General features: G+C 40.7%; 1 protein-coding gene and 2 long non-coding RNA genes across 15 annotated transcripts; 1 reads left to right on the plus strand and 2 right to left on the minus strand.

Moving 5' to 3' along the window:
- The first annotated feature begins 3,277 nt into the window (after nt 1-3,277).
- LOC126717900 (uncharacterized) lies at nt 3,278-5,542 on the plus strand. The gene is made up of 3 exons (XR_007652779.1): nt 3,278-3,485; nt 4,248-4,607; nt 4,692-5,542. It is a non-coding gene; the product is annotated as an uncharacterized LOC126717900 (long non-coding RNA).
- A 5,144-nt stretch (nt 5,543-10,686) lies between these two features.
- LOC126717901 (uncharacterized) lies at nt 10,687-12,569 on the minus strand. Its single transcript, XR_007652780.1, has 2 exons — nt 11,611-12,569; nt 10,687-11,412 (listed from the first exon to the last, which is right to left on the minus strand). It is a non-coding gene; the product is annotated as an uncharacterized LOC126717901 (long non-coding RNA).
- Nucleotides 12,570-17,028: 4,459 nt separating this feature from the next.
- Nucleotides 17,029-43,214, minus strand: LOC126717902 (DNA repair protein XRCC2 homolog). 13 transcript variants are annotated; one of them, XM_050419868.1, is made up of 11 exons: nt 42,782-43,214; nt 42,483-42,631; nt 40,145-40,212; nt 38,313-38,375; nt 29,029-29,163; nt 18,568-18,674; nt 18,041-18,077; nt 17,834-17,934; nt 17,643-17,728; nt 17,413-17,495; nt 17,029-17,312 (listed from the first exon to the last, which is right to left on the minus strand). In XM_050419868.1, the coding sequence occupies exons 1-8, from the start codon at nt 43,101-43,103 to the stop codon at nt 17,931-17,933; spliced, it is 885 nt and encodes a 294-aa protein (XP_050275825.1). In that variant the 5' UTR covers nt 43,104-43,214; the 3' UTR covers nt 17,029-17,312; nt 17,413-17,495; nt 17,643-17,728; nt 17,834-17,930. The 13 variants fall into 13 exon arrangements, with proteins under 13 accessions (XP_050275825.1, XP_050275821.1, XP_050275820.1 ...); XM_050419864.1 differs by having other exon boundaries at nt 18,578-18,674; nt 42,782-43,212; XM_050419863.1 differs by having other exon boundaries at nt 17,413-17,548; nt 18,578-18,674; nt 42,782-43,212.
- Nucleotides 43,215-57,412: the final 14,198 nt, after the last annotated feature.

Genomic DNA, 57,412 nt, shown 5'->3' on the forward strand with positions numbered 1-57,412 from the left:
GGGAGCCAATTTCCAACGTGAGTAACCTCAAGGAAGGCTTCTGCCATAGAAGTTATGCACTTTGGAAAAATTACCTAAATGGTTTCAGTTTCAATTCTCAATCCCTCAAAGAGTGGGTCAGTCAAGAGGGAGAGAAAAAATGTGGTCTATTGATGCATACATCTATTCCTACAACTTATATCTCTCTGGTTTTTTGTATGTTCTTTCTTTTTCTCTATTCTTTCTCCTCTTTCTTTCTACCTCTCCTTCCTTATGTTTCTTTTTTTTTTTTTTTTTGGTTCACAACTACCCCTTTTTATACTATTTGTCATGGTGAGATTTACCATTTTTACACCTCAACTGCTTTTGGCTCCTTATAGGTGTCCTTCCAGGACTGCCCACTGGCCTGCCGACTGCTCAGCCACTACCATTACTCTAAATGTGTTGGCTGCACCACTCTCCATTCCCAGACAAAATTGCTTGTCTTGTTTCTTACCTCTCTCTATTTTTCACTTCCCTTATCCGGATAAGGATTAAGCCTCTCATTACCTACCTCTATGGCATGCATCAAGTGGTCCCAACCTATACTTACCTCTTTTAGGTGAGATGTCAACCCAACAAGACATCTCTCCCAAAGAAGCTTGAGCGGGAACCTCAAAATAGATCCCTTTTTTTCTCCCCACCACCAAACCACACCTTCTGAAAGCCTTGACCTGTGGCCCACCTCCCATGTATTAGTTGGGTATAAGTAGGTGGTGCCCTGACCATTTATGCATGCTCCACTCTGTCTGAATTTGTTTCTTTCTGGCCTTCACACCATTTTTGCTACATCTGTGTTTGTTGATTTTGCTGTACGTGCTAGTTGGTGTTTATCTTTTGTGGCGTGAAGGACATGTGGGCTTTTAGGCTCATATTCTCTGCCTTTCACCGCTTCTTGGACTGGGCATTAATTGGGCAAAGAACCCTCATCTTCCTGTCGAGCCTATGTTTTCCTTTTCTGTATCCGTGGGCCTTTTGGCTATTGAACCTGCCATATCACTTCATCGTGTTTGCTATAACTTTACCTCTCCTTTCATTTCTTGTTATCCCATGGGCTTGCAAGCTGATGCTCCTGCCATACCAGCCCACTTCTTCATCCATCTTTTGCTCAGGACTTCCTTGACCCACTTTTCACATCTTTACATCTTTTGGGCTTTGTTGGCCAATATTCCTGTTATGCCAGCCCATTTCACTACTTCATTCCTCGGGCTTCCTCGGCCCATTTACTTTTCTTTACCTCTTTTACTCTCATGGGCTTTTTGCTAGATTCTTGGAGCTTCCTCGGCCCAATTACTACATCTTTATCTCTCGTTACTTTTTGGGCTTATTGGCCTTTAAGCCAACCCATTGAGTTTACTAATTTATTTCTCGGGCTTCCCCGGCCCATTTACTTCTTTACCTCCTTTTGTTACTTTACCTCATTTTGTTCTTGTGGGCCTGCTAGCTATCAATCCTATAATTTCAGTCTACTAGGCTTGTTTCCTTATTCCTTTACCATTTTTCCTTCCTTGCATTCTCTATTGTTGGGCTTCTTCTGCTGTTGGGCCCTTTGTCAAAAAATGGGCATCAACAAGGGGAAAATGAAATTACCACCAATAAATAGGACTTTTACCAAGCACTATTGGAAACTTATCGCATAATTGATTTTATTACTAATTTAAGGTTAACAGGATTTAAGGCCTATTAGCCTAAATCAAGTATCAAACTATGTGGGAACTATAAGAATGAGTTTATAGGTTTTCTAAAATCTGAATAATTCTTAAAATTTATAAATTTAATCTCAACACATTCCAACAAGCATATATTTATTAAAAAAATGACGTAGGTAAGATGAAACTATTAGGTTTCAACAAACAAAACGTACAATTATTGCAAAAATATTTTCTATTTTAAAATTTTCAGATAAATTAAATTACTCAACATTCTTACTTATAATGGAAACTTCACAAAATTGCAAAGAGTATATATATCTTCTATAGGGACACGGTTTTCAGCCCAGACCCAAAATGTATGGGATACTGGCCCAGTGAACCCAGTACAATAAATTTGTAGAGAGTGGGTAGAAGAACTAGGCTTTAGTGAATGGGATAGCAGTTATAATGAGTCTCCAAGGCAATCAAACGGAAACGAACCAAGTTTGTACAAGAAAGTTTGTCCTCGGCACAATCCGAGGAGCTCTGTTCTAGTATATATTGGATGATAATGGTTACAGGAGTTCTTGAGATTTCTACAGTGCTTTCTCTCTTAATCCCCGGGCCCCTTCTCCATGGTGAGTCTCTCCTATTATATAGTCCCCTTTGAACGATCTTGGCCTTCCACTTGTTGATCATCCAAGCCTATACTTGAGTGTCTGTCCCATCAGACACCCTCTCTGGCGTTCTGTGAGTTGCGGTAACTGAGATAGTACTATTCAAGGGTCTTGTCCACATAAATGCGGTGTTAGCAACTTTCCCTTAAATATTCCTGAGTTCCTGTCCTTTAGAACTTCCTAGAAGGTCACTCTAACTATTTAGGACTTATATCTGACCGTGCTTTAGCTGGTCCGAGGATATATTCCTCCTCGGACTTGGACTATCGCGCTCTCGGCCAAAGCCTCACGCCCCATTGTATGATTTTTAGCCCATGACCCCACAATAGCCCCTCAAAACTCTGGTTTTTTCCTCTCACCCGAGGAGAAAAGTGGGGTTTTGAATTTTTTTAAGAGTTAACTCTACTTGATCCTTTGATTTACACCCGTGGGAGTGCCGTTTCACGCGCCCTATATTTGTACTGTAAATTGCACATTTCAGAGCTAAAAATCTGAGGAGTCGGTTATAATCTTGGGTCTGTCTTGACATTTAGGCAATGTTTGGATCCACGTTTCTTCCACGTTTGCGTCTGCATTTGTTATAATTGCTGGGACCCACGCTCCAAAACGTGGAAACGGGAAACGCAGGCTGAAGGAGAAACGCGCAAAGGGACATTCGGAAACGCAAAAAATCACTCACAACGCACCGTTTCATTTAGTCAGTACTGTTCATGGACCAGCTCTCTTCATTCTCATCACAAATACGCACCGTTTAATTAAAAAACTGGTCTTGCGCGTCCTGTTCATCCTTGCGCGTCCTGTTCATTGTTTTGTGAGCGTACTGTTGAACGAAATGAAGTTGTTCTGATGCCCATCACAAAACGGTACGCAACGGCTATTTTCTTCTCTCTCTCACAAACCGGACCAGCTTTCTTTTCTTCTCTCTCTCAACTACCTTGGTTCAATGCCTTCAATGCTAGTTGTTGCTCCGTCCAAGTCGTCTTCAATGCTTTGCACCTACCCACAAACCACAAAACCATCAAAACAGAGAAGGAAAGGAACTCAAAAACCCATTAGCCGAACCTCTCTAAACCACTCCCCCCTGTTCTTCCTTCACTCGAGTGAATCTCCTCTCCGCTGTGGACACCGTTGCCGCCGCTGTGGGTCTCCACATTCACCGGTAAGAGTCATTAAAATTAAAATGCTCTCTGATCTGCTGGTGTAGTTATATTGTTTTCTCTGATCTGTGTGATTCTCTGATCTGTTTGTGTTCAACGTTCATCCCTTTTTTTTTTTTATGTGTTTTCCAAGACAGTATGAAAGTAGGTTCTTCGATCCTCCGTGTAAACCTTTGTTGTATTTGGATGTATGTGTGAGTTTAGTTTTCATTTTGCCTAACTGATTATGATTATGCACATGAACTGCTTGTTGAAATGTGTCAATGAGGCATTTCATCAATCTATGGTTTTGTAAAAAAAGGCGTAGGACAATACTGAATATATAGGAAGACCTGCTGCTTTCATTGACCCATACATTGCATAAAGAAGCTAGACTCTGATCATTTCGCTGTCAAGTACTCAAGTTGCTCCCAAAGTACTGCTAATAACAAAAACGTGTAGAATTTAATGGTTTGGTAGCAATCTTTTTGTCTCCGTGAATAGCTAGATTGACTACTTGGCCAGTGGGCTAGCTTTGGCATTTACTTCTCAGTGATAAAAAGTAAAAACACCTCGATCAAAGACTTTTATCTGATCTGTTTGTGTTCATGAGTCTGTGCGTTTTTTTTTTATGTGTTTTCCAAGACAGTATGAAAGTAGGTTCTTTGATCCTCCGTGTAAACCTTTGTTGTATTTCGATACATGTGTGAGTTTAGTTTTCATTTTGCCTAACTGGTTATGATTATGCACACGGACTGCTTGTTGAAATGTGTCAATGAGTGTAGAAGGAAGTTCTAGGAAAAATGGTTAAGGAGAAATTGAAGGATGGTGGTAGTAATGATCAGAGAGCTGATTGGAAAGACCCTAAGGAACTACAAGCCTTTTGTCAATTATGTGCTGCTCAAGTCCTAGCCGGCCAGAGGAAAGGAGGGTTTCTAACCAAAGTTGGGGTTGACAACGTGATTGAACAGTTGGGTAACATGGGGAAAGTGGTGACTCCACTTCAGATTAAGAATAAATGGGATCATCTGAAAAAAGGGTGGAGGGATTATAACCAGTGTTTTGACAATGAGACTGGGTTGGGTTATGACCCGGGAACTGGGATGCTTCAGGCCCCTGATGAGTGGTGAACTCGAAAGATTGCGGTTAGTTCACGTTACATAATTATGAAATTCTTTATTGTCTAAAACCATATTATTGTGTTCTAATTATTGCTTGTCCACACGTAGGAATGTCCCCTTGCAAAAACCTTTAAAAATAAAGGTTTGCCGAATCATGACTTCAAAAACATCATGTATGGAGGCACGGTTGCAACAGGGAAAAATGCGTTTTGCACGAGCGGTCAATTACCAAAGGAAACCACCGAAGGTTCTGGGGACTCTGCTGATAGCACAGAATTTGTTGACCCCCAATGTGAACCGTTTGTGAATGTTGACACAATGGAGGTTGAAGGTCCATCATTGTCGAGGGCAGAACCAGCAGTGAGTAAGGGGAAAGGCTTGGCAACCAATGTCCACCTTTTCAAGCCAATGTACAAGAAATAATAAAAAAAGCCTTCAGTTGCGCAAGAGATGTCCGACTCTTTGAAGAGCATCTCAAATGTGATTGTTCAGAGTAGAAGTGGAAGTACACATAAGGATATTGCTTCCACAGCAACTACTCAAGTTAAAGCCATTTTGGACATGGTGTTGAGTCTTCCAGGGGTGTACTCGGGGCATTACCTTCATCTGTTTAGCACCATCTACTTCATGGAAAAAGAGTGGGGTAGGCACATGTTTCTTGCCCTTGGCGATGACAAGGATATCCAATTGAAGTGGCTAGAAAAAGAGTACCAAAGGCACCCTGAATTCCATTTTGACTAAAGGAAAGAAAATTGTCTCGATAGGAACACGGGCTTGGTGTAGTAATCGTATTTTCAGCGTTGTACTTGTTGGACGATTGTTTTTTTTTTTTTTTTTTTTTTTTTTTTTATTGGTAGAACTAAAGCTTACCATGGCTGTGTATGTAAGACAAAATTTATCATTTCTATGTCAACTTTTGGGTATATTTATATATGTTTTCCCAATGCCTCTTTTAGCTATCTTTTTTGTATTTTTGATGGTTATGCATTGTTATTTGTGGTAAACTTTGATGATGGTTGTTCATGTTTGGCAAGAAGAAGTCATGGCATATATATATATATATATATATCATTGAAGCAAGTTCTATGTCTTGTGGTTGTTTTTCTGGTTCTGCATCAGGGCTGCATTAGTCGCTGCATCAGGTGCTGCATCAGGGTGCATCAGGTGCTGCATCAGGTGCTGCATCAGGGTGCATCAGCTGCTGCATCAGGGGGTGCATCAGTGCTGCATTAGTCGCTACATCAGGTGTTGCATCAGAGTGCATCAGGTGCTACATCAGTGCTGCATCAGTCGCTGCATCAGGTGTTGCATCAGAGTGCATCAGTTGCTACATCAGTTATTGGTATGATTATTTCAGATATTGATGCTTTTATGCTCTTTAACTGCTTCTAAAATGGATGTGACTAATTTGAAAAAGAATTGTTGTCCTTTGTCTTGAGTGACATATTAGTATTCATACTGAACTTTGAGATTTGTATTTGTGTGTTTTAGGGGGAGTAAGAGAGAGGTCCTGTAATGGATTCTTTAGTATAAACGCACATAAATAGAAGTTCCGTATATTTTCGCTGTCTCACCTTTTCTTTTCTAGCCAAGAGGTGCTTTTTTCAGTTTCATTTTGCTTGAATTGTAAGCAAATAGCCTCCAGACACATATAACAGAAATATGATTACATGTTTGAATATGAACAGGGAAGAGCTAGGCTTTCAGTGTTATAAGTATTTATCTTTATATTTGTTGGATTATATTTATACCGAAATATAGTAGTTCATTTTATTCGTTGTTTTGAAATTCTTAGTGCATGTTAAAAATCTATTCCTCATAAATCTACAGGAACCGGTATTTTCTTTTTGGGTACTTAGCAGAAGTGGTTGAGTTTGATATGGTGATAAGCTCTCTTTTTGTCCCGCTTTCATCTCTCTCTTGTCATAAGAATTATACAATTTTTGGCTCTTTTAATTCTTTATAATATTGGGGCCTCCTGCTGTTAGGCTTAGCTTTTTTGGGCAGCCATAAATTCAATGTCCCACCTGGTGAGGGTTTGAAATTTCCCTAGCAATTATATTTCCTCTGTCCTGTCTTGTTTAATTTTTTTCTCATTCAATCTGAAGATGGTAATGCCTCTTATTGTTGTGGGGCAGGTAAATTAACAAAGTTTGTAACCGATGTTTGCCAGGGAAAAATAATTCAGGCTTTTGCTTTATCCTGTTATGATTTGCATGTGTTGGGCTTTGCATGTAACCTTAGATTGTTGCTGATTACTTTCCTTGTCGTAGAAAGTGAGTGGACAAACACTGTCAATATCAAATCAGGTTCATTTTTAGTCTGAAGTTTTTGTTATTTCTGGTCTCATATTTGAGCACTGATTGACATGTTTCTTTATAAGCTGTAGATGTCCATCTTGTTGTTTTGTGTGGACAATGTTGATTATTTTAATCTTGATCTATCTACATCAGGGGAAATTGAGTTGGACTTGCATTGACCATTGCTATGTTCTTTTTCTTCCATGGTTATCAAAGTAAATTAGTCTACCGTTGATGGCTTAAAAAACATAGGGTACACCTGGTTCCTGTCCTCCATGTAAAGCTTTTCATCTGCACAAAAATGAGTGGCTATAAGATACCATTTAAGACTCAAAAGTCAAAACACACAAGAAAATGTTGTCGTACATATCAAGTTGTAAATTGTATTTTTAAATAAAAGTGAAGTAAACTTCTTTAAGTTTGAAGAGAAGAAAATTGATGTTTTTACTTTTTATCATGCTAAAATCATGTTTTGCACAACTGAACCATATAGCGGTGCAAATATGGATGACGGTGCAAACACATTGTTCTGGATTCGAATTTAAAGGTACTTACTTCCATCTCTTTCTTCTCTTGTGTGTGAGTAATTTTACTTCATAATAATCGTTAGTAAATCGTTGGCAGGGGCTCAATACTTTTTAGGTGAGATGATTCTTAATATTTAAATATAAAATAAATAAATAATATTTATTTATCTTTCTATATTTTAATTTTTTTCCTTTTGTTTAAAAATTATTTTCTTGCCATTTGAGATGTAAGATTATTAATTAAATTTTTGTATTTAAGTTTTATTAAAATCTCGTCTACAATTGAAAATAGTTTTTTTTTTTGAGACAAAGGTAAGCGAAATATTATCAAGAAAAACCAATAAAAAAATAAATAAATAAAAAACACACTCATAACAATTTTCTCTTGGTAAAATAATTAAGGGATTTCAATTGAGTTGGATTTCAATTCCTTCAATAGACGTGAGAGAAGGAATGGAAAATACACTTATATCATTTTATTTAAAAAAGATAAAAAAAAAAGAAAAAAATTGTCATTCTAATTAATCCCTTGAAATAACCTCAACAGTGGAAAGAAAAAGTATTTTTCCTGTAGTAGTCCATCGATTAGTTCAGATTGGGTTGTTGTTTTAGATTATTATGAGTTAAGAGTTTTATGGACATTATCTTTTAGTCCTGGAATTGGTTTTGTATTTCAAAAGAAAAAAAATAGTATTTTGCACCAAATATGCCTTGTCAATGTGTAAATGCCAAGTACGTAAACTAAACATGTTGATTGATAAATTTTTAAAATTAAGTGCCAAGACCTTATATTATCCTACACTCTGAAGTAATAATTTTATTCCACATGATTTATTAGTTAAGTTGGAATATCCTTATGTTTGCCATAGAGAGTATTCTTGAAAAGATAATAGAATAAGTTTTATTTTATTCATGAACTGGGTAGAAATATATATTTTTTAAATGAAATTTATTCTCAAAGAAAATTGTGGTATTTTAGCATGTATGCAAAATACATTTATTTTATATCATTGCAGCAGTAGTAATTACAACACTTATGTAAAACAAGGGAAGTAAGACCTCCATTTCATGCTTATATGCAATTGTTTGATTATTGGAGTAAGGCTTCCATTTCATGCTTTACTTATTCTACTCATGCTCAAGTATTAATATCTGACATGATGTTCAATGGAATTGGTTTTGTATTTCAATGTTTTAAATCAATTTGCTTATGCATTTTGGGAAACTTCTATATATATATATATATATATATCAAAGAAAAAAGTAGAGATAATTAATTAAATATATGTATTTCAATATTTTATACTTCCACCTAAGTGTTGAGAGTTTCTTTGGTTGTGTTGGGATATACAAGGAGAAATAGGCATTAATGTAGACTCAAGGTATACAAAAGGATGGATTTGCTAAATGACTCATCTGATTCCCAGCACCAGTAAGTTTCTATACTTTCCCCTCTAGATGTGAATATACAATTTGAAGAAATCTTAGATGAAATCATGAAAGCATATGCTTAGGATTGTTAATTTAGCCTACATTTTTCATTTTTTTACTAACCTATATATTATAGTATCACATTAGTATTTGTATATATGCAGGGACAATGAGTTTGACCTGAGCGACGACATTGTACATGCAGCATATATAGCAGGGTGTTCATGTGCATTTTACGTGGAGACCTATATGACTAAAATACCATTGCATACGAATATACAAAGTGGGTATGAATGGGTACAGTATACATTAACTGGAAATGAGGAGAAATGTCGAAGAAATTTTAGAATTTCAAGCCATGTGTTTAGACAACTATGTAATACATTGCGCCAGTATGGATATAACGGTACCAGAAGAATTTGCTTGGAATAGTCTTTGGCAATGACATTGGTGGTACTTGGTCATGCCGAGGGTAATAGATGGGTACAAGAAAGATTTCAGCACTCGGGTGAGACAGTACATCGACACGTGACCACGGTAGTTAAATTGTTAGCCACCATAATGGCACCAGACATTATCAAGCCTGCTGATCGTACATTTCAGGACGTGCCAAAACATATTCAGCATTCAAGTCGATATTGGCCACACTTTAAGGTACTTTCTGAATTTGGTATCTTCACTTGATTTTATTCAAATTATCTTTATGGTTATACCATGTATTTAATTTCACATTTGATTTTTGTTGCACTGGTTAGGGTTGCATTGGTGCGATTGATGGGGTCCACATCCCCGTGATCATACCAGATGAGGAGTAACACCCGTACTATAACAGGAAGGGGATCACCACAACAAATTGTATGTGTGCGTGTGACTTTGACATGAAGTTCACATTCGCATGTGTAGGGTGGGAAGGGCCAGCGCATGACACGAGAATTTTTTTAAGCTGTCTCAATAATGAGAGCGACAACTTTCCAAAAGCTCCAGCTAGTTAGTAAATATGTAGTTTAATTACAGTATTAAAGTATGTATTAATGTAGTGAAAATGCTAATGTAATAAATGTTTTCATCTATAGGAAAGTATTATCTTGTTGATTCAGGGTACCCTATGAGGAAAGGGTTCCTTGCACCATATAAGGGGGAGAGGTACCACATCCCCGAATTTCAGCCTTATGAAGTGCTGCATCGTCCAGAGGAGAGATATAATTATCTCCATTCGTCACTCCGTTCGGTCATAGAACGAACTTTTGGAGTTTGGAAGAATAAATGGAAAATTTTGAGAAATATGCCAGGGAAGAGTATACATAGTCAATCGAAAATCATTGTTGCTACAATGGTTCTTCACAATTTCATTAGAGCACATGAGATAAATAATAATGTTAACAGTTCCAGATATACAGGGGGCACATCTGAACGTAGTGAGAGAGGTTATTACGATGCCGAGGCACATGCAATCTCAATCTTGGACGAACTTGAGATGAAACAAGTTCGTGACAATATCACAGCATCGATATGTGCGGACCATAACTGAGTATGGTGACTATTATTTTTGTCACAATGGAAATTTAGTGTGGTTGAAAATACCATTGACATTATGGAAATTTTGTTTGTGGGGACCAAATTGGACAGTTCACAAACTTCAATATTGTATTACCATTTTTTGTTATATTGTTGGTAAGCACAACTGAGGGCTCACAAAACTTGATTGTAATACCATTACAGTATGCATTTGTATATAATCGTTACACGTGAAACTCATGGGTATTGCAACAGTAGATGTCAAGATTATAGGAAACTTATAAATAGACCCCAATCTTATTTGAACAAGACATAAACAATACTAGAAAATATAAAACCTGTTTGTATACAGGAGAGAGTATAGCTTCAATATCATTAAGATTGTACTCTTTCTACATATGTAGCAACCTAGCTTTGGGTCACAGAGTACCATTACATAGCAAAGCATCACGCCTAGTTAAAACTACATGAAAAAAGCCATCAACTTCCTTTGTAAGAAGATCTATAGTCCCTATGGAAGTCCCTCTGCTCTCCTTGCCAAATCTGAAACGGATGACAAGGAATGCTTCCGCTTTAATAGGGTCCACACCACCTTGGATCGTGGGATACAATTTATTTACACTTGTATCAACTGCTTCGAGCTCTTTCAAAACTGTAAATCTTCCACTTGAATATAAATTTCTAATTTCACTATTAATGCTAGTTTGCAAACTAGTAAAAGCTTGAGCCCACAAAACCCTTTGTCATCAACATTCAAATCAAACAACTCTATTGCAGAACTAGAGAAGGGTGAAGAAAAGACACTGTAGATAAATACCATCAAAAAAAACCCCATACATAGCACGCATTAAAACCTTCCCTTTGGCTGAGTTCGTAACCTGCTCCGTTGGGTTAAGCTTTCTCAGCCTCCCACCCAAGGTTTCCTCAAAATTGTTCAACAGTAAAAGAAGCCTTTCAGACAAATTGCAACCCTTGGGTGATATCATCCGGGAAGGATTTCCAAAACGGAAGAAGGGATGGGGTAAGCCATGTGGAGGACTCATGTCAATGAATTAACTGCACAAGAAAGTTAAAACGGGTAGGGATGACATTAGAAAAAGCATCAGAAAAACCATAAGACAAAGCACCAAGTTCCCGCACCATATGAAAAAAATTAATACAATACAGCATTTTTGCTTGCAGCATAAACAATTCCTTGACACAACAGCAAGAAAGTAATCATTTCAGCAAAGATGTTTCTACCAAAACACCTACCTATGGATAATAACTAGAACCAAACAGAATACTTCTAGAACTATAAAGGTAAGCAGCAGCAGCAACAACAGCAACAACAACATCAACAACAACAACAGCAACAGCAACAGCAACAGCAACAGCAGCAGCAGACAACAACCATGCCATCTCAGCACAGACTAATCAAGCTACAGACTAATCCCTTGACTTCTTTCAAATCATATTCATACAACAGATATGATTTCCATTTTCACAGGGGTACTCTCATGAACCCAACTTTCAAGAGCAAAACCAAAACCAACAAATTTACAGCAAATAATTAAAACAGAATTAAAAAAAATAAAAAATAAAAACAATGAAGACCCAAAAACCCAAACCCTGTGCTTGGTATAATTATACATCAACAGCAAAAGGTTTAAACTGTCAACCATAAATCCCTTGCATCCAAACATATATAATCAGAAATTAAAACAGAGCTTTCATTAGTAACCATAACTATTTGTGTCACAACTTGAAGGTCCATGTTCAAGATTTAGAAAAGAATATACAGATTTCATTATCAACTACTGATATCAAACAAGTTCATAATTTTGCTGGTAAGACAATAACACATGCAAACTCCCAACTGACAATTCAGCTCAGTTATGATGCCATTTGCAATCAAAAGGGAAAGGAAGAATGCTAATTTTTTGTAGTAAAAAAAAAAAAAAATTCAGTCATGCCAGTTGACAGTTGCGAAATTGTTAAAAGCATGACTGAATTGCAACTGCCAAATCTATATGAGAGTAAAATTTTCTACATAGGGCTGCTTCTTGGAAACAAAATAATAAAAGTAGGCACTCAAGGAATCCATGGATCACAATCCGAAGGACAGCAATAAAGAAAAAAATAAATAAATAAATAAAAGTGTCATCTGACCCAGATTAGGCCTTTTTCAATCTGACCAAAAATTTCCTCTAAATGTTACGAAAAAAAAAATAATCAGCTAACAAACTTGTAGGTGCTATGTATTTCTTGACACCTAAGATTGTGTAAATTATAAACACATACCCAACAAATAATAACTCACCTAATGGGATTGTGTAATTCATTACCTCACAAGTTTCTAGAGTCTACTGTAGAGGTACAGATTTAAAAGAAAAAGAAAAAGGAACTTACAGCAAAAGCGACGATAGCAGAAGAGAGGGCGAGAAAGCCATACTTGACCATGCCTTCGGAGAGGCCAATGAAGGTATTAGCTATGCCGAACATAAACCTCCAGATCAAAGCACAGAGTAAAACGGCAGTGGCCCCAAAGAGAAAGAGAGAGTTTATCTTAAAGAAAGCCTCAAATTGCAAACCAATGGCCTGGCGGTAGCGAGAGAAAGCGGAAGAGAGAGCTGTGGCGGGCTTGTCGAAGACCTTTCTAGCGAAGTTAGCATTGTTGACAGAAGAGAAGAACCTAAACCCAGTTGATGTGAAAGAGAGATTAGGGTTATGAGGTGGTTTGAAAGTGGAAGTGTTTGAGAAAGAGGGTTTTGGTTTAGAATGTTGAAATTGAAATTGGGAGATCAAGGAGGTTTTGGTTTCGGATGATGAGAAATTACGAATAGCAGCGTAAGAAGGGACATTCGGAAGTTCTGATGGGCGTGGAACTCTCCTGAGGCATGGAACTCTCCTGAGGCGTTAGTTAGGGTCCAGAGAAGAGTGAATGAAGGAAAGGGGAAAAGGGTTTTTAATTTTGGTATTTATATGCTACAGTGTTTTCAGTTCCGCTACAGTACCGCGTTTGGTTTTTTTCATCTGCGTTTTTTCCACTTAATTGCTACAGTATTTTTAACAATAAGTTTTCAGTTTCAGCAAAATAAGCTCTATCCAAACAGACCCTTAGTGAGAAACAAACAGATATCATGGAACGTTACTTTCTCCAAAGTATGTGGTCCGAGAAGTCAGGCATGACTAAAGTTCTGTTTAAACACTTGACAAGTCGTCATGGAATGTTAACCTTCCCGCATCATCTAGTCCGAGGACTTATGCATGGCTAAGGTTTCTGCTTAACACTTAGCAAGAGGTATGATAGACCCAACATACCCAAGGTTCTTCTTAGCAGGAGGTCTAAGAGACCCGACATAGCTAAGGTTTTTCTTAGTAAGAGGTCTAAGGGACCCGACATAGCTAAGGCGCTGTATAACGCTTAGCAGGAGGTCTGAGGGGATCCGACATAGCTAAGGTTCTTCTTAGCAGGAGGTCTGAGGGACCCGACATAGCTAAGGCTCTGTATAACGCTTAGCAGGAGATCTGAGGGGATCCGACCTAGCTAAGGTTCTTCTTAGCAGGAGGTCTGAGGGACCCGACATAGCTAAGGCTCTGTATAACGCTTAGCAGAAGATCCGAGGGGATCCGACCTAGCTAAGGTTCTTCTTAGCAGTAGGTCTGAGGGACCCGACATAGCTAAGGCTCTGTTTAACTGCTTCTAAAGATGTCAGTGCGTGATAATTTCACCTTAGCATCTAGTCTGAGGACTACAGGCATGACTAGGGTTCTATTTAACCACTTTCCCCGAGTGCCTTATAAGGCTCGACCCCAAGTGCAAAGATGTCACTGTGTGTTAATTTCCTCTTAGCATCTGGTCCGAGGACTACAGGCATGACTAAGGTTCTGTTTAACCACTTTCCCCGGGTGCCTTATAAGACTCGGCCTCGAGTGCAAAGATGTCACTGTGTGTTAATTTCCCCTTAGCATCTGGTCCGAGGACTACAGGCATGACTAAAGTTCTGTTTAAGCACTTTCCCCGGGTGCCTTATAAGGCTCAGCCCCGAGTGCAAAGATGTCACTGTGTGTTAATTTCCCCTTAGCATCTGATCCGAGGACTACAGGCATGACTAAGGTTCTGTTTAACCACTTTCCCCGAGTGCCTTATAAGGCTCAGCCCCGAGTGCAAAGATGTCACTGTGTGTTAATTTCCCCTTAGCATCTAGTCCGAGGACTACAGGTATGACTAAGGTTCTGTTTAACCACTTTTCTCGGGTGCCTTATAAGGCTCAACCCCGAAGGGAGCCCCTTGAAGGAGTCTATGGAATTTGCTCTTAGGCCATCGAACCATCTCACCGCCACGGGTCCCAGACTCTACGTTGCTCCTTAGAGATGTGACTTCCAACTCGAGAGTGGCTTTTGCTTGTATGCGTAGTATACACGCTGCCCTCTCGATTCCTCCTACGCTCAAGGTTGGCGAAAGAATTTTCGCGTTGGGACGCCGTGGGCTCTACCTGGTGAGGACCCGAACCCACCATAGTTGACCGTTGCACTCACTATCACACAAGCTCTTCCCACAGACGGCGCCAATTGTAGGGACATGGTTTTCAGCCCAGGCCCAAAATGTATGGGATACTAGCCCAGTGAACCTAGTACAATAAATTTGTAGAGAGTGAGTAGAAGAACTAGGTTTTAGTGAATGGGATAGCAGTTATAATGAGTCTCCAAGGCAATCAAACGGAAACGAATCAAGTTTGTACAAGAAAGTTTATTCTCGGCAAAATCCGAGGAGCTCTGTTCTAGTATATATTGGATGATAATGGTTACAGGAGTTCTTGAGATTTCTACAGTACTTTCTCTCTTAATCCCCGGGCCCCTTCTCCATGGTGAGTCTCTCCTATTATATAGTCCCCTTTGAACGATCTTGGCCTTCCACTTGTTGATCATCCAAGCCTATACTTGAGTGCCTGTCCCATCAGACACCCTCTCTGGCGTTCTGTGAGTTGCGGTAACCGAGATAGCACTGTTCAAGGGTCTTGTCCACATAAATGCGGTATTAGCAACTTTCCCTTAAATATTCCTGAGTTCCTATCCTTTAGAACTTCCTAGAAGGTCACTCTGACTATTTAGGACTTATATCTGACCGTGCTTTAGCTGGTCCGAGGATATATTCCTCCTCGGACTTGGACTACCGCGCTCTCGGCCAAAGCCTCACGCCCCATTGTATGATTTTTAGCCCATGACCCCACATCTTCCTTATAACATCCTCTGTCACATAAGGTATTTTCGTGAGATCCCGCACCTCCATATCTTTAGTATTTGAAACATTTAAATTGAATTTATGGATTCTGTGATTTGTTTCTGTGGGGCCTGAAATTTGAAATCCCAGCCCACTTCACATTAAGGGCCTAAAGCCCAAGCCGAGGAGCCTACTGCCGAGGACGTATGGCGAAAGCCCCTTAATATCCCAAGAATGTGGCTGAGGACGATCTCACGCTCAACACCTCACAAAACGCCTGAAAAAAAGGACAAACTCAGTACAAGAGCAGTACAAACGAGAAAGCTGCCAACACCATAATGTGGAGCCTAGCGCCTGACAAGCCCATACTCCATACCATGCTATCCAGCTTTTCCCAACCACTCTGACGTATGGATTGACAGGACGAATAATTACCCCAAATAAGGAGAAACTGACACGTAGATGAAGAAGGGGAAGTGAATACTAGTATAAAAGGGAAAAGAGAGCTAAAAAGAAAGGGGGGGGGAGAGGCCCCGGAAAAAGGAGGAGAAAAAGGAAGAAGAATGGTGAGAATATAATGCTCCTCGGACTAATTCCGAGGAGTCAGACCTTTCGAACTACATCGATGTAAGGCTTAGCTATACAGTCAAAACCTGTCTTTGTATGAGCTCTCATGAAACCAGGACCAGACCGATGCCCAGCACCCAAGGGCAGGCCTTTCCAAATCCACTCTCTACAAATCATATTGTTCGGGCCCTTTACATACGAGTCCAACGTCGTTCATGAGTCGTTATAAATCGTGTCCTTACAGTTTCTAAGATTAAATTATTTTATAACATTAGCTACTACAAGTTTAATAAAAAAATCATAGGAAAGGAAATAGTTAACTAGAGAATTATTTGAATTTAGGCTATAGTTGTGAAAATTAATATTTAAGGAGGTGTCATAGATATTTTAGTTAAATTGAGGGCTTAAGGACCTTATGGTTCAATTAATGGCCTAAGAGCGTTTGACGGATCTCGATGAGATCTCACCCAAATCTCAACAAATTTGAGATTAAGAGAGAGAGAGAGAGAGGGAGGATTGGGTCAAGGGGCATGGCAGTTTTGCAAGTTTGGATTCAATCATTTTGGTTTTTGTCGAGTTTCAAAACCCAAAACCGCCACTCATCCTGCCCCCCTCAAGTTCTAATGCTGAAGACCTATTGTCAACCACCAACTACTAGGATCAAGTCAGTTTTGGTTCAAGTGGCATCGTGTTGGTCAGTTAGGTCGGGTGTTGAGTTGGTCTGAACAACCCTAGTCAATTGGATATAGTTTTATTTGTCACCTTTGGTATAATTAGGGTGGTGATTACAAGTTTTAAGAATCGATTATAAAACAGTTACCAACATAACCCATCATCACGCTAAAAAACCACTACTTCTAAAGCCAGGAATGCCACAATTATAGACTATTTCAAGTTCATCATAAACCTATTAACTAACCCACATTTTTAAAGAGAGAAAAAATAAATAAATAACAAATCATCTACCTCAAACGCTAGGGAATTTATGTTACATCCAATGGAACATACAGTTAGTTAAGACTTACAACACCAATACTTTTAAATTAATCCAGTGTTATATAAATAATTTGAATAGCAGTAGGCCTGGAATGGCAATAATTCGATTTCCAGTCTCATACTCGATGAATTTTGGATGAATGGAGGCCTTTGTATCCTTGGGATACACCGATATCTTGAAATTTCATACCTTTAATTGAAGTTTAGAGGCATATAATTAATATGACAGTAGAGAAATTTTCCCTTTATATCTTAAAACAAATCCTTTTTTTTTAATTTGTTTTTCTTACCGATAAAATAAATAAAAACAATAAACTCCCAGTTGCAGAGCCAATGAGATTTTATAATTGTTCTTTCTTGGTAAGATTTGGACCTGATGCCTCCAAAAGAACCAATTATAACATAATTTTACAGGCGCTAAAAAACCTGTATTGATAAAGCCATTAATTAAATAATTAAAAAAAGCATGTAAAATATGGATTTTCATTTCGGAAAAGAGAGGGGGGGATGGGGGTTTGACCTGGCATCCTAGAAGCAATCAATAAATAAGAAGCAAAAATGCACCACTAGTCTTCACACACTTCATGCAACAAAGAAGACACCAGCCTGCAGGTTCCAAAACAAAATACCAGAAAAGTCCAATAGAAAAAGCTAAATCTCAATTCCTTTAATAACATTCTCAATCAATGAGTTGCATAGGCATCTGCTCACCTCTTTCACTATAAATTTGTCGAGGAAACTCAGTGATGGCAGCAGCCATTCTGAAAAATAGACCGAGTGATTTTGATCATCACTTACGGCAAGATGATCATCTGGAAGCAAAGAAAACAGCATACATCCATATTTAAGGACAAAAAAATTAATTGGCTAGTATTGTTATGACTACAAGACAGAAAGTAGTTGGCTATTATTCTGAACCTGATGGTCGTAGAAGTATCCTGTGTGTAACAAAGGTCTGCAAAGATTTTTAACATACAAGCAATCAATCTGTAAGACTCTAAACACTGAATGGACCCCATAATAATTTCAGGAAAAATTTCTGGTGAAAGATCACTGTCTAAACTCATAATTTACATTCAATGTCTCACCGCACACCTCAGTATGTTATCAGCAAAGACTTTTAACCAAGAAAGTTTCATCAGTAAAACCTTTTTTGTAAACAAGTTTCAATTTGTATTCTTAGAGTCCAAAATTTCTTCACAAGATATATGACATGAGCAAAAATGCCAAAAATACATCTAAGGTATCCACATTAATTTGTCGAAATCTTCCTCTTATATAACTAAAGAACAAAACCCAAGTTGACAATATTCATCTTGAAATACAAGATTCAGTTATAGCATGCTGCAATCAGTAAAACATGCAATAACATGTGCCATACAGTTGATTATTAACTGGTCATATACCGGTGAAATATACTATGAGTCTATCAACATGTAACTAACCATGAAATACCTGCCAGACAGAAGGCATATACTCGCGGTATGGAAGTTGCAGAGCAGTAATGCCCCCACTTTGTGAATTTGAAGTATCTGGTTTTCTTAAATTCCTGCTAGCATATTTTACAATAAATCAAGAACCTAGACTAGAATAGAGACTTGAAACATGTTAATGAAAAAGAATAAAAGATGATGACATTGCATAGAAAAGGAGGAGCTGGAAATTCTTAGATACCAGCCCTCAGAACATTTGTTACCTATATTATGCTTTGGGGAGAGATGGTGTAAGTGGATTTGCACTTGTATTTCCACTGTTCAGTTTTCTGTTTTGGTAAATGAGTCTCCAAATGATTTCTTTGGAAGTTCAAGGGGATCTGCTCTCCCATGTTGTTTTTAATTATGATAGAGATATTTAGTAGGATGTTGAAGAGCGTGGAGGGGGCGGGATTAATAAGAGGGTTCAAGGCTCATGGTAGGGGTGATCGGGTATGTTTTTCACATCTCTTGTTTGCATATGATACGATTCTTTTCTGTGATGCAAATGTGGAGCAGTCCTTCATATATGAATGTTGTTACTGTGTTTTCAAGTTGCGATAGGCTTGAAGGTTACTGTATGTAAGAGTGAAATAGTTCCAATTGGGGAGGTTGATAATGTGCATGCTTTGGCAGAGATTTTTGGGACGTAGGGTTGGGACTTTGCTTATGTCTTACCTTGGCATGCCTCTGGGGGCTTCTCATAAGTACCCTTCTATTTGGAATCCTATCTTGAAGAAATTTAAGAGAAGATTGGTAGGATGGAAGAAGTTGTATTTGTCAAAAGGTGGTAGATTGGCGTTGCTTAAGAGTACATTATCAAGTCTTCCTACTTATTATTTATCACTTTTCACCATTCCTACTAATATGGCTAACAAGATCGAGAATATTTAATGAGACTTTCTTTGGGGAGGTGTGGGGGGTGAATCTAAGTTACATTTTGGTAAAATGGGATAAAGTGTGTGCTCCTATGGCCAACGGTGGTTTAGGGATAAGGAAACTGATTATCTTCAATAAAGCCTTGTTGGAAAAATGACTATGGCGTTTTGGGGTTGAGAAGGCATGACATTAGAGGAGGGTGGTAGCTAGAAGTTTGGGGAAGTGTGGGGGGAATGAACTTCTAAGTTGGGCAAGGGTGTACATGGTTGCGGTTTGTGGAGATGTATTCGAATGGGGTTGGGAGGCTTTCAGCCAAAATACTCTATTTGAGATTGGGGTGAGGAATAGAGTGAGATTCTAGCATGACTATTGGTGTGGGAATCAACTTGTTCGAGTGACTTTCCTTTGTAGATTTTCTCTGGCAAGGCAAGGGGTAGGGGAGAGGAGTTGGGACGTATGGTTCACTCGAGATCTGAATGATTGGGAGTTGGATACAGTGGTGGATTTCTTTCATATTTTGGAGTCTAATACCCCTTCAACTGAAAATGGAGACCGCAAGAGATAGAAGTTAAAGAAGAACAGGGACTTTGATATTCGCTCTTATTATAATAGGCTGCAAGGCCCCTCCTCTGTCTTCTTTCCTTGGAAAGATATTTAGGAAGTTAAGAGCATTTGCAGCAGTAGAGCTAAAAAGCTATAATGCTATTTTAGCTCCACCAATATACCAAAAAAGGCTTGCAGCAGTGGAGGCAAACCTATAAATTTTAGCTTATTTGCTACAGTGCACATCTATAGATAGATGTGTACTGTAGCACACATCTAAAAAAAAATTAATTTTTTATTCCATCTCTGATTAAAATAATATAACTCACTTTATTTTTTTTCATTCTTTTATTCTATCTCACCGACTCTCAGTTATCTCAAACTCTTATCTCTCTCAAGCTCTCATCTCTCTCATCTCCCAACCAACTCCACGCCGTCGCCGTCTCAGCCCAGCCCACGCCGTCGCCGTCCCAGCCCACGCCATCGCTGTCCCACGCCATCCCAGCCCACGCTGTCGCCATCCCAGCCCACGCCGTCGCCGTCCCACTCTCCTCTCTCACCGTCACTTTCCGATGTAGCGTAATAGAAAACCAAAGCGTTGGCAAGGATGTTGATAGCGTGGGCAGCATTGATGCATGGGTTTGTCTCCGATTTGTGCTGGATTTGTCTCCGGTTGGTGATTTTGTTTGGTCTGGATTGAGGATTTGGGTTTTTTTTTTTTTTTCTCTGCTGTGGACTGCTGGTGGTGGTGGTGGTGGTGGTGGAGGATGTTTGTGCTGTGTGGTGGTGGTGGTGATATATTATTTTATTGTAGTAGAAATATTATTATTTTATTGTAGTAGAAATATTATTTTATTGTGATGAATATATTATTTTATTGTATTGAAAGCTAAAATAGATCCACTGCTGCAGCATGTGTGTAGGTAAAATAGATAAAGTAACTTTTGGTGGAGCTAAATTGCTAAAAAATTTGCTCCACTGCTGTGGATGCTCTCCTCGACGAGTTTCTTTTTTTGTTTGAACCGCAACTTGGGGTAAGATACTCACTAGTGACAATTTAAGGAAAAAGGGTTTCACTTTTGTTGATTGGTGTGTTATGTATCAGCTACTTCTACCCTATATGGTGCTCATCTGGTTTGAATCAAGTTCAGGTTTAAAAATAAATCTAGGTAAATCAGAGTTGGTTCCTGTGGGAGTGAATATGATACAGTTCATTTTTAAAGCTAGTCGTTTACTAGTGCTTATGTTGTATGATAAGTAGATCCTTTTACTTGTAACAAAAAGTTAGTTAATTGATAGATTGTTAGTAATAAGTGCAATAGCCTATTAGTTAGTTAGAGAGGTTTGTTAGGTTTTGGCCAATCACATCGTAGCCACATGGTAGGTTCTTGTAACTAACTTTCTAGCTAATCAACGGCTTGCCTATGTATCTATAAATAAGTGAGGCTGCCCTCCTTGTAACTAGTTGAATTTGAATCCAATAAATCTACCTATGAGGTATTATTCCAAGAGTGTGCCTCTTGAAGAGCTAGTTCATTCTATCTTTTCTCTAAGCAACTTAGCTTTCTAAAACATCTTTCCTTTTCACCATTTTTTCTCCATTAGAATATTCTGCTATTGGTGGATGTGCTAGGATGTAAACATGGTTCCTACGAAATACTTGGGTCTTCCTTTGGGTGCTAACTTCAAAGATAGGACACTATGGAATCCAATTTTAGAGAATGTGGAAAGGAGTTGCGGGGTGGAAACATTTATATTTATCCAAGGGAGGTAGAGTAACTTTACTTAAGAGTACTCTATTGCGCTTGCCTACCTACTTCCTTTCTTTATTTCCTATCCCTGCAAATGTGGCAAACCGTATTGAAAAAGTACAACAAAAATTTTTATGGGGTGGTATGGGGGAATAGAACAAATCTCATCTAGTTAAATGGACAAATGATTGTACTCCTCTTTCTTCAAGTGGTTTGGGTATTAGAAGATTAAGACTTTTTAATGAAACCTTGTTAGGGAAATGGTTGTGGCGTTATGGACTTGAAAGGGATGATTTATGGAGAAGAGTGATAGATGTATGGTAGTGAATTGTTGGGTGAGGGGGCGTTCTCTTGTTGTATGCTACCCTGAGTTATTTAGGATTTGTCATTATAAGGAAGGATGTCTGGAGGATTCAATGCAATTCACCAATGAGGTTCTTCACTAGAATCTACAATTTGTACGAGCTATTCAAGACTAGGAATTGGAGTCCTTGATGACCTTCATGGATACGATCTATGGTATGGTAATTAGGGGGTTGGAGGGGATAAGATATACAGGAAACCAAACAAGAAAAAGGGCTTCAAGGTTGGTACTTATTACCAACTTTCTGGGTGCCATTGCAATCACCAGTGATCATTCTTTCCCTAGGAAAATCATATGGAGATCAAAAGCTCCTCTAAGAGTAGCCTTCTTTGCATGGACTACAACTTTGGGTAAAATTTTTACAATTGACAACTTAAGGAAGAGAAAGATAAGGATTATACATTGGTGTTAATGTACAAATGCAATGGTGAATCTGTTGATCATCTTTTGCTGCATTGCTCTAATGCGTCAAACTTATGGTCCACGATTTTGGGTTTGTTTGGAGTTTATTGGGTGATGCCAAAATCTGTTGTTGAGCTTTTAGCTAGCAAGGTCGGTTTGGTCGTCATCAGAATGCTCATATTTGGACGGTTATATGTCATTGCTTGATGTGGTGCATTTAGAGGGAAAGGAATAGAAGAAGTTTTGAAGATACTGAAAGTTCTATGCTTGATCTCAAGTTGTTCTTTTTTAGAACTTTATTGGTTGGCTGACAACCATGAGGAGCCTATCTTTATTTTCTATTGCTGATTTATTAGATTTATGCAATATTTGTATCTAACTGTTACCCCAGTGTACTTCCTATAACTATTCATATGGATTCATATTCCATCACTAAAAAGCGGGGTAAGCATCGTGGTTCTATTTAGGTTGGTAAATCGGGTCTGGATTGGACCATTGCACGCTTGGTAGAATTATTCCATTGGGATTTTAGCAAGCAATATTTTTTCAAACGTTTTCGTGAGAATTATAAAATCTTGAAGTTTTCTATTAGATCGAATAAGGGTGGTACTTTTGTGGAAATTTCAGAGTATCATAATGGGGCAAGATGTGGTTGTTTGCATGTCCTAGAAGGAGTTAATAAGCGAGTCTAGGCTTTTCTTGAAGTGAAGTTACGTAGTTTTTTCTTGGGAAAATTAGCTTCAAGGCCAAGGAAGGAGGTGGTTGTTGGTGGTGGTGGGTTTGAAAAATCCACTGGCAATTCGAGGAATCAAGCTTGGAAAAATATTAATGGTAAAGTGAAATCAGGAAATGAATGGAGAAGCAGTTTCCAAATCTTACTGCCAATTTAAATCAAAATGAGAGATTTGGAGGATTTGACTTAATTCAAAAGTCAAATAATCCAACTCATTTCAAATCTGGCCGCCACATGCATTTAACGTCTGTTAAATGGACCCAAACCCATTTTTCTTTAAAAATTTCTGCTGATTTAGAAAGTGAAGGCAAACATATGGTTAATTGGGCCAATATTGTCCAACCCAAAGGAGTAAAGACTGGCCAAGTCTTTAAACCTTCTGTGTTAGGGCCTGCAATTAAACAAGTCCAACACACACAACGGCCAAAACCCAACAGGCACCCAGTGTTTTTTAACCCTTGGTGAGACAGAATCACCCAAGTTCGGGGGACATGGGCGAAGGGTCAGGCTCCCACGAGTCAGCCAAGAAGACTCCGACAGTGTCTTCGAGTACCGACGAGGTGGGTGGGGTGTTTTCAAGGTCCGAAGGTTGCTTTGATGTGGCTGTGGCTGGTGGTTCTTCTCTTGTGGGCTCTCTAAGCAGCGGTGCCGAGGTGGGGCAAATAGATTTTGCTACTACATTCATCGATGGTCCAGTTGTGGGTTGTCCAATCACTAGGGCTGAGGTGGGTTTGCATGTTTCCAGCTCTAATGATCATTTTGATGGGCTTTCTGACATCACCAAAACTGTTGATTCTCCAAATGTGGGATTTCCAACAATGCTATCGGTTTTCGAGCTCTCTGATATGCTTAGTTGCCACAAGTTGTTGAGACCAAACCGATTCTCTCCAGTTTTTAAGCTGATTTCTGATTCAAAGGAAGATGACATTCTATTGTTGAATTGGGACAATTCCATGGGGTCAGGTAAGGCTGAGAATGATCAAAATTCTTTGGATTGTGTAACTTTAGCTCAATGGGATCGTTATGGGGTCTAGATTTAGTGACAGAGGAGGGTGTACTATATCGAATGACACTTTTGTGGGAGATGACTTGGAGCCTTCGGTTTGGGTGAAAAGGATGGTTATAGGCTTTGGTAAATTCGTGGGTTTTCCTATGGATTCCAGTGAGAGGCAATGTATTACTTTCTTTCAACAACTTGAGAGCTGTAGGAAGTCTCCGTCAAACTGCTTCTTCACTTAAAAAAGGTATGAGGGAATTAAGGAACTTAGTTTCTTCTATTCATTATGATGGGCACTCTGGTAGAAGTACCAGAGGAAGTGTGAAATCCATTGGGATGGACTCAGATTGTTGTCCATGAACTTGAAACTCTTATCTTGGAATGTGAGAGGATTAAACAATCCTCATAAGAGGGATACTATGAAGAATTTACTCAAGGAGTGGAAGTGTGAAGTTGTGTTTTCAAGAAACCAAATTGGACTATACCAACTCCTCTATTTTGAAAAGTCTCTGGAGCAGTCCTTTTGTAGATTGAGTAGTTTTGGATGCCATTCACATGGCAGGGGGTGTTCTCTTAACTTGGGATAGAACGGTGTATGAGAAAATTGACTGTGGTAGGTAGATTTTCTGTTTCTAGAGTGGCAAACAGTTTTGTTTGGATTTGTACGGGGTGTATAGTTCGACTATTGATGGTCTTAGGGATGCTTTGTGGGCAGAACTTGGTAGTGTGAGAATGAGGTGGAGCTTGGCTTGGTGTGTCTATGGTGATTTAAACATCATCAGATATCCAGTAAACCAACTTTAGGTTGTATTTCTTTTAGTCCAACCATGTTCAAATTCTCGAACTTTATTGAGGAATTTTTTTGGTTGATCTACCTTTGGTGGGGGTGAGTATACGTGGTTCTGAGACTCAGAGAATCCTTCTATGTCTAGAATTGATAGAGTTTTGGTTTCAGCTGACTGGTAGAATCATTTCTTGGATGTGATCTAGAGGCCTCCCCTCTTGTGGTATCCAATCAGTGTACTCTTATTATGAAGGCAAGTGGCATGTGGGGGGAGAAGAGCTCCTTTAAATTTGAAAATATGTAGCTCAAAGTGGAGGGTTTTGTGGAACAAGTTTGATGTTGGTGGAATGGATATCATTTTGTGGGGCCTCCTAGTTAAGTTCTAGCTTGTAAATTCACTTGTAAATTCAAGGCTCTAAGGAGATTTGAAGCATTGGAATAAACTTGTTTTGGGGACATGTCTTTTAGGAAAAAAATGGTTGTTGTCTGAGCTCTTGGATCTAGATACGAGAGAAGGGCTGCAAGTTTTGTCTCTGGCAAATGGAACAACAAAAACTGAGATCAAGGTCAATATCGAGTATTTAGCTTTCTTGGAGGTAGAAATCAAAGGCTTTGATTTTAAAAAAGAGGGGGATAATAATACTAGGTTATTTCACAGGCTTGCTAACTCCCATAGACGAACTAATACAATGAGAGATGTGGAGGTTGACGACATTATGTATAAGGCTGATTCGGATATTCAGGATCAAGTGGTGGATTTTTATAAGAATTTATATCGGGAATCTAAATCTTGGAGGCCTATTGTTGATGGTTTAGAGTTTTCTAGTCTGGATGAATCTGAGAGGTTATCACTAGAAAGGGACTTTGAAAAAAGAGGAGATTATTGAGGATGATAAGGCTCCTAGTCCTGATGGTTTTACCATGACTTTCTTTCAAAAGTGTTGGTGTGCACTTAAGAGGGATGTTATGGCTTTCTTTGTGGACATTCATAGACAATGTGTCTTTGATAAATCTCTCAATACCACTTTTTTGTGCTTGATCCCCAAGAAGATCAATGCAGTTAATATTAAAGATTGTCGTCCTATTAGCCTTGTGGGTAGTTTGTACAAACTTCTGTCAAGGGTGTTGGCTCATAGGCTCTGATGTGTGTTGGATAATCTCATATCCAATTCCCAAAATTCTTTTGTTGGGGGAAGACAGATCCTTGACTCTGTTCTCATTGTAAATGAATACTTTGATAGTAGATTGAAGAGTGGCATTCCAGGCGTGATTGTTAAGTTGGATATTAAGAAGACTTATGATCATGTGAATTGGAGTGCTTTGTTTTACCTGATGGATAGGATGGGTTTTGGGGAGAAGTGAGGGAGATAGATGAAGGCATGTATTTCTATAGTACATTTTTCAATGCTTGTTAATGCAACTAGGTTTTTTGATAGTTCTCGCAATCTTCATCAAGGAGACCCCTTATCTCCACTCCTTTTCCTATTGGTGATGAAGGTGTTGAGTAGGTTATTGAAAAGGACAGAAGAGGGAGGTTTTCTTAGTGGTTTCCAAGCAAGCCCCAATGCGCAAGGAGGTTTGCATATTTCTCAAACCTATCTCCTTTTTGCTGATGATACTATTCTTTTTTTTTCCTTTTTGTAATGCATCTAGGGAAAAATTATTGTATATTTGGATGGTGTTGATTTTCTTTGAAGTTATCACAGGCTTGGAATTAAATTTTGGTAAGAGTGAGATTGTGCCTGATGGTGAGGTTGGGAATTTGGATGCTCTGGCTAGTATCTTATGTTGTAAGGTTAGCATTGCCCATGACTTATTTGGGTATGCCTCTTTGGGCTCATTATAAGGATTCTTCGATTTGGAACTCTATTATAGAGAGGCTGGAGAAAAAGCTCTCTAGTTGGAAGCATTTATATTAGTTAAAAGGAGATAGGCTTACTTTATTGAAAAGTACTCTATCAAGCCTTCCCATTTATTATCTATCTTTGTTTACTATTCATCAACATGTGGCAGACAAATTAGAAATGATTCAAAGAAATTTCCTTTGGGAGAGATATGCTAAAGTCTTTGAATATCTGCTTGTTGCTTGGGAAAAGGTTGTTTGGCCAGTGAAGCAGGTGGGAATGAAGTCACCCATTTATAGCGTCAGGTTATAGCCACCAAATATGGGGAGGCTAGAGGAGATTGGTGCACTAGAGCTGTCAGAGAGACACATGGTTGTGGGACATGGAAGAAAATTAGGAAAGGAGAATAGAGTTTCTTTGGTCATGTGGTGTATGCGGTAGGAAAGGGTATTCGTATTTGATTCTGGTACAACCCTTGGAGCAGTCCTATTTCTTTGAAAGATTTGTATTCAGATTTGTTTGCCTATGATATGGCTCAAGAAGCTTGGAATTCTTATTTGGTTTTTACTACACCAGATGTAGAAGCTAGAACTTAATATTCCATCGTGCCTTTCACAATTAGGAATTGGAGAAAGTTTATACTTTTTTTGTGCATATTTACTCCAAAATACCAAAGGGGGAGGGTGATGATATCTTAATTTGGCAGTTGACTCGAAATGGTGTTTTTGATGTGCACTCATTTTATAATTCATTATAAGACGCCATTTCTGCTTCTTTCCCTTGGAAGAGCATTTGGTGTGTTAAGATAACTAAAAGAGTGTTTTTATGGACAACTGCTAGGGGTGGGATTCTTACAATAGATAACCTTGTCAAGAGGAACTTGCCCCTTGTTAATTGGTGTTGCCTATGTCATTGTGATGAATAAACTGTAGATCATCTTCTGCTCCATTGTAAGCTTGTTCATGCTCTATGAAGTGAAGTCTTTCTTATGTTTGGGGGCCAGTGGGTGATGCCGAATATAGTTGTTTCTCTCCTTTTTGCAGGGAAGAAATGATTAGGGGCACTTTCTTCAAATGTTTGGAATATGGTATCGTTGTGTCTTATGTGGTTGATCTAGAAGGAACGCAATTCCCGAACATTTGAAGACATTGAGAGACTTGGAGATCTATTGAAGTCTTTGCTAGCTATGACGTTGTTTGAGTGGTCTCGTATTTGGTGTTTTACACATTGTATTTCCATGTCTGATTTCCTTATTTTTGTTAGCTCTTCCCTTTGATTTGTTTGCATTCGTTTCAAGTGTAGTTGGTTTACTATCGTAAACAGATTGAATTTTTCTTATCAATAAAACTTTTATTACCTATCCAAAAAAATTACTTATATAATACACACACACACACATATATATATATATATATATTATCTCTATATTATCCTTCTATAACTTGCTAAAACTCCCCCTTATTGATTCTAATCGACTCCTATATAATGCTTTTGTGATGATATCAACAAGTTGGCCTTCAGATTTCTCAAACGGTGTAGCAATTGCTCCATTTAGAATCTTATCTCTCACAAAATGGCAGTCTACTTCAATAACTAGGTATATCAGTTACAATCCCCCAATAACTAGTGAATCTATTATCACTAATGTCATCAATGACAGTCCTGAATCAACATTCATGGTGGAGCACTTCTCTTGGGGCATGTTAAGGACCCTTCTGATAGATGGCAATCAAAGGAGTGAACACAAGTAAGAAATGACTTGCACTTTGCATGATGGATACAGGTATAGATGTCAAAGACAATCTTATGCAGGTAAGTGACCACCTCTAAGGCTCTAACTCAATATGACATAAGTGGGGTATAGGATATGCATTGGACACACATGATGTTGGCCAAACAGATCTGTCCAATAAAGTACAATTGAGACAAGAAAAATGTTCTGCAATCAATAGTACCAAATCTTTTCAATCTAATGAACTTGGTGTCAGGGTTCTTTTATATTGACCACAAAAACTATTTATTAACAAACAGGGTCATAGTATATGACCTATGTGGACAAAAAATTAAGACCTTCTCACAGTAAAGAAAAAAGTATCGATACTGACATAATCAGAACTTTTTCCTATTAGGAACTCACCATTTGGCCTCATTCATGGCTCTATTCCCGAAAAGCGTTGCCTTTGTAGCTATGGCAAGCATGGGATGCAGCAGCAGAAGCTTTCTAATCTCCTGAACTACAGTTTCTAACACAGTCTGAATAGAATGGCTTTTTCTGCATACCAAACAGTTAAACATTAAGATTAGGTACAATCTAAGAATCTGACAGACTTTATAAGTAAATATTCAATCCAATAATTATCAAATTTCACAGCATTTATCAAAGTAACTAACAATAATCAAAAGTTGAATGCATATATGTTACAACATCTGGGGGAACATGAAAGCTTGAATAATCTAATGTTACTAGATCATACAAATTCAGTGAAGGAAAAATAATTTCTTTAAACTCTACCACCTATTCTGGCATAAATAGATTCGTATACCAATCTGTGGACAAACTTCTTGTAGCAAAGATCAACACCTAACTTTGCATCAATTATACTTGGGATCTGTTTGGATGCTTGGATTTGGCATTAGATTTGGGTCTTGGATTTGGAATTAGAGGGCCCAATGCCAAATACATTGTTAGGATCTTTAGGTTGAGCATGTAATTGGCTTTGAGTTCCAATCCATAACAAAACAAAAAATTTGTAATTCCAAACCTCAGCCATTCCACATTTCTCTTGAACTCATGCCAGAGTGCAGACCCACCCCCCCCACCACCCTGCCTCCTCAACTTCTCAAAGCCAGCAGCAACTCAATGCAATACCCCAACAACGGCGATGACATTTGTTGTCTCGGGAAGTGTGTTTTGGGCATTCAAAATTAACTACCCTAACACACATAAGTATTATTTTTATATGTGGGTGCTGAGACAATAAACCTGGAGTGGTTTTTGATTACGAGTATCAGGAGGAGACATGGGAGGTAAGCAAAGAAGACAGGGAAGAGAACTGTCAAGACCAGGGGAAGAAGAAAAATAGTACGTAGACTCAAGAAAGGTAACATCAGCACTAATAAAATGCCAACAAAGGGTAGGTGAGTAGCACTTGTATCCTTTCTGAGCACAAGAGTACCCAAGGAAAATGCACTTGATCAATCTAGGGTCAAATTTGATAAGCTTGAACCTTTTCTGAAGGTGTAAAGGTGTTAATTGAGTGAATCTAAAACTCGGATGCTTAAAGCTCTTAGATCTAAGGAACGAGATTGTTTGTGACAGTAGTGGTGAAAGGCCAACAAATCAATTCCAAAACCCATATGTTGGAGGCAGTGGAGGGTAGACGGAACAATGGTAGTGGAAGAAATAAAGGAAAGAAATTAATGCTGAATTCTTAAAATTCAAATATTGCAAATCTTGGTAGTCAAACCCATGATTCACGCGAGAGGGACTCTAGGAAGGAGAAAGCACAGATTAGGACGAAGATCACGTCTACTATAAATGGAATTGTTTCAAGCAGGACTAAAGGTGGTTTGATTTTGAATGACATGCACCGAGAATCAGATGGAGCTAATATGCACCGAGATGATTTTCTCAAAGGTCAATGATTCCAATGCTACCGTGGATGAGTATTAGTGTTCCAATGGACCTATAGACACTTTTAGTGGGTTGGAACTCACACATGATGGTGATGTGGCCTTGTAACGCGACATCCAAAGGATCCTCCAAGAGCATACAGACAATGTCATCAAGAAATGGGGGAACTCTAAACAGTGGGTTCTTGAATTACAAGATGGGAGGAGGGTGGCAATTCCGATTCAAATCTCTTTGCCACTGGGAGATGCCGTTGATGGATTTGATGAATCAAATCAAATGACGGTGGTACCAATGGTGTCACTGGACTCAAAGGAGATAATATTAGGATAGGAAGAAGGGGATGACAATGTTGTGGACAATTGGATTTCAAATGTCTATTCCAAGGATGCTTTTCAGTCTACAGAGGGGTGTTTGTTTCCTCTAACTGTTGAACCACTGGCTTATGCCTATGGGTGTCACAAATAACTGTGAAGGGCTAGCAATTTTAGGTGTAGAGAAATTAATGGGTAAGGACAATTACTCAGTGTGGTTCCAAAGTAGATTCAATAGGTTTGACGATTTTTTGGGGACATCTCTAAAAGGTTTGGAAGAGCCAACAACCAAGTTTTTGTTGGCTGTTGAAGCTCAATTACAATAGAGAGCTACTAAGGAAAAGATTCAAAGAACAGTGAAGGGTACAAGAGGGAAAGGAATAAGGGAGTTGGTAGAGATAAGGAGAGATCCATATCAGATTTGAAGCTATTTTTCTTTAGAACATTAATGGATTGGTTGGCTGCTTTGCGGAACCAATCCTTTCCATCCTTTCTTGATTTCTTAGATTCTTGTAATTTTTGTTCTTGATTGTTTGAACCCTTGTACACTCCCTGTGTACTAGGGTGTTCCATTTTTTTGAGATCAATAAACTTTTACTTATCAAAAAAACACTCTAGTGCACCAACCCCCTATAGTCTCTCCATACTTGGTAGCTATAACTTGACACCATAAACAATTGGCTTCACTCCCGAATCGCCAAAGCCATTTTCCAAGCAGGGCTTGGATAAACAATCCAATCCTCTAGATCCCCAAACCACCTGCCTCAATCAGCCAACACACCTTATTCCAAGTAACTAGCGGATATTTAAAAGCTTCCTCAGAATTCCCCACAAGAAATTTTTTTGGATCCTTTCTAATCTAGCCGCCACAGTTTGAGGAATAGTAAACAAGGATAAGATATATGTGGGAAGACTTGACAAGGTACTTTTCAGCAAAGTTAATCTTCCCCCTTTTGATAAGTATAAACGCTTCCAACCAGATAGCTTCTTCTCCATTTTTTCTATAATAGGATTCCAAATTGATGAATCCTTAAAATGAGCCCCAAGAGGTATACCCAAGTAATTCATGGGCAACCTACCAATTTTGCAACCTAAAACATTAGCCAAAGCATTCAAACTCCCTACCTCCCCCACTAGAACAATCTCACTCTTACCCACATTGACTTTCAAACTCGTGATAGCCTCAAAGAAAATCATCACCATCCTATTATATAATAGTTGTTCCTTGGTTGCATCACAAAATAAGATAGTGTCATTAGCAAAAAGAAGATGAGAAATATGCAAACCTCCCTGCGCGTGGGAATTCACTTGAAATCCACTAAGAAAGCCTCCCTTTTCCGTTCTTTTCAACAGCCTACTTAACACTTCAATCACCAATAGGAAAAGAACAAGAGACAAGGAATCCCCTTGACGAAGATCCTGAGTACTACCAAAGAAACCCGCTGGTGAGTCATTGACAAGGACTGAAAAATGGATTGTAGAAATGTAGACCTTCATCCACCTCCCCCACTTCTCTCCAAAACCCATCCTCTCCGTAAGATAAAACAAAACATCCCAATTCATATGATCATAAACCTTCTCAATATCTAGCTTGACAATTACAATGCCAATCTTCATTCTACTATCCAAGCATTCATTTTCAATGAGAATGGAATCACGAATCTATCTCCCTCCAACAAAAGAATTCTAAGAATTAGAAATGAGTTTATCCAGTACACAACGACGCCTATGTGCCAACACTTTTGACAACAGCTTATACAAGCTACCCACAAGGCTAATCGGACGAAAATCCTTAATGTTAATAGCATTGGTCTTCTTGGGAATTAAACAAAGAAAACTGGCATCAAGGGATTTTTCAAAGATGCGAGTTCTATGAAAATCCACAAAGAAAGCCATCACATCCTCTTCTACCACACTCCAACACTTCTAAAAGAAGCCCATAGTAAAACCATTCGGCCTAGGGGCCATATCACCTTTAGTCTCCTTTATAACCCACCAATATCTCCTCTTTATCAAACTCCTTCTCTAAAGATATCCTCTCTGTCTCATCTAAACAAGCAAAATCTAGGCCATCAATAGTAGGCCTCAAAGATTGAGGCTCCTGATATAAATTCTTATAAAACTCCACCACCTGATCCTGAACCTCCCTATCATCCTCGTAAAGAACACCCTCAACCTCCACACCCCTAAAGTGATCGGTTCTCCTGTGCGAGTCAGCCACCCTATGAAAAAACCAAGTGTTATTATCCCCCTCTTTTATGAACAAGGCCTTTGATTTTTGCCTCCAAGAAATCTCCTCCAAAGAAGCTAAATGCATGATATCAGCTTTGATCACAGTTCTTCTAGTTTTATCTTCCTGAGACAGAACTTGCAGCCCTTCTTTCATATCTAGATCCAACGACCCTCTCAAAAGACATTTTTTCCTAAAAGCCACATCCCCAAACACATGCATGTTCCAATGCTTCAAGTCACCTTTCAAGGCTTTCAACTTACAAGCTAGAACATAACTTGGAGGCCCCAAAAAGTGATATCCATTCCACCACTGACGAACTCTTTCCACAAAACCCTCCACCTTCAACCACATATTTTCAAATTTAAAAGAACTCTTCCCCCTCGGCATACCTCCTGCCTCTATTATAATAGGACAATGATCCGACACCACCCGAGGAAGAATCTTTTGGGTCACATCCAAAAAGTGATCCTCCCAGTAAGTTGAACTAGAGCTCTATCAATTCTAGACATGGACGGATTATCAGAATCTCGAAACCACGTGTAATCACCCCCTCTTTCCAAAGGCAGATCAACCAAATTACTTTTCTCAATAAAGTCAAAAAATTTAAACATGGCTGAACTAAAAGAGTTACAGCCAAGTCTCTCTACTGGATATCTGATGATGTTTGAATCACCAACCAAACACCAAGCCAAGCTCCACCACAACCTCACAGAATCAAGTTCCACCCACAATGCATTTCTAGCACCATCATCAAAAGGACCATACACCCCCAAACAAACCCATTCAAAACCATCTACCACTCCCGTCAACATAACAGAAACAAAAAATCTACCTACAAAACAATCAACTTTCTCAAATACCCTCCTATCCCATGCCAACAAAATTCCCCCAACAGTGTGAATGGCATCCAAAATTCCCCCAACAATGTGAATAGCATCCAGTACAACCCAATCTACAAAAGGGCTGCCCCATAGACTTTTCACAATGGTAGAGTTGGTGCTATCCAACTTAGTTTCCTGTAAACAAACAACATCACCCTGCCACTCCTTAAGCATATTTTTCACAATATCCCTCTTATTAAAACTATTTAAACCCCTCACATTTCAAGATAGAATCTTCAAGATCATGGATACTGATCTGAGCCCAATACAATGGATTTCACACTACCTCTTGTAGTCCTCCCAGAATGCCCATCATAATTAATATTAGAAATTAAATTCCACAATTCCCTCATACCTTTTTTGCTTGAGTTCCCTATCCGATGAGGATTAACAGCTGCAACCTTTTCTTTCCAAGCTTTCTCAAGTTGTTGAAAGAAAACAATGCATTGTCTCTCATAGGATGCAATGAGAAAACCCACATACTTACCAAAACCCGACGGTGGTGGTGGGTGGGAGAGAGGTTGGTTTTTCATGGGAGAGGTGGGAAACTCTCATTGAGGAGATCCAATATTCTTCAATGTAACAACACCCTAAAACCTAAACCTAAACCTATATGGAGTTCTCCTTATTTAGATTGGTCATATCTGGGTTCGGAAGACAAGCTTCTGGTGGAATTTTGCTCATGTGGGATTGAAGGGTGGTTGAAAAGGTGGAGGAAGCGGTGGGGCATTTTTTGGTGTCTTGCAGATTTAAAAATGTTGGTGATCAGTTTGAGTGGGCTTTCCTAGGTATCTTTGGACCAAATTTGAACAAGAAGAGTAAACTTATGTGGGAGGAATTGGCAAGACTTAATAGCGGGTGGAATTTTCCATGGTGTTTGGGAGGTGATTTTAATGTTATTCATTCTCTATTAGAGAGGTTAGGGGCGAAAAGATATACTCATTCCATTATGACTTCTCTGAATTTATCTCTCTTCATGGGCTTATGGACACTCCTTTGGAGGGGGGCCTTTACACATGGTCTAACTCTTGCTCAACTTCTAGAAAAAACCGGTTTCTCTTCTCTCTCCAATTTTTGCAAAGTATTTCACACATTTATCCCAAAGAAGACTACCTAAAGTGCTATCTGATCACTTTCCAATTCTATCGGAGGGTGGGAGTCATCAGAGAGGAGAATCCCCTTTCATTTTGAGAATATGTGGTTGAAGGCGAACGGGTTTTTGGACAAGGTGAAGTCCCGATCAGAGAATTACCATTTTCAAGGGAATCCTAGTGACATACTGGCCAAGAAATTGACAGCTTTAAAATTGGATCTAAAAGAGAGGAATGAAACAGATTTCAATAATGTCACTGCTAAGAAACAGCAACTATGGAGTAAATTGAATGCCTTAGATGTTCGAGAGGAGAGTCAACCTCTAACAGATGAGGAAAATGAGAAAAAGCAACCCTTCATTCTAAACTTAAGAAGACCACTTTGTTAGAAGAAATTAGCTGGAGACAAAAGTCAGAAGTTCTATACTTAAAGGAAGGGGACTCCAATAGAAGAAATAACTAGGATGGCCAACTCCAATAGAAGAAATAACTGTACTGAGAATCTTATCGTTGATGGGGTTTTGACTTCCAACTAGGATATGACTGCCGATTGTATTATGCAATTCTATATGAATTTACGAATTTATACTCGCGGCAAGTTCACCGGCCTTTCTCGGATGTGTTGGAATTTCCAAGGATTTTAGGGAATAAAGTAGATTGGTTAGAGAGACCTTTTGAGGAGAAAGAGATTTTTGAAGTCATCAAGGATTTTAACGGGGACAAATCACCTGGGCCAGATGGTTTTCCAATGACATTCTTTCAATCTTGTTGGGGGATTCTCAAATCAAATATCATAGCTGCGTTCCACCATTTTCATGTTAAAGGTCAATTTGAAAAAAGTTAGGATGCAACCTTTATTGCTGTCATTCCAAAAAAATCTACAACAGTTGAAGTAAGAGATTTTCGTCTTATCAGTCTTATTGAGGGGATTTATAAAATTATTGCTAAAGTTTTGGCTATTTGATTTTGCATGGTTCTAGGAGATATCATTTCAAAGCCTCAGAATGCTCTTATTCTAAACAGGCGGATTCTTGATCCCGTACTCATTGATAATGAATGCCTTGACAGTTAGGTTGAAGTCTAGTCACCCAAGTTTACTGTGTAAATTGGACATAGAAAAGGCCTTTGATCACGTGAATTGGGGCTTTCTTATACACTTGCTTAAGCGCTGTGGATTCCCTAATAAGTGGAGGCGGTGAATTTCTTTTTGTTTATCTACTGTTCGTTTTTCTATCCTTATTAATGGATCTCCCTGCAGTTTTTTTGGGAGTTCAAGGGGGTTGCGGCAAGGAAATCCTTTGTCCCCTTTGTTATTTATGTTGGTTATGTAAGCCGTTGGTAGAATGTTGGATAAAGCTATTAAGGAAGGTCACATGTCAAGTTTTCATGTAGGTGATTCAAAAGGAAGATCTTTGGTGATTTCTCATCTCTTTTTGCTGACGATACCCTAATTTTCTGAGATTTTGACCTTGATCAAATGCTAATACTCCTCATGGCGCTCATTTGGTTTGAGGCTATGTCAGGCCAGAAAATAAACCTAAGTAAGTCTGAATTGGTGCTTGTGGGGGCAGTTCATAACATTGAATTATTAGTGGCCGTCCTAGGCTGTAAGAAAGGTTCTCTTCCTTTGAAATATTTGGGTCTTCCTTTGGGTGCAAAATTCAAGGATAAGATAATATAGAATCCAATTCTGGAGAAGGTGGAAAGGAAATCAACGGCTTGGGAAAAATTATATTTACCTAAGGGAGGTAGAGTCACTTTAATTAAGAGCACTCTCTCAAATCTACCTACTTATTTTCTTTCCTTATTTCCTATCCCCACTTCTGTGGCTAACCATCAATGGAACTTTTTATGGGGTGACCTAGGGGATGAACCCAAATTTCATCTTGTTCAATAGGCTACTGTTTGCGCTACACTTTCTTTAGGTGTTCTAGCTCATTCTCTAGTCCTTACGAAGTCAGTTTGTGGAAAGATATAAGACGGGGATGGCCCCCTTTGTCTCGGTTTATCTTGTATGAAGTTAGGGATGGATCAAAAGTGCAGTTTTGGCAAGACTGGTGGTGTGGAATGACTTCTCTTGCTAACTACTATCCCAAATTATTTAGGATTTGCCGAAACAAGGAGGCAAGTGTGGCTGATCTTATTAAGTACACCAATGGAGTCCTTCATTGGGATATACATTTTTTTAGGGATGTGCAGGATTGGGAATTGGAAGTTTTATCAAGCTTCATGGATACCATTTATGGCACTCCTGTAAAGGGGATTAGGGAGGATGAGAGGTGTTGGTTACCTACTAGGAGTAAAGGGTTTGTGATTAGTGTGTATTACCATCTTCTAGCTGGCCAGTGATCATTTTTTTTCCCCTTGGAAGAGCATTTGGAAGCAGAAGGTTCCTTCTAGAGCGACTTTCTTTGTATGGACTGCTGCCTTGAGAAAAAGTCTGACAATTGACAATTTAAGAAAAAGAAAGGTATGTATTTTGGATTGGTATGCATACTCCTACTCCCTATATACCTCGGTTGTCTCTTTTTCTATATCAATAAATCTTTATTACTTATAAAATATATATATATATATATATCTAGCTTTTTTAGAAGGCTTTTGCATCAGTTTTAGTTCAGTATCTCAATTCGTTAAATATTTAATTTGAGTTCTAAAAATTTTAGTACAGATTATTCTTTTTTGCAATGTCTTTCTCCCATCTTCCAAACTTCTCTGCACCAAGATTAACTTTCACCAGTTAAGAAGAAGGCAATTGGCTATAAATCAATGTTTCCATCTATGTATCTTTGTGCTAGTCACTGAATCAAATCCCATTTCAAAAGCAGAGAGACAACAGCAAAGGGCCCTTAGCTATTGCTTGCAGATAAAAATCCTTAGGCAGGCACTGGGGCTTCCTCAAATTGGAGACCAAATTTGGAACCTTGAATTGTAAACAATAACTGGGTATATCGAATAACTTTCCCGACATCATACTAACACAGGCAGCAAAAAGCTACCAGGAAAGCGAGCTTAAAGATCAAATTATTCAAAAGGACAATTTTGATGTGAGGCCTCACAGGAATTCTACAAAGTTTTACATACTTAGCATGAGAAACAAAAAACCAAACCAGGGAAGAAACATGGCTGTTGGCAAATCAGCAAGTGACTAACATTATTTCTATATAAAGGAAAAGAAAAATGGATTAACCACGCCAACTTTTGTAAAACAATGACTAAAAGATAAGTATACTATGTACACAATTCTAAGCCACATAGTTGTATCTGATACCTGTTATTACCCCTTAGTGGCAAACATGTTGAGGCACGATCTATCCAATGGAAAGCCCCAATGCTGGTAAGAAAGGGATCCACATTCAGATATTAACAATTAAGTTACTTCAATCATGCCAAAACCAGCAAAAACTTCACAATGCATATCATGCCAAATGGAAGAAACATCACATAATAATTGTTTAACTTTAAAATATTCAAATTCTATTTATTAATATATTTGAAGCATGGAAATAGAAATTGTTTGTTGCAATTTTCATATCTAAGGCCAAAAAGGAATCTTAGTAACCTAATATCTGAAGTCAGGCATCTAAACCAGTAAGCAATTATTTATCAGCATTTAAGAAAATTTCTATTATGTAACCTACTAGGCCCAACTCTATGTGCAGTGAATAAGGCCCAACTCTATAATAGATCTCCTGTATGTGCAGTGAATAAGGCTCCATCAGTTTCATGAAAAGTAGCTTCCTGCTAAAAACAATTTACTGTGAAGGCATTCAGTGAACATGTCTTTGATTCAACTAATTTTCCTAGAAAAGTGGCACTTATTATAGAGGCAACCAATGCTATCCAATATATAACTGTGAAGTCAATTTTCAACTTTTTTTTTTATAAGAAATAAAGATTTATTGATATCAAAGAAAGAGACACCCAAGTACACAGGGGGTACAGGGGTATTCAATCAATTACAAAAATTACATAAGTCAATTTTCAACATTTTAGAAAGAGCATCTCTGCTTAGGTCCATAGTGGATCATGAGCCCATTTGCAGAGGAATAAAGAATCAAACAGACGCTAGTAAACACACCCCCCGGGGTCCCCCTTTCTCCCTTCCCCAAGCAGAAAACTTTAAAAAGGATTTTGTAATGGTCTGTTCCAAAGGCCCATGGCCATGAGTCCTGTTTAAACTGTGAAGTCAATTTTCAACATTTTTTTGATAAGTAATAAAGATTTATTGATATCAAAGAAAGAGACACCCAAGTGCACAGGGAGTACAAGGGTATACAATCAATTACAAATATTACATAAGTCAATTTTCAACATTTTAGATAGAGCATCTCTGCTTAGGTTACCATTGTGGATCATGAGCCCATTTGTAGAGGAATAAATAATCAAACGAAGGCTAGTAAACACACACCCCAGGGTCCCCCTTTCCCCCTTCCTCAAGCAGAAAACTTTAAAAAGGATTTTGTAATGGTCTGTTCCAAAGGCCCATGGCCATGAGTCTTATTGTTTTAAGTCCTTTTTCTATTTGGTTTAGAAGTTATTAATTACTTTTTCTATTTTATTAGTAATCCTAGTCTTTTTAGGAATAGGTTATTTAGGAGTCCTAGTTCTTCTAGGAAAATATCTAGCAATAGTCTATATAAAGGCTTTATTGTAATTAGTAACATTGATAGAGAGATTGATTTAAAAAAAAAAAAATTTCCAACAGCTTATTTTAAGCTTTGAGGTATGATTGCCAAATGTGATTGCTTAGGAGTTAGGAGAACATAGATGTGAATCATGTGATTGCCTGGTGTTTTATCTTTCTTTATTTCATGCACTATTCCTTGTTTTAATACCAAACAGCCATCAACGCATTCAAAATCCTATTGTTTCATTACCTAAACCCTTAAACATCAACCTCATTTAATAACCCTTCAAAACAAACCTCAGCAATAATTCTACTTTAGTGCTGAATATCTAATGATCCTACATCAAAATTGGTATCACAACCCATTCAAGCTTCCATCTGCAGTGGGGTAAGAAGAAGGGGGGGGATTGTTAAAGCCAACAAACTCCTAGAAAACAATACAGAAATATAATATTCCATATTACATGACAAACCTGTCAATCAGGAGCATATGAACACAAGTGCCATATGCTTTTTCCTTCTGAATCCGATAGTGCAATGTCTTTAATCCAGAAGGTAAAAGAATCAAATTATAACCTTCCACAATTGAAATAAGCTTATCAAGGAAACAATAACGAAGTATGGCCAAAATTAATGCACCTTCTTCAATAAGGTATTTGGGGATGTAGAACTGCTTGAATAAATGGTTCTTAAACACAAAAATGTGATCAAGGTAGTTGGATTATCATAGTAAAATGTTTGCTTTTGTTTTTGGCATGGACATTTGAGGTAATATCTGCCATTGTTAGCATGGGGGATGATTCTTTTTTTTTTTTTTTGATAAGTAAGAAAATTATATTAAAAAACCTCATGAAAACATAAGGCAGAACAGAGAGTACAGAGAAGGAAACATAAAAAGGGAGAAGAAAAGGAGAAAACAAGAAAACAAGCGAAGCCAACAAAGAACTCAGCATAATTATATATCAGTTCAAGTTTACTCTTATATAAGTTATCTAAAATGACATATTTTGAGTAAAGAATCTAAAGATGCTTCAAACCAGCTTCAAACCATTGTCAATCTTGTTTTTTCATGAAATGGTAACATCCTATAAATGACAAACAGTTATGCTTCAAATTGCCATTTAACTTTTGTGCAGCAGCTAATGGAAGCAATGTGATCTTGACCCCTCCAAATAGCAGCTAAGAAGCACCATGACATGGCTTAACAAAGGAATTAGAACAAATTTGGGATTGTAAAATAGAAAAAAGCAACGGCACGTAGTGCTAAATGCATAAATGTTCTTATTAATTCAAAATTTCAAATCACCCAATAAAAACGCTCAGTAGTAGAAACTAGAAGGTATGTCCACAGACCTAAAGAAGTTTTTTTCTTATTTGATAAATAAGAAAAAAGTTTATTAATCAAGGCCACTTCATGCAAGGAAAACGAAGTAGCAAATAAACAAAACCAAAAAAAAAAAAAAAACAAACAAGCTATGCACAAACAAGAAGAGAACTAGAAACAACGGAATGGAATCACTAGACTTGAACCCCCAAGCTCGTGACCAGTGTCAAACAATGTGCCAGTAAATAATGCTATGAATTGATAATGCTCCTTATCCTCAAAATTGTGATTATTACACTCCCTCCAAATAATTCACATAACACACGAGGATACCAAATTCCAAATATTTGAAGCACAATTCCCTAACTAGTTCCTCCACCCCATCAATATATCACACACCTTCTTTTAGAAAATCCAAGAAGCTCCAAAAGTTGTAAGAGCAAAACTCCACAACTTAAAAACCCCCTCACAATGAACCAACAGGTGGTCAACATCCTCCCCACTATGTTGACAAACACAACACCAATCTACTAGTATAAGCCCTCACCTTCTCAAGTTCTCACGTATAATAATCTTCCCCCATTCTGCCATCCAAACAAAGAAAGCAACTCAACGTGGAAACTTCACAAGCCATATGCTCTGCCAAGGGAACACATTAGAAGAAGATCCCCTCAAAGCTCTATAAATAACAAATGACATGGATCCTAAAACATTAAGCTTCCCATATAAATGAAATTTCACCAAATATTTTATGCAACTAGCTAGCACTAGATTGATGCCAATTCTATCCACATTAGAGGCATTATACACTGGTTCTCCTCGCTCAATGTCTTCTCTTTTATTCCCTAATTTTATTTTTTTTTCAATCCTCGAGCACATTATTTTCTTCCTACCAAAATGCCTTATCCTTCTCCTCTGTGCACTATTTCCATTCAGAATACTGCCTTTTCCATGGAAAGGGGTTTCACTTCTTTTATTTTGAAGGAAGAAGGGACTACCACATGGAAATCTTATTGAAAGAAAATGATAAATGAACAAGTATCTGTCAAATTGAGCAGGTTTCCATAAAAGAGATATTTAGATTATGATCTAATATTTCCACATTACCTCTAAATTCTAGCAGCACCTAACAAGTACTTCATAATAAATTCTATGCAGTAACATGTAATTTGCCCCTAACTGAAGCAAGAATTCTTACCAGAACATGCTTTTATGATTAATTTTAATTATTAGGTATTTGTGTATAACCCATAAATAAAACCAGAATTCTTGTCAAAGAATGCTTTTAAGGAAGATAAATTGTTTTGATTTTTTTACATCTCTTCCATTGTGTGGGTTCACTCTTTCCCTTTTCTCTTGCATCTACATCCCTTTTTTCCCGACTTTTAATGATTTCAAAAGCAATAGTAATTGTAGCATTTCAAGGAAAAATTCATACACTACACAATAACACTTACTAAAGAGTAAAAAGTAAAAGTACTCCTCACCTTGAGAGTGGCAAGAAATTCAAAACTATCATAACAACGGACATACAAAAAACGTCTCATGCACAAAGTATATAATTCCTCATCATAAGCAATACTTGATCTCTCTTTCGTACTGTTGTTTTGCTCCCTATCTATTTCACTGATTGATCCTGGGAAAATTATAACAAACTATGGTAAATTTAAACACTAACTTGCCCAAAGTTCTAAAAAAAAACACAACAATATGGAAAGATAAAATTTGTAATTTGATGAAACAAAATTATAGCTGGACTCCTAACCCCTATAAATTTGTAGTTTACCAGACGCTAATCGAAGCTTGAGCAAGTGTGAAAAGCGGAAAATGTCAAATCGGCAATCCAAGTCGATGAAGATAACAAAGCCATCGAAGCCTCCATAGTGGACGCCATTCCAGTCTACAGGAAGAACGCAAGTGAGTGCAGCCTGAATGAGGAGGTGGGTTTTGGCAGAAGGAGAAGGGCCGACGATCTCAAGAACATTACGAGGGCGTAGAGGAACCCTATGAAGTGGAGGAAGAAGCAAGAAGGGACGCGCTCTACTTAAGACCCTACCCAGCATCTCTTTCGCACTCTCGTCCCCTGAGATCCACCCTTTTGCTTCCATCTCTTCCCAACTCCTCTACTTCGATTCTTCACACTCACTATCAACAACAAAGTTGAACAAACAGCGGGAGATAAGAGAATCAGGCTCATTTAAACATACAGTTTTTAGTTTTTTTCAAAATATTTGAGGGTGAAAAAGGTTATAGAAATAAGTGTAATGTTATTGGGTTTAAACAGGCAAAATTTGCTTAATAGTACTTTTTTAGAAAATAATTGGGTGAATAGCATACGTTTGAAGTTATTTAGTTAATTAGATTGTTTTTGGAAATCGAGTTTAGCAAACTCGAGTTTGGACTGAAAGTTGAGTTTGACAAACTCGATTTCCAAGCAATATTGACGCATCCTGCTTGGTCTTGCTTAGAAGTCGAGTTTGACAAACTTGGAGCCTGTTTGGATAAGCCTTTTTCGTCACTCAATTTTCATCACTCATCACTCATCACTCAATTTTTCACAACCGTTTGCCTTCATCACTCAGTTTCCATCACTCACTATTTTTCACACTATTTGGAGGGCCCACGCCTATCATAGTGCAGCTTTTTTTTTTTTTCCACTAGCAGCTTCTTTTTTTTTTTTTTTCCTCCTGGGTCGGCTGTTCGGCCTGGGTTTTTTTTTTTTTTTTTTTCACTAAGTTTGGTGAGTCTAGGTACTAAAGAAAAAAAAAAGAATAGAACAGAACAGACAAACCAGTAAAAAAAAAAAAAAGGAACGAACAGCCAACGCCAACCCAAAAAAAAAAAAAAAGTCAAAAGGTGGTCAAAAGTTGCGGCTGTGGGTCCCTCATGTATGTTTATTTACGGAAATGCCATTGAGTTATGAGTTATGGAAACTGAAAACAGCCTTTTGTTGTTTTCAGTTTCTATAACTCATAACTCAAAAATCAGAGAATTAAGTGATGGAAACAGAGTTATCGTATGGCCAAACAACCTTTTTGCTATGGGTCCCACCATTTTTGAGTTATGAGTTATGGAAACTGAGAATTGAGTTACGGAAACACTTAAACCAAACAGGCTCTTAACTTTCAGCCCAAACTTGAGTTTGCCAAACTCGACTTCCAAAAACAGTTTAACTAACTAAATAACTTACTTTGTGTACTGCTTTCCTAAAATTTTTCTAAAAACATACTATTGGCAAATTTTGTCGTTTAAACAATATGTACCAAATGGCCCATCAAGCATTGATTGATATGATATCTGTTAGGTTCTTGTAAGAACCAAGTACAAGAATTCTGGGCCTTAGATCACTTGGGCTCACAATTTATTTGTAGTGGGTTTAAGGATTTCCTACAATGGGTCGTTCTCGGCAGAGAGACTCAAAGCAACACTCAGTTGATACTCTCTCCTTGACTATTTTCTCTCAATTTTTCTGAACCTCTTCTTCTCCCAACTTTCTTCTATTTATAGCCAAGGTTAGTGGGGAGATCATGATTACAGTTACCGTTAATGCTATTGAAGGTCCAGTATTATCTGGTTAAAGTGGTTGTTTAGGTGAAAGGGCGGTGCAGCATTTATGATCTTGGAACTTGGTTCCATTTTCACCGATTATGTTCGGCAACTCACGTTCCCGTGCATATCATGACCTTCCCGGATATGACTCATGCGCTCTACTGGGAAATCGGTCAACCCCGGGAACTTAATACCCAAAACTTGTTTTTGCTCTAAGGCAGTTTCAAGAAGGGCATAAGGTAACTGGAACTTTCTGCTGGGCCTGCGCCTAAGGCCGGTATGGGCTTGGGCCCGGGGCCTAGATGGGTCTGGGCCCAAGGCCAGTATGGGCTTTGGGAGCTCGGTGCCGTACAATAGCCCCCCCTTGATTCATACTCGGTCGCCGAGGAGAATCAAGGAGCTGCCTGGGCCTTTTGACCTCGGGAATCTTCTAGTCTGGGACTTCTGGCTGTCACTTCTCATTAATAGTCATCTCAAAAGACGCGCCGTTTCGCGGCGCCAGGCGCAGTCGTCATTATTGCCTGACGGTTCGTGAACCGAAGCGGCGCTCAAATCGGTTACGCTTGGCATTTGTTGGGTCGCTCGTAGGCTGTGCCCATTTATTGCTTGATTAAGCGTTTCTTCTTTCCCCATTTCTTCTGGCTCTATAAATAGTCCTTCTCCAAACATCATTCCATTTTTCCTTCGCCTCTGATCTTTAGTGCCTACTCTCTGCCGACCACATTTCTGTGCGCTTGCTTGCTCAGCGTTCTTTTCCTCCTTAGAACCCAAAGTAAGTCTTTCTTCCCCTTCCTGTTCCTTCAGCTTTGTTTCTTTGAGTTCATTCTTGTAGTTTTAGGCTTTATAGATGGGTTATTCTTACCTTCTAGATACCCCGGCTGCTTTGGCCACCTTTAGGAGTAAATTTAGTATTCCCAATGACGTGGACGTGGCTTACTGCCATGAGAGTGATATGGAACTCCACCGAGGGCAGGGTACAGCCTTCTTTCCTTTGATGTCCATTTTAGAAGGTGGGGTTAGGTTCCCGGTAGATCCCCTCCTGATAAGCACACTCACCTACTATGGGCTGTGCCCCGACCAGCTTCCCCCCAATTTTTACCGGGTAGTTAGTTGTGTCGGCCAGTTGAACCATACCTTTGACTTACAATTAGACCACCATGATATTAACCAAATGTACAGCCTCTGTGGGAGCAAATCCACAAATTATTACTTAAAGACGAGGGATGCTCGAGTACGGCTGATATCGTGCCTACCCGATTCGAACAGGAACTCCGCCGGGGAGTTCGTCAGGGTGCGCGGCAATTGGTTTGCCAGGGAGATCCCTTGCCCCCTCACACGGCGTGAAGTGGGTTCGTACCATCCCCTTCTTATAATTGTTTGAGTAAAAGAAATTTTTTATTGTTAAAAGCTAATGCGTTATCTGTTCTTTTGCAGACGGCAAAGTGTTTGTTCAGGACCTCAGAGCCGTCCACATCAGGGACTTAAACTTCGTCCTCCGTTCCGAGATCTACGTGCATTGGGACGGGCAACTCCGGGCCTCACACCTGATCCTCGGCGTGGAACCGGTTTACTCTACTTGGCAGCCTTTCAAGCAGGCGTTGTTAGTTGACAGCCCCCTGCTATCATACATAGACGTCCGGTACGTGAATTTCTTGCCGCCGAAGCTTACAACCGGGGAAGCGAGGGAATTTGGTCGGCGGTTCACTGCTGCGGACGAACTAGTTCCCCTGCGAGACGATTCCGCGGAACAGGTATCTCGGCGCCTTAGAGAGAGAGCTCACGAAGCCATACAACAAGGGGACCAAGCCCAAGAGCAGCCCCATCCCGAGGATCCACCCGCCGAGCATCAACAGCAAGTGACAAACGCGGCTAACTTGCTAGCTGAAGCGATCCAGCCCGGTGCAAGAATGGTGGCAAGGAGAGTAATGACCCTTGACAGGTTCGTGCCTGGTGCCCGGCCGACCAACCAGCCCCCGCCTACTCAGGGTCGGGGTCCAGTTTCTCAACCTCCTCCCCCCTCGCAGTCCGGACGTGCCCGGAAGAAACAGAAAGTAACCGAGCAACATTCCACGGGCCCGGGGGATGCCGCTATCCAGACTCCTCCCCGACCAACAGAGGGAATTGTTATCCGCGAGCCGCCAACTGAAGCCGGCACGGGGGGCGCGTCCTCCTCCCAAGTGGCTCCAGCGTGGGAGCCAAAGTTTCTTCTGGACGGCAAGCCATTGCCATCGACGGCCTCTGTTCGGATGTGGGATAAGGGCGAGGGCGGCCGTATTGCCCAAACCTTGGCCGGAGCTCTCCAATTTCTCGAGGACGTGCACGCCTTTGATGATGGGTCCGAGGAGTCCGTTGGGCGCCGGTTAGAGTGGCACGCCATTGCGGTAATTCTTTTGTCTATTTGCTCCATGTAGATTTCCTTTTGTCACTTTGCTAACCTTCGTGCTTGCTAGGCCGCTCAACTGGCTCACATTGTGGCTGCCCGGGCATGGGAGCTTGATGAGGAAAATGAGCGCGAGAAGGGGGCGCGGGAGTCAGCAGTAAAAACGGCTAAGGAAAAGGCAAAGATTGCTGAGGCTGCCGAGAAGAAGGCTGCTGCCGCGGAGAAGTTCCGAGCATCGGCTGAAAAGAGGTGTGCAGACCTCCTGGCCAGGCAAAATGAGACGGAACTCAAACTAGCTGAAGCCCTCAGCCTCAACACTTCCCATGCCGACGAGATAGCTGATCTCAAGGCAGGCTTGGCGGCCGCGGAGCAAAAGTGGTATGACGTAGGCTTTGCCGACGCCGAGAACTCCGCAGAGCCGGTGGTGGCTCGGGCTCGGCATATGGGTTTCGAGGCCAGGTGGTTTGCTGCTCTTCAGGCAATGGGAGTTCCTGAAGACTCGCCGCTGAGAGACCCCGGCCAGATTCCATTTTCGAACCCTGTACCTGCCGTCCAGAACGCCCCGGCTGCTTTTGACGAGGAGGAGACGGCCAGTATGAGGGAGTTGGTTGAGCAAATCGACTCTCATGCCGAGCCCGAGGATATGGAGGCCACGAGCATACCTACCGTGCAGGAGCTTCTTGGTGAGGGTCAGCCTTTTCCTCTGACCGTCCAGCAGGAAGTGCCAACACCGACTCAACCTCCCAGCTAATTTTATTTTTACTTGTTAGCTTATTTTTATTTTGTTTTTATTTGCCTATGTCACCGGGATGTGGTGATTGAACAATTGCTTTAGTTTGTCAGTTTTATTTGCCCATGTCACCGGGATGTGGTGATTGAACAATTGCTTTTACCTGTTTAATCAGTAGTCCGTTTTCTGCTTCCGTTTCAATTTGTTGAATGAAATTATCTTTGTTTTGTGTTTTGCTTGAATTATACCAATGCTATGGCCGCTTAATAGAATAGTACCCCCGAAAACCTGTTGTGCGGCGCTGTGAGAAATTTGAGAGCGCTATTGGACTTAGTTTTTGCAAAAAGGGTTAGGTTTTTATCAGGATTTGGTTTAACCGAGGATTGTGCTTTCGTCCTTATAGATTTGATTGTAAGGTTCTCACCTGTTCGGCGATATTGATCGAGCCGAGGATCAGTTTTCTATCCTTAAGATTTACTCGTAAGGTTTTCACCTGCTCGGTGACATTGATTGAGCCGAGGGTCAGGTTTCTGTCCTTAGGTTTTATTCGTAAGGTTTTCACCTGCTCGGCGATGTTGATCGAGCCGAGGGTCAGGTTTCTGTCCTTAGGATTTATTCGTAAGGTTTTCACCTGCTCGGCGATGTTGATCGAGCCGAGGGTCAGGTTTCTGTCCTTAGGATTTATTCGTAAGGTTTTCACCTGCTCGGCGATGTTGATCGAGCCGAGAGTCAGGTTTCTGTCCTTAGGATTTATTCGTAAGGTTTTCACCTGCTCGGCGATGTTGATCGAGCCGAGGGTCAGGTTTCTGTCCTTAGGATTTATTCGTAAGGTTTTCACCTGCTCGGCGATGTTGATCGAGCCGAGGGTCAGGTTTCTGTCCTTAGGATTTATTCGTAAGGTTTTCACCTGCTCGGCGATGTTGATCGAGCCGAGGGTCAGGTTTCTGTCCTTAGGATTTATTCGTAAGGTTTTCACCTGCTCGGCGATGTTGATCGAGCCGAGGGTCAGGTTTCTGTCCTTAGGATTTATTCGTAAGGTTTTCACCTGCTCGGCGATGTTGATCGAGCCGAGGGTCAGGTTTCTGTCCTTAGGCTTTATTGACAGTTCTCTTGGTGTGGTTACAGGGTCAAAAAACAGCACAGACAAAAAAGTTCATCATGCTCTTAATCTTAATAGAATACAAGTTTTGGCTTACATCGATGGTTACGCGTAGAATTTCTTCAGGTTGTTGGCGTTCCATGGTCGGGGGAGCGGCCTCTCGTCCAGGTCCTCCAAGTGGTAGGCCCCTACACCTGCGACGGCTGTGACTCTGTATGGTCCCTCCCAACTCTGAGCAAGCTTCCCTGCAGCCATGTCCCGCATGTGCCCCACTACCCTTCTTAACACTAATTCCCCGACACTGAATTCCCTGGTCTTTACATTTCGGTTGTACCTTTGCGCCAGCTTCTGCTGATACTCGGCAAGACGTACGGTCGCGGCCTCCCTGCACTCTTCTAGCCAATCCAAATGCTCCATCATAAGGTCGGCGTTCTGTACGGGGTCAAACCCGGCGACCTGTGCACTGCATAAGCTCACCTCGGTTGGTATCACTGCTTCTGCTCCGTATGCCAGAGAAAATGGGGTTTCCCCCGTGGATCTCCTGGGGGTCGTGCGGTAGGCCCATAAAACACTGGGTAGTTCTTCTGCCCATCTTCCTTTCGCTCCATCCAACCTTCTCTTGAGCCCGTTCAAAATAGTCTTGTTTACTGCTTCAGCTTGGCCGTTGCTCTGGGGGTATGCCAGGGTTGAATACTTGTTCTTGATGCCGAGCTCGCTGCAAAAAGTCCGAAAAGCGTTGCTGTCGAATTGTAGCCCGTTGTCTGTCACTAGTGAATTCGGCACCCCAAACCTTGTAACTATGTTTTTCCACACAAATTTTTTCACGTCAGTATCCCGGATATTGGTCAAGGCTTCAGCTTCAGCCCACTTTGTGAAGTAATCCACAGCCACCAGTACAAAACGGCGGTTCCCCGTTGCTCGGGGGAACGGCCCGAGGATGTCAAGCCCCCATTGTGCAAATGGCCACGGGCTACTGACAGGATTTAGATGTCCTACCGGCTGATGGATCATTGGGGCGTGCTTTTGACATTGCTCGCAACTCCGAACGTATTCGGCGGCGTCCTTCTGCATCTGTGGCCACCAAAACCCCTGCGTCATTGCTCTGTGTGCTAAAGATCATCTCCCAGCATGACCGCCGCATACTCCTTCATGCAGCTCGGTTAGAAGCTCATTGACTCTTTCAGGATGCAGGCACAAGAGGTAAAGGCCCGCGAAGGACCTTCTGTACAACTTTCGGTCCGAAGACAACCAGTACCTGGGAGCCATTCGTCGAATCTTGTTGGCCTCGGCCTCATCCTCTGGAACTTTATCTTCGGAAAGAAAGTCTATGATCGGGTTCATCCAGCATGATCCGACCACCGCCACCTGCGCGACCTCTACTCCGGCCTGGTCGAGAGCAGTCTTCACACAGATGCTTGGCTCCCTTACAAGTTCAATCGTGATAAGCCTTGGGGTGTCCTCGGTAGCAGATGAGGCTAACGTGGCAAGAGAGTCAGCATGCCTGTTTTGTGACTGGGCTACCTGGGATATCTTCACCGTTCCAAACTAACCGATAATTTGCTTTGCCGTACTTAGATAAGCTTTCATTCGGGGATCCCGAGCCTCGAAATCCCCAGTGATCTGACAAACAACCAGCCGAGAGTCCGAGTAGATTTCCACATCCTTGGCGCCCAGATGCAATACTGCCCTCAGTCCGGCCAGCAGGGCTTCATATTCGGCTTCGTTGTTCGAGGCTTTGAACCCCAATCTGAAAGAGTGTTCCAGTCGCATACCTTCAGGGGTGACTATGACAATACCAGCCCCAGCCCCCATAGCATTTGATGCGCCGTCCACAAATAACCTCCACGGGCGAATCTCCGCACTACAGATTACCTTGCCTTCACTCTTAGGTGTAAATTCCGCGATGAAATCAGCGAGAACCTGCCCTTTCACCGAGCTTCTAGGTCGGTATCTTATGTCAAACGATCCCAACCGAGTCCCCCATTTAGCAATCCGTCCTGTGAAATCGGATCTTTTCAACAGTGATTGCAATGGATACTCGGTGAGGACGAACACTGTGTGTGCCTGGAAGTAGTGTGGTAACTTCCTCGTGGCGTGTACCAAGGCCAAAACCAACTTTTCAAGAGGCAGGTACCTTGTCTCGGCATCGACCAAGGTCTTGCTCACGTAATACACCGGCATTTGCACTCCCCGGTCCCTTAGTAACACAGCACTTACGGCATGATTGGTGACTGCAAGGTACATAAACAGATCCTCCCCGGGCTCCGGGGCCGTCAACCTCGGCGCCTTTGCCAAATATTCCTTTAGTTCTCGAAAAGCTTTATCGCAGCTCTCGTCCCACTGAAACCCCTTCCACTTCTTCAGAAGTTGATAGAATGGCCGGCAGCGATCGGTAAACTTGGAGATGAATCGGTTCAGGGCGGCCAACATCCCGGTGAGCACTTGCACCTCCTTAGGATTGCTCGGTGGTTTGAGGCGATTGACGGCCTCTATTTGGTCGGGGTTAGCCTCTATTCCCCGAGTGGAGATCAGATAACCCAGGAACTTGCCAGCCCCCACTCCGAAAGTGCACTTTTCGGCATTGAGGCGCAGCCTGTGTCGCCGTAGTATCTCGAATACTCCCCGAAGGTCTTCAGTATGCAGCGACTCTTTTCTGCTTTTTACTACCATGTCGTCGATATAAACTTCAACTGTGCACCCAATTTTTTTCCGGAACATCCTTGTCATCATACGCTGGTAGGTGGCCCCGGCATTCTTCAATCCAAACGGCATGACCTCGTAGTGATAGTTTGCGTTCGGGGATATAAATGTTGTCTTCTCTCGGTCCTCGAGCGCCAAGGCAATCTGGTGGTAGCCTTGGAAAGCGTCGAGGAAACTCATTCTCGGGTGCCCGTACGTGGCATCCACTAGCTGATCAATCTTGGGCATCGGGAATGGATCCTTGGGACACGCTCTGTTTAGATCGGTGAAGTCCACGCAAACTCTCCATTTCCCGCTCTTCTTCTTCACTACGACAGTGTTTGCTAGCCATCTCGGGAAGAATATTTCTTTTATGACCCTGGCTTCCTTCAGTCGCTGGACCTCCAGGTTTACTACATCGACGTGTTCCTTTGATGCTCTTCTCGGCTTCTGCTTTTTCTGGGGAAACGATGGGTCCACATTGAGTTTGTGAACAATAAACTCGGGGTCTACGCCGGGCACTTCATACGGGTTCCACGCGAAGACATCTATGTTCTGTAACAGGAACAACAACATCTCTACCCTTTCCCGGTCATTCATGCTTGTACCTATCTGGAAGTATTTGTCACTATCTGGGAGAATTCTTACCTTCAGCATCTCCTCGGCAACGTCCGCCCCATTTTCCTGGGGTATCTGTAATTGTTCTGCAGTCTCTTTCTCGGCGTGCTCAGCTTGGCCGAGCTGTTCCTTTTCCCACTGGACCGCGGCTACGAGGCATTACTTCGCCACCTGCTGATTCCCCCTTACCTCTACAACTCCGTACTCAGTAGGAAATTTTACTTTCACGTGAAGGGTGAACGGAACAGCCCCCATGGCGTGAATCCACGGCCTCCCTAGGATTGCGGTGTAAGGTGCGAATGATCGGACTACTATGAACGTAACTACAACTTCCTTGCCCTCCATGTCCACTGGGAGAGAGATTTGCCCCTCGGGAATCACAATTCTCCCATCAAACGAGACCAATGACGTGTTATACTTCGCCAAATCCTGGGTTTTTAACCCGAGCCCTTCGAAGAGGTCCGGGTACATGACGTCAGCCCCGCTACCCTGATCAATCATCACCCTCTTCACCAGGAATCCGCCTATCCGGGCTGTCACCACCAAAGCGTCGTCCTGAGGTTGGATGGTTCCTTCGAAATCATCTTCTCCGAACGAGATGTCTAGCCGTCCAACTCTCTTTTGCTTCTTGGATGATTCTCCCTCCGCGCAAGCCACTGTCATCACCATCCTTGCCGCTGCTGCCCCTCTCGGTGCAGCATGAATGACGTTGATTACCCCCCGGGGTGGTGGAAGGGGATTCCTTTTCTGTTGGGCGCCCTGCTCGGTCTCCCGGTTAGTGGAATCTGCTACAAACTCTTTCAGGTGCCCTGCCTTCACTAACTGCCCGAGATGATCTTTCAACACCCTACACTGCTCGGTGGTGTGCCCCTTGTCTCTGTGATAAGTGCAGTATAGGCTTTGGTTCCTCCGAGATGGGTCGCCCCCCATTTTGTTCGGCCATCTGAAGAATGGCTCGTTCCTTATCCGTTCCAGTATCTTGTGCACGGGCTCTTTAAACAACACATTAACCCCTTCGATCTGCACCTCTGGTTCCTGCATTCTGAAGTCCCTTTTCGGCTTTGGCGGCAAGATGCTTTGCCGAGATCTCCCCGTAAAAGGGGCTTTCCCCCTGCTTTGCAGCCGGTCATCCTCCAGGCGTTTGTACTCCTCTATGCGTCTCATCAGTTGCCTCATATCCTCCGGGGGTCTTCTTGTCAGCGACTCCCGCAGTTCAGAATCCTCGGGGAGCCCCATCCTGAAGGTGCTAGCCGCAATTTTCTCGTTTCCCCCACCAATCTCATTGTAGAGTTCCCAGTATCGGCTGGCATAACTCCGAAGGGTTTCCCCGACCCTCATTTTCATGGAAAGCAACGCGTCGACCGGTTGTTGCACTCGGCTGCATGTTACGAACCTGCTGCCGAACTCCTGAATCAGCTCGGCGAAGCTGTGTATAGAACCTTTCCGCAACCCATTAAACCATCTCAGTGCGGTAGAGCCGAGACTAGAGGGGAATACTTTACACATCAATGCATCGTTGTGCGCATGCAACGACATCATGTGGATGTAATGATTGACATGCTCCACGGGGTCTGTCCTCCCCTCATAGGAATTGAATGGTGGACGCGTGAATCTGCTCGGCATGGGTGCCCGTTCAATCTCATCAGAGAATGGAGACCGGGCTGCCATCCGCAAGGCCCTGCTCATAGCGTCCATCGCGGCGTTGTGGTGCCGCCGCTCCTCTGGCGACTCTGACCCTTGGTTATCATATCCATGCGACCGGGAACGGTCCCGTCTACGACGCGTCTCCTGGGAGTGACGACGTGACTCTTAAGAACGTGATCGGTCTCGGTGTTGTTGTGTAACAGATCAGCTGGAACCTTCCTCGCCACGGTTCCTCCTGGGTTGGGGGTTGTGGTTCCTTTCGTGGCGCCGACCCCTTGCTTCCAGCTCCAAGTCCATTACCAATCTGCGCAACCGCTCCAGCTCCCGGTCTCTATCATCATGTTGCCGATGTGCTGAGACGTTTGAAATCGTCCGGTGTGTCTGGGCCGATCCTTCTCCCAATCCAGACCTTTCCTCTCCTCTTGGATGCTCCCTATCCTCCAGCCGCTTCTGCCTTCTCTCCCTCCACGTCGATCCCCGAGAAGATCCTGCGGAATTGCTCGGAACGTGCCCTCCTGAACGCTCCTCAGACATCTTCTTTGCTTGAGTCTCACTCGAACCACAGCTTCGTAGGAGAGCCCCACGGTGGGCGCCAATTGTAAGAACCAAGTACAAGAATTCTGGGCCTTAGATCACTTGGGCTCACAATTTATTTGTAGTGGGTTTAAGGATTTCCTACAATGGGTCGTTCTCGGCAGAGAGACTCAAAGCAACACTCAGTTGATACTCTCTCCTTGACTATTTTCTCTCAATTTTTCTGAACCCCTTCTTCTCCCAACTTTCTTCTATTTATACCCAAGGTTAGTGGGGAGATCATGATTACAGTCACCGTTAGTGCTATTGAAGGTCCAGTATTTTCTGGTTAAAGTGGTTGTTTAGGTGAAAGGGCGGTGCAGCATTTATGATCTTGGAACTTGGTTCCATTTTCACCGATTATGTTCGGCAACTCACGTTCCCGTGCATATCATGACCTTCCCGGATATGACTCATGCGCTCTACCGGGAAAGATTAATCGGTCAACCCCGGGAACTTAATACCCAAAACTTGTTTTTGCTTTAAGGCAGTTTCAAGAATGGCATAAGGTAACTGGAACTTTCTGCTGGGCCTGCGCCCAAGGCCGGTATGGGCTTGGGCCCGGGGCCTAGATGGGTCTGGGCCCAAGGCCAGTATGGGCTTTGGGAGCTCGGTGCCGTACAGTTCTAAAGTTTAGGACTTTATGTATTTATAACTCTAATTTGTATTGTTGGCAAACCATGATCAAAACAATGTGTTTAGAAGTGTTTAAAGCTAGCTCAAAGTTGTATGTCAATGTAAAGTTGGAATCGAGTGTAAAGCAGAAAGCAGTGTGACTTTCGGCCTGGCTCGATCGATCGAAGCTTAGGCTCGACCGATCGAACGTCGGGCAGATTGCTTTTCTGCTGATTCGTCCAACTCAGCCCTATGTGTTTAAAACGTTTTTAGGGTTTCTTATTTGTCCTAAGTATAAAAGGCAAACCCTAGCCACGTTTTAGTGTTGCTCATATTGCGGTTTGTGTAAATCTCTTGTGAGATCTAGAGGAGCTTTCCTTTACACAAACTTAGGGTTTTCAAGGAAGAGACATTCTCTAAACCTTGATGATCAAAACAGTTGCTGCCATTAAAGTTTAAAGAATACACAAGCGGGGGTGCTTGTAGCTGGTGGGAATCCAAAGAAAGAAGGAGTTCGTGGATTCGGAACTTGCACGTGGTCGTGTCAGTAAGTTCTACTGGTTGGTAGCATTAGGAAGTCGAGCGGGGGTGCTTGTAAGTCCTTTTGTATGAATTTCGATTCTTTCTGATAGTGGATTCAAGCTTACCTTGAGGATAGCTAGGTCAAATCCTCCCCAAGTTTTTATCAGTTTGGTTTACTGGGTGATCATATCATTGTCTTATTTATTTTCCGCTGCTATACATGATATGATATATTTGTGTTAACCTAGACTTGTTAATTTGACTAAGTAACAACTTGGCTAATTATCTAGGGTTAATTCATTTGTTTAAGGGGTCTAAAAACTGTCAAGTGGTATCAGAGCGGGTTGCTCTTTTGTTTTTTGATCCTTTGATCTTTGAGCTGATCCTTGACCCCTGTTGTCATGGAACACGGACACTCTCTAGTTATTCCTCCTTACTTCGATGGGAATAATTATGATTACTGGAAAGTAAGGATGAAAGCCTTCCTGAAATCCATTGATGAGAGGGTGTGGAATTCCGTTGAATACGGATGGGAGAAGCCCACTACTCCTGTTAGTGAGTGGGAAACTTCTCAGAAAGAAGCAGCTTCGTTCAATAGCAAGGCTATGAATGCGATTTTTAATGCTGTTTCTATGGAGGAATTTAAGAGAATCTCGAATGTTGAGATCGCTCATACTGCTTGGAATATCCTCCAGACTGTGCATGAAGGCACAAAGGCTGTCAAAATAAATAAACTGCAACAATTGACTTCTAAATTTGAATGCATTAGGATGTCTGATGATGAATCTTTTGATGAATTCTATGCTAAACTGAATGATATTGTTAATTCTGCTTTTAACTTGGGTGAAATCTATGATCAACCTAAAATTGTTAGGAAGATTCTTAGATCTTTGACTGAAGACTTTAGACCTAAAGTGACTGCCATTACTGAAAGTAAGGATGTGGATTTCATCCCTGTTGATGAGCTTGTAGGATCTCTTCAATCCTATGAGTTGGATCTACCCAAAACTTCCAAATCCAAATCAATGGCTCTTAAGTCAGTTGATGATGTTGATGGTGGTGGATTTTATGATGAGCTCTCTGCTACAGAGATTACCTATCTTGCCAAGAATTTTAGAAATTTTCTCAAGAATAACAATAAAAAGGCAAGAGGCACAAACACTGCTGAACCTAGAAATTTTAGGAAGTATGATCCCACTAAGGTTAACAACAATGATAAACCTAGAGAAAGAGTAGGTCAAACTTCCAATAATCCTTTGGGCTCTCAATGTTTTGGATGTCAAGGGTATGGACACTTGAAATCTGAATGTCCAACCTATTTGAAGTCTATGGGTAAGGCTATGGTTGTAACCCTTAGTGATGGTGAAATTTCTAATCATGATTCTGATTGTGATGAGGATGGAAACTTTATTGCTTTCACTGCTACTGCTGTAGTTGATGAGAGCATATCTGTTGAAGAGAACCCTTCTGATGGGGAACTCTCTGAAGATGCAGATCTTCAAGAGGCCTATAACAAACTTTGCAAAGTTGCTGCAAAGGATGCTATGAATGTTGAACTTGGCCTAAAGAAAATTGAATCTCTTGAGCTTGAAAAGAAAATTTTGCTTGTTAAATTATTTGATGGTAATGACCTTTTGAACAATGTGAAAACTGAAAACATGCTTTTGCTTGATAAAGTTAAATCTTTAGAACTTGATTTATCTATTGCAAGATCTGCTAGTTCTAAACTTGATCAAATGCTAAGTGTTTAAAAGTCTTCTTCTGACAAAACTGGTTTAGGTTATGTTGATAGCATCTGTGTGTCCGCTCCCCATTCCACTAAGTTTGTTCCTTCATCTTCTTCCTCTGAACCTTCTGCGAGTGAGATGGTGAGTGATACTGTCAGACCCCCTGTGAGTGAGGTTGCTAAACCCTTAGAAGGTTCATCATCTAGGAAGATTAGAGTTGATCTAAAGAATCTAAGCCTAAGAAGCCTACCCTATCTAAGGACAAGACACATGATAAACCT

This window comes from Quercus robur, chromosome 3 (assembly GCF_932294415.1).
Source record: "Quercus robur chromosome 3, dhQueRobu3.1, whole genome shotgun sequence".
NCBI classification, from domain to species: Eukaryota; Viridiplantae; Streptophyta; class Magnoliopsida; order Fagales; family Fagaceae; genus Quercus; species Quercus robur.

Coding starts and splice junctions, on each gene's coding strand:
- LOC126717902 (XM_050419864.1), bottom strand. CDS start 43,103: ATGGAAGCAAAAGGGTGGATCTCAGGGGACGAGAGTGCGAAAGAGATG. Junction 38,376..40,144: donor CATATGCTCCTGATTGACAG/GTTTGTCATGTA, acceptor CTTTCTTACCAG/CATTGGGGCTTTCCATTGGA. Junction 17,729..17,833: donor ACAAATTTATAGTGAAAGAG/GTGAGCAGATGC, acceptor TGGAACCTGCAG/GCTGGTGTCTTCTTTGTTGC.